At 42.1% G+C, this 71,724-nt stretch overlaps 3 protein-coding genes and 1 pseudogene across 11 annotated transcripts; all 4 read left to right on the top strand.

Annotated features, from left to right (window-relative positions):
• Positions 1–9: 9 nt before the first annotated feature.
• Positions 10–11,138, top strand: LOC132480079 (zinc finger protein 226-like). The gene is given in 6 exon segments (XM_060083958.1): positions 10–210; positions 685–735; positions 2,829–2,874; positions 4,963–5,089; positions 8,362–8,536; positions 8,538–11,138. Coding segments are annotated over 6 exon segments (2,445 nt in total). The 5' UTR covers positions 10–175; the 3' UTR covers positions 10,549–11,138.
• Positions 11,139–21,428: 10,290 nt separating this feature from the next.
• ZNF227 (zinc finger protein 227) lies at positions 21,429–42,607 on the top strand. 9 transcript variants are annotated; one of them, XM_060083968.1, is made up of 7 exons: positions 21,429–21,845; positions 27,263–27,426; positions 29,578–29,651; positions 32,088–32,149; positions 33,514–33,640; positions 34,562–34,684; positions 38,324–42,607. In XM_060083968.1, exons 4-7 carry the CDS (start codon positions 32,090–32,092, stop codon positions 40,378–40,380), a joined length of 2,367 nt encoding a protein of 788 aa, XP_059939951.1. In that variant the 5' UTR covers positions 21,429–21,845; positions 27,263–27,426; positions 29,578–29,651; positions 32,088–32,089; the 3' UTR covers positions 40,381–42,607. The 9 variants fall into 9 exon arrangements, with proteins under 9 accessions (XP_059939951.1, XP_059939950.1, XP_059939946.1 ...); XM_060083967.1 differs by having other exon boundaries at positions 21,429–21,875; XM_060083963.1 differs by having other exon boundaries at positions 21,429–21,875; positions 26,986–27,426.
• Positions 42,608–43,575: 968 nt separating this feature from the next.
• ZNF233 (zinc finger protein 233) lies at positions 43,576–58,844 on the top strand. The gene is given in 6 exon segments (XM_060083985.1): positions 43,576–43,620; positions 49,998–52,017; positions 55,045–55,171; positions 55,710–55,805; positions 57,158–58,813; positions 58,816–58,844. Coding segments are annotated over 5 exon segments (1,923 nt in total). The 5' UTR covers positions 43,576–43,620; positions 49,998–52,002.
• An 8,564-nt stretch (positions 58,845–67,408) lies between these two features.
• On the top strand, positions 67,409–68,878 carry LOC132480087 (recombining binding protein suppressor of hairless-like; annotated as a pseudogene).
• The last annotated feature ends 2,846 nt before the right edge of the window (positions 68,879–71,724 follow it).

Below are 71,724 nucleotides of genomic sequence, written 5' to 3'. Positions count from 1 at the left end.
CCCCAGGAGGACACGTAGCCGCCATCTTTTGCTTGATGACGGTGTTTCAGGTCCGCTCTTCACGACCCACTGAAGCTTCCCCGACGTGCGCCTGGGCCCAACCTTTCCAGACCTTTCATTTGGGGAGAAAGAGGAGGAGCGGCTAAAAGCGGAGGTTTGAGGGCCTAGAGTGGTGATGTACGTCCCGCGGGCGGAGCTTCTTTGCGTTTGGTAACGTACCCGGGATGGGGTGGGCTCAGGTCGTGCCTCCTGGGGTTTGAGGGTCTCCCCGGTTTTCTTCACCCCTAACCTGACCCCGTCCCCCACCTATGAGCTAGCCCTACCGCTTCATACGGCGTCACACTGGGTGAGTTGCTTAACTCCTCTGTGCCTCCGTTGCTGTTCGGTAAAAGGGGGGAAAAAGGAATGCCTTCTTAATATAGTGTTGTGAGAAGAAACGAGATAGCACAAGTGAAAGGTCTACAACTGCCTGATACATTGTTGTTATTAATACTACGCAAATTCGGGAGGCACCCATTTCGCAGCGGAATTCTGTGAGCCCAGGAAGCTGAATTGTCCTGGACTCCTGGCCTGTTTTGGAAGGAGAGGACTTCTAGCTGGTACGGGGGCGGAAGGGGGTGCGGTATGAATTAGTGGGGATGGAAACACAGCCCTGGTATTTCACAGTCTCCTTTCCTTCCCCAGCCCTGACCTCTCCAAAAGCACTGCTCGGAGGAAGAGGCAACGGAGCCCCACGTGAGTAGGACTTGGCATTCTTCTACTTCAGATATTCCTATAAATTGTAGAACGTATGGGACATAGGTAACGATGATAACTGAGCCTTGGTCACTAATTTCCATTCTAAAAGCTTTATGCAAATGACCACATTTCCATCAGGCAGTGGCTCTGTGAATTGGTACTGCTGTTTTCTCTACTTTAAGGCTGAGGAGATGGGGGCAGGGACCACAACCCTGTTGGCCCATCCTCACCCAGATGGTAGGAGGCAGAGCTGGGGTTGGGACCCAGGCAGTTTGAGCCCAGCAGCTGAGTTTGCTAATCCCTTTGGTATCTTCTCTTTGAGCATAGGGTAGTGGCTAGAATCATATCATGAAAGTAGGTTGGGACTTACTTGTGGGGACCTTGAGAGCAAGGTTTAGGCTATTTTATGAGTTTTTAAGATAGCTTTCTCAACTGGGTCATTTATTTTATTTCAAATAATATGTATATCATAGAAGTAGCATAATCATTATGGAAAGATGCAGATATAGACATAAAGAAAAATTTTAATAATCTATAACTTTAGGATGTAAAGATAACAGTTGTTAATGTTTTAGTGCCTTTTTGTCTGGTTACTCTTTGTGTATGTTTCTGTGTAGTGGAGGCTGTTTTTTGTGGGAGTGATGTTACACTGCAGTGCTACTCAAATTGTGGTCGACAAACCAGCGTCATTGGCATCACTTGGATAGAAATGCCCAGCCTTGAGCCCCATTCAAGACCTTCTGATTTATAATTTCTGCGTAGGGGGCCCAGGAGGCTGCATTCCAACAAGATCCCGCAGTAATTCTCATGCACGTGAAAATTCGAGAAGCTCAAGAGAGGGTCTTTTCTGGAACCTGAGGCCGAGGAAGTTGACCCTGCTGGATGTCACAGATAAAACTGAGCTGGATTCACCAAAGCCCTACTTAGTCCAATGATTTTATTCCCCCACTAATGATTGTCAACTGTCAGGGCCCCTTTCAGAATCCTGAATTGAGCAGAAGACAGCTAGCAAGTGTAGAGTCAAAATGGAGGTCGTTAGAAGTTGTGAAGATCTATCTCTCCCAGGCTTTGGGGAGTGGAATCATTGCCATCCTTTGTACTAGATCGAACCCGGGCCCCCTGCATTGGGAATGTGGAGTCTTATCCACTGCACCACCAGGGAAGTCTCCCATTTATTTCTTAAACTTCCCTATATTTATAATGATATAATTACAATTCAGATTCCTGTCTTTTTTCATTTGAATGAGGTATGGACTGTCAAACTATTTTTTATTGTTGTTGCAGAATCCTGGCTTTTATTAGTTCTCTTTACCTCTGTGCATAATTGTCAAAAGGGTACTTCCTGTTGAAAAAGAAACTTAACGTATTTTTATACCTTTTGTAAAAAGTTGTCCATGTCAATTTAAATATTATTGTTGCAGTCACAAAATCTTTAGGAAGACAAGCAGAGATTTTCAGAAGTCTAAAGACTCTCACATAACAGGGCAACAACGTATGACCTCCACATGTCTGACAGTGTTGTGTTGGTAGAAATCACATCTCTAAGGATAATTTCTAACTAAAATATCATCTGCTTTACCGCAGTTGCTAAGAAATAAGAAACCCTGACAGTGGTGTTCTCAGAGCTTCCTACCTTACGACGATCTCACGAGGTGGATGCCCGTGTTCTCCCCCACTGGCAGAGGACAGAACTGAGGCGAAGAGATGTGAATAATTTGCCCAGGATGACACTGCTAGTGAATGGCGTAGCCTGATCACAGCCCATGCATATTGACTCCAAAAGCTACTCTGACTTACATGGTCTCTGTTTACACCATACCCAGAATAAGAATGACCCCTGTGGAAGCTGCAGGCACACTGTGAGGGGGCCACTGTGTATGGATGGGCAGGTCATTCCTCACACAGCCACTGAGGGGGGTCACGGGGGCATCTGGTATCTGCGTGGGGCTCTGCTCATCAAGCATAATCAGCTGTAGCCACCCCGAGGACTGGGAGCCTTGGTAATTCACAATGAGCACCACGTGGGTTAGTGACTTTTTTTCTTTAAACCAGTTTCCATTGACTTCTTCTTTCCCTGTCTGTCTTGCTAGGACTCTGCACTTCCCCAGAAGGAGAGAGAAAATGAGCACATTCCAGGTGAGTAGAGCTTGCCTTTCTTGCTGTTAAAAACGCCATTTTTATACTCAGATTGGACACAGGTTTTCCTCTTTTTTTTTTGATTGGAGTATAGTTGATTTACAATGTATTAATTTCAGGTGTAGAGCAAAGTGATTCAGTTATACCTATATATACATATATTTTCAGATTCTTTTCCCTTATAGGTTATTACAAAATATTGGGTATAGTTCCATATGGGTTTTCTCTTTCAAGGAGAGTCTAAGCATATGAGGACCTGAGTGTGCCATGTGTGCTTTTTTTTTTTTTTTTTTTGCGGTATGCGGGCCTCTCACTGCTGTGGCCTCTCCCGTTGCGGAGCACAGGCTCCGGACGCGCAGGCTCAGCGGCCATGGCTCACGGGCCCAGCCGCTCCGCGGCATATGGGATCCTCCCAGACCGGGGCACGAACCCGTATCCCCTGCATTGGCAGGCGGACTCTCAAACACTGCGCCACCAGGGAGGCCCCATGTGTGCTTTTTTAAAAATTCCTGTTAAATTTAATTGGTTTTGGTTTTAATTTTTGTTTTATTTCATCATTTTTTTATTTTACAAGTAAAAGAAAAATTAAGGGAAATGAAGGACATCTTCCACTCTACTGCTTACCTGCTTACAAATTAGCTGCTTTTATATTTCTGTAATCTCTTCATCATATGTATTCATGGATGTGTATTTGTATTTATAACATAGATACAGTTTTAAATTGTTTTTTTCATTTAATACTAGCTAACATTCACTTTTAATTGCTTTATCATGTTCCTGCAAACTTATACACCTATTTTTTTTTGTTGTTTTTTTCTGGTATGCGGGCCTCTCACTGTTGTGGCCTCTCCCGTTGCGGGGCACAGGCTCCGGACGCGCAGGCTCAGCGGCCATGGCTCACGGGCCCAGCTGCTCCGCGGCATGTGGGATCTTCCCGGACCGGGGCACGAACCCGTGTCCCCTGCATCGGCAGGTGGACTCTCAACCACTGCGCCACCAGGGAAGCCCTGCACCTATTTTTTAAACTATTCTTTATTCACAGACATTTAGTTTAAAGACTTCTCCTGTTTTAGGAGCACTACAGTGACAGTGTTCCTGATTTAACCTTTTTCTCAAAATATCTGTTCTGAAGAATATTGCCCCTTTTTGCCCTTAACATAGTAGGTTTAGGTATTCAGAATTTAAGAGGTATGTTTTATATGTGGTGCCTTGGATGTTTTTTGGTAGAATAGCCAAATACGGCAGAGCACAGCAGGATCAAACTGCTGCTTCACGCAGAAAAAATAATGTATTGTTAGAAGTTTTCTCACGACCAGAGTTAGATTCAGTCTTCCCCATGCTTGAGTCAGACCCTTTGTGTATTTTATTTACTGGTTTGTTTCTTTTTGCATCTTATATTTTTTTCTAATCAGAATAATACATGACCTTAGTTTAAAAAGTCCAGTGGTACTTAAAGCACTTGTCACTGCATAGACATCTCAGAACAATTGTATAAAGAGGTGCTTGGTTTCATCTTTGTTTTAAATATAAAGAATAGGGGTTGTGAAAAAAGGAGGAACCAACTCAGACTCACCCAGAAAACCAAGGGTCTGGAGTCAGAGTATTGCATTCAAGCGAACGACAGAAACGGGGAAAGAGAGAGTTTTCATTCAGAGACCTGGCATGGCGTTTTGGTTAATTTCCACATATAACACTCCTTCTCAGCTGGTTCCCACCTCAATGAGAAAGCAGGTGCCATCAAATACTGCCAGGACTAAATTGGTAACTGTTTCTGGGGCACTTGTCAATAATAATTAAACAGTGAAAGCTTTTTAGTTCAGGGTCCAGTGGTTAGAATTCTAGGGAGTTTACTTATGAGTTGTCTGAGAGCCCCAGGTAAATACACAAAGCTTTCTCTTTCATAGCCGCACGTCCGGTGAGGCTGAGGAAAGTCAGTGTGTGGCATTGGCAGGATGGAAGGAGGGGGTGCTGGGAAGTCTGCACACCTCACAGGAGCCGGAGCAACTTCCCATCCTCCTCGTCTCCTCGGGGCTGCCCCTCTTCCACTGGCCACTGGGTATAAGATTGAGGTGGTGTTGTTTGTCGTAGGAGGCGGTGACCTTCAAGGACGTGGCCGTGGCCTTCACAGAGGAGGAGCTGGGCCTGCTGGACTCGGTCCAGAGGAAGCTGTACCAGGATGTGATGGTGGAAAACTTCGGGAACCTGGTCTCAGTGGGTGAGGACAGCCTTTCTCTGCGAGTGTCTTTGTGACCTTGGTGTTTCAAGGCTTTGGGCCTCTTGAGGTGGTTCCCTGAGTTTGGGGACCAGACTTTTGCAATTCCTGTGGGACACGAGAGGATGTCTCTGGTCTTTCTAAACAGTGTGTTTCAGGTCCTTTTCAATTATTTTGTAAAAGAACTGTAAATCGACAGTATCTTGCTGTACCTTGTGTATTCTTTTTCAGATTTCCCTCCCTGCCATTAGTGGATGATAAAGCCAATTTATTGAGCCCTACATGTGATTTTTTAATGAAATAAAATAGTATAGAAAATATCAGAGTTTCTTAGGAAGAGTACAACACATTTCAGCAGAAACTCTGGGCGATGGCATGAGTGGTGTGAGAGCCAGTGGGAACAGATTTCATGAAAAGAGACATTGGTTAGATATAGGTCATTCAAGCTTCGTTTTAGTAATGTATACTTTTCTACCTGTGTATCTAGCTTGTGAAATAAATGCTGTTTCTTCAGTGGGTCGTGATACAAAGTTTGAAAAACACAGCTTTCAATACCTTGAACATGCAGTTGGAACTCAAATGTCTAGTAAACTTTAGCTCTAGCCCGTTCATGTTAACTTGTGACTTTGCATGTTCTCATTCTTCAAACGAGATACAAAACATATAGAAAGAGAAGAGAGGCTTTGGTTGATGAATTCAGCAACCCAGATAGAAATTTAGGTGAGAACCAAGCAGTCGTGAGTTCCTGTGGTTAGCTCTCTATCTGTTTTGCTTCTCACCAGCCCTGTGCTGTCCATCACCTGGTCCCAGTTGGAAATCTCTTTCCAGGATTATTGCATAGTCTTTGTACTGGTCACCTGTTGCCACCCTTCTCCTCCCACAGTTTGTTCTTCAGGTGGCAAAGTGATCTTTTGTAACTTTAAGTCGGGTTACATTCTTGTTTCAAAATTCTCTTGTGGCTTCTTTTACTTAGAATAAAAACCACTTAAAGTGGCTTCTAGAGCCTTCTGTGGGCTGCTGTTCATTCTCCACCACCTCCCTGAATACATCACCTCTCCTCCCTCTTACCCTATCTTTTCCAGACCTGCAAAGGATGCTTCTGCCACAGAGCCTTTTCCTTGTCCTTCTCTCTGCCTGGAATACTCTTTCACCTGTAATCTTTTAGGCCTCTACTTCTTTCAGTCAGTCACCTTAAAGATGAGGAGGTGGCTGTCCTCTGACCACCCTATGGAAAATACAGTCCTCTCTTTCTTACTCTCTCTGCCCTGCCTTGTTTTGTCTCTAAGCGTTTCACTCATGTACATTTTGTTCACCTGTTTCTCACCTCTCTTTCTTCCACTGGAGGGTAATCCAGGAGTGCAGGAGGAATTTGGTCTGTTATGTTTATTGCTCACTAGCCTCAGTGCTTAGCATAGTCTTGGTACATGACAGGAACTCTTAAATATTTCTTGAATAAACGAATGAGTTAATGGATAGAGAAATTAGCCTTCCATGAAAATAGCTAGTAGGCGGTGAACAAATCCGAGTGAATAAGGGATATTGCTAAATGTTTTTTTGTCTTCAAATGAATTCCTAGCCTAATTCTAACTTCTCAGGTGCCCATGATGTGTGTATGTGTGTGTTTGCCTTTCTGTACAAGTTGGCCCTCATCAACTTGCACAAAAAATATGTATAGAACCTGTAATTATAACCAAACTGAGTAAAATGCTTTCCCTGTGACTTTCCTTGAGCTCTTAGTAGCAGAGCAAATTCATTTGGGGAGGAAATACTGTTTTGAATGAGGATTCTTATGTCTACTTCTTAGGTAACCCTCCCATAGAAGGAAAGAAATTTCTATTTCCTTATCCCTTATATCAGGGGAGAACAGGTCTCAGAAAACAGCCAGCTGGTGACTTAGCCTTTCCCTTAAAAGATTCGCCCCGCTGCGTCCCATTTGCCTCCTCCAAAGCCCACCTCACTAATAAGAAATCGATCTTTGTTAGCTCTACAAACATTTTGTGTGTGTGTGTGTGCATTTGTATGTATCTTGTAGAAGGCATTTTAGATAATGTCACCTTGAGTGCTTTGATCATTCTTTAATAGTTTCTAGTCTGTTTCTTCTCAATACTTATCACAGGCTATGGAATTTATTCCCAGCTCACTCATAAACCCCATTCTTCATTTTGGAACTCATTCTTGTTAAAGACCAATGTATCTGTGTCCAAAAATTTTCCATGCTGTTTTTAAAGAGACAGCATTCTTCCCTAGCCTCTAAATTTTGACTCCTGCTTGGCAGGGGGAGTGGAGGAACATATTAGGCAGCACAAATGCCTCAGAAGGATCCAGTGCATAGGTCTTCATGCTTCTTTTTAACCCCACTGATTCTTAGAACCTTTTTTAAAATTAATTAATTTTTGGTTGCATTGGGTCTTCGTTGGTGCATATGGGCTTTTCTCTAGTTGTGGCGAGTGGGAGCAGCTCTTCGTTGCGGTGCGCAGGCTTCTCATTGCAGTGGCTTCTCTTGTTTCAGAGCACGGTCTCTAGGAACGCGGGCTTCAGTAGTTGTGGCACGTGGGCTCAGTAGTTGTGGCTCACGGGCTTAGTTGCTCTGCGGCATGTGGGATCTTTCCGGACCAGGGCTCGAACCTGTGTCCCCTGCACTTGCAGGCAGATTATTAACCACTGCGCCACCGGGGAAGTCCCGGTTTTTAGCACCTTTCATATCCTCCTCAGCACTAACCCCCTTGGTGTGCTGCCGCCTCGGGTGCAGCCTTTCAACTTAAGCAAAACTGTACTTTCCAGTCCTTTTCCTGTATCTGATACCTGACTTGTAAAAGCTGTTTCGCTTCTCTGACTTGGTTCAAACTTAACCTGGGGTTCAGAATTGTAGAGAATCCTAGAAATCAAACTGAGTTCACCTGTGCATGCATTTCTTGAGCCCTGACTAACTGCTAGGCACTGTTAAAGCTGTGAGCACAGCAAAATGCTTGTCTTTATTGATACTGTATTGTGGTAGGAATGACATGTAATTTTTGAAAGATAATTTAAATAGTATGTCACATGGTAGTCATTTGGTTTTAAATGGGTTTCATTAATGCTAAGTATTTGGGAGTTTAACAGACCATCTCTTGGTTTCTGTTAGTATATAAACCAGAGAACTTCATTTGTCGTGCGAAAGATAAGCTGAACCATCCTGAGGTTCATTAAAGTCTCATACTGTGTCTTTAAGTGTAAAATCTTGAATCTTTGAACAAAGCTTTCACGTGTCCACATCTCTGAATTCTCTGTCCTTATAGAAGAAAACAATCAAAGTGAGTTGAGGGCCGTTCAAGACAGAGGATCACGTGAAGAGCTTTCCTGCTGGCAAATCTGGCAACAAATTGCAAATGACTTAACCAGATGCCAAGACTCCATGATAAATAGTTGTCAGTTCCACAAACAAGGTGATTCCCCCTGCCAGATTGGGGCAGGACTCTATTCAAATTTCTGAAGATGAGAACTGTATATTAAATGATAAAGCAGGTGATCCCAGTAGTACTGGAAATCCAAGGTTTGCAACTTTGAGAGCCCAGGATTCTTGGAGGAAAACTTCATTGACTGAGTCACAGAATTATCAGAATAGACAGCAGCAAATTTCCATGAAAAATAAACTGTGTCAGTGTAAAGAGGTTGTTGACACCATCAGTTGGATTTCACATCACCTTGATGCTCATGGAGTACACAAGGGTCAAAAATCTTATGGCTACAGTGATTATAGAAAAGATGGCACGAGGGTTTCAACACTGGATCAGAATACTATGATTCACACAGGACAAAAACCTTACCAGTGTAATGAATGTAAAGAAACCGTCACTGATCTCTCCACCTTTGATCTTCACCGGCAATTACACTCAAAAGAGAAGTCTCATATGTGCAGTGAGTGTGGAAAAGGCTTCCGTTACAGCTCGCTTCTTCATATTCATCAGAGAGTTCACATGGGAGGAAAACACAGTGAGTGTGATGAGTGTGGCAAGGAGTTCAGTCAGAGCTCACAGCTGCAGACTCCTCAGAAAGTCCACACTGTAGAGAAACCATTCAAATGTGGGGAATGTGGGAAAGGCTTCAGTCGTAGGTCAGCACTTACTATTCATTGCAAAGTCCACACGGGAGAGAAACCTTATAATTGTGAGGAGTGTGGGAGGGCCTTCAGTCAGGCCTCTCACCTTCAGGACCATCAGAGAGTCCACACTGGGGAGAAACCATTCAAATGTGACACATGTGATAAGAGCTTCAGTTGGAATTCACACCTTCAGTCCCATCAGAGAGTCCATACGGGAGAGAAACCGTACAAATGTGAGGAGTGTGGGAAGGGCTTCATTTGTATCTTAAATCTATACATTCATCAGAGGGTCCACACAGGAGAAAAACCCTACAAATGTGAGGAATGTGGGAAAGGCTTTAGTCGGCCTTCAAGTCTTCAGGCCCATCAGGGAGTCCACACTGGAGAGAAATCATACATATGTAATGTGTGTGGTAAAGGCTTCACTCTGAGTTCAAACCTTCAGGCACATCAAAGAGTCCATACAGGAGAGAAACCATACAAATGTAATGAGTGTGGGAAGAGCTTCAGGAGGAACTCCCATTATCAAGTTCATGTGGTTGTCCACACAGGGGAGAAGCCCTATAAATGTGAGGTATGTGGGAAGGGCTTCAGTCAGAGTTCATATCTTCAAATCCATCAGAAGGCCCACAGCGTAGAGAAACCTTACAAGTATGAGGAGTGTGGGCAGGGCTTCCATCAGAGTTCACGACTTCAGATCCACCAGCTGATCCATACCGGTGAGAAACCATACAAATGTGAAGAGTGTGGGAAGGGATTCAGTCGTAGAGCAGATCTTAAAATTCATTGCAGAATCCACACCGGAGAGAAACTGTATAATTGTGAGGAGTGTGGGAAAGTCTTCAGGCAGGCCTCAAATCTTCTGGCCCATGAGAGAGTCCACAGCAGAGAAAAACCATTCAAATGTGAAGAGTGTGGGAAGAGCTTTGGTCGGAGTTCACACCTTCAAGCCCATCAAAAAGTCCACACTGGAGGAAAGCCATACAAATGTGAGGAGTGTGGGAAAGGCTTCAAGTGGAGCCTGAACCTCGACATGCATCAGAGGGTCCACACAGGAGAGAAACCATATAAGTATGGGGAGTGTGGGAAGCACTTCAGTCAGGCCTCAAGTCTTCAGCTTCATCAAAGCGTCCACACTGGAGAGAAGCCGTACAGATGTGACAGATGCAGTAAGGTCTTCAGTCGGTCTTCACAGCTACAGTCTCATCAAAGAGTGCACACAGGGGAGAAGCCTTACAAGTGTGAGACCTGTGGTAAGAGCTTCAGTTGGCGCTCCAATCTAACAATTCATCACAGAATCCATGCTGCTGATAAATCCTATAAAAGTGATAGGAGTGGTAAGACCATCAGAGAGCCCACACACGAAAAATGTTCCATAAAATGATTAAAACAAAAACAACTCAGGTGTCATGTGAATTCTTCCAGTCATCAAGTTTAAAAGAAAAAAAAATCATTTGTTTTATTAAAGTCAGTGTTTCAGCCATAGCTCAACATGTCCCAGTAGTCAGGAGGCCACGCAGCAGACAACCCTGGTAAATGGTGTTGTAAGTTTGAACTTTGACCTCTATTAAATATTAGGGGAGAAGCCTTAGTATGAGTTTTAGCAGGCCTTGTACAAAGGTGTGATGAACATGCCAAAATTTATGCCCATTACAACGTAAATTCCACGAATGCAGCGACGTTTGTTCTGAATCTACAGTCTGAACATTGTCAACTACTTTGTAGGTGCTTGATATTTGTTCAATTAATGAATGAGGAAAAACTTTTTGAAAATTATGTTGCAATCCCCACCAAAATTTCATAAAAATTTGTATTCAGAGCAGTTAACCTAAATCTGGCCTTAAAAGTACCTCAGGGAGACAAAAAATTTGAGTGTTAGAAAACCACTCAGTATTGCATTTGTAATATTAATGTGGCATCGTCCTGTTATGATTAGCTCCATTTGTCTCCCCCCAGCCTCGCTTCAAGTTGGATCTTATCTTGGACTTTGTCTATCTAATATTCTGTGACTCTTATACAGTACAAATTTGGTTATCTTTTGTGACAGTATAGACTTACTGAAAATGGATTGTTCATCTTGCAATACAGAAAACATACTGTTGACCCTTTTTTCAAGAATGTCAAGGCAGAGGTTTAAGTGTCAGAAAGAGTTACTAATGACAGTGACAGAGGACAAACATTTCTTAGTAAATGAACTGATCGTTGGTTTCTTATTCACCACATTTCCGTCTAGGTTTTGATGTGATTGTCTCCCAAGTGTTTTAGCGTTACTTTCTTAAGTAGAGAAAAGAGGCTGTTTGAAGTAGATTACTTTTGTCAAGTTCTCTATCTCCTTACTCCTCTCTGGCCTGAGATAAGAAGAAAAAAATTATTTGTTGAATTTTGGTAATTTCATCAAACATATTTATTCAATGACTGACTTGCACACTTCTTCCTAGCAGTGGATTGAAAAATTGATTTTCAAAGTGAAGTTGGTCAGTACATATCAAAACATACAACGTGCATCCCTTTGATATAGAAATCATAGAATAGGACCTTATAATTAGGAAATTCAAATAGAAAAGGTGAGTAGCATGTCAATGTTACTAAATTTTGTAAAAGTGAAATATTCAATAGGAATTTCTTTATATTTTAAGATACTTATGTAATAACAGATCTGTTAAAATGATGACTTAAACTTAATGACAGAGCATGTAACAGTTTAATATATTTTAGATACATCACATTCCTTAATCAAACACGTATGTGTGTGTGTTAATGCATCCTATCATCTGTAAAGGGATATTCACCCTTATGTAAACAGTGGCAAGATTTTCAGGGATTTTTTCCACATTTAACTTCCATATTTTAAATTTTTCATTGAGCATCAATTTTCCAGTAAAATACTGTTATTTTTATAGTAACATAGGTAGTAAAATAATGTAAAATATAATATTAAAAATTACTAAGAACATAATCCCTCACAGTAAGAAATGCTATCATCATGAGGTATACATATATATGGCCAAAATTAAGGAATAGACCTCTAGAAATCAGTTAGAAAAAGAAAAAATGTATATGGTTATTCAAAGATACAGAATATTAGTCAGTGTAACTGTATATTTATAATTAATGCATTTGAAGTTTAGGATAAATCCATGCAGCCCAGAATATTCTGTTTTAATTCCAACAGTAGAAATTTACACATCCTAGTTCTCCTCATCAGACTTCCTTACTGGGTGAATGGATGGATAGCTCAGGGTACCGGCTTTCCTTTCAAGTGCTTGGTCTGATTGGGGCAGTAGCTGGGTCGTTCCAGACACTATGACACAGAGAACCATTAGCTGTGGGAAAAAAGGAATTTACCCCCCAAAAAACTTTTTTTAATTGTTTACAAAGTAACAATGATTGGGCAAATCCTGAAGATCGAGAGTGGAAATAGGTAAGTTTTAGAGGTAAAATTTATCAACGATTCCCTAAGGAAAAATGTGCATAGGGAAGAAACCTAGAATGATGGGAACAAGTTGTTAAGGAGGAGGTTTGCATACCATTTCCTACTTCTTAGTCATTTCCCTGATGTTTAACACTTACTTGGTTAAAGGGCTTTACTCAGCAAAAGATGTATTTAATGTGAGAGGCAGGTTTCCAAGATTGGTTTCCTAGACCACACCTTCACATGTGTATGTAAAGTCCATGCTACCTCAAATTGCATTGCATTAGATGTCAAATCCTAGGGCTCTCTTGTTTGGGTTGGTTTGGTTTGGTAGATACCAGGATAGCCCACCAACTCTCAAGGTAATTTGTAGTTTAGTGAGTTAAGTCAAGGGCTGGAAAACTACCTCCTGTGAGCCCAACCTGGCTCATTGACTTTAAAGCTTTATTGGAACACAAAAGCTCTTCATTGGCCCATCCATTTATTTACCATCTTTGAATGTTTCCCATTGTGCTGACAGTGTTCAGTGGTTGTGACAAGCACTGTGGCCCACAAAACCTAAAATATTTACTTTCTGGCCCTTCAGAGAGAAAGTCTGTTGATCCCTGTGGTAAGCCCAAAAGGTTTGTCTCTGTAAGTGAAAGACCACAAGTAGAGCAGAACTTAGACTTGGTTCAGTGAGGATTCCAGAGAGGTTTCCTTTTTGATTCTCATATCTGCCCTTCTGGTTGACCTTGTTCTTTAGTTTGGTTCAAAGACAGTGGTAGCAACTAGGGACCACCTGTTTCTTTCTTCACATTCAGTGAAAGAGCTGCTCTTCCATTCTTAGTGTTGAGTAGTTCACTACTCACTCCCAGTGCATGGCTTCCTCTAACCTTGACTCCCATCTGTGCTAAAGACTAAATCTTTAGCTTTGTATCCAGTTTCATTGGCCTTTGTAGGGCCTTCAGTTTCAACTCCCAGTTGATAGCTTGACCTCGAAATCTATTTTTACCGCTGGGGATTTTCTGTCTTAGCTTTGAGCTTGGCTACATAGCAACACTTTGGGGGACTTGTTATAATCAGCATTTCTATCTTTCTTTCCTTCCTTTTTTTTTTTTTTTTTTTTAAGGGGATCCAAAGTCAAATTCAGTCAGTGGCTGAATGACAACACATTGATTCACAACCTTGTACATTCTCTTATGTCATAGGGCATCAGTGGGAAGGAGTAGAATCCTGGAAATTTGAGGTGGAAATATATGGGCAGATTCCAACAAACCTGAAGCCTGTGACCTCTTAGTTGAGCCTGCTGTGCTATTAGAAGGAAGTCTGCCTCTACTCTGAGATAGTTTCCTTGCAGGGGACTGTAGATCCTCAAGACTTGCCTCCACTACCTCTCGTTTTTCTAGACCTAGTAATCAGACTAGAGTCCTTGAAATGGGGACGGGAGCAGGGAAGGGGTGGGTACCCACCGGGTATAAAGGATGACCATGAGGAGACACTATCTGCTAAAATAAGGAATTTTATAATTTCTATCAATAGAAACCTGAGAAATAATTGTGGATTTTGTAGGTATTGAAGCATGTGCAAGTAATGTAATATCGGATTAGGCTGGATTTGTTGATACGAGTGCATTCAACCCCCATTCCAGACTCAGCGTGTTAGCTTGGCTACCTGGGAATGCCTTCAACAGTTTGCTCAAATGACTGAAACCTGTACCCAAAGTTAGCGTATGCTAAAGTCAAAATGCCAGAACTTTCTAAGTATGTTGTAGCAAAATTTCTTGACGTTGGCATGACTGACATTTTGAACTGGATAGCTCTTTGTTGTTGGGAGCTGTTCTGTGCAATGTAAGATGGGCCAGTGACACATACTCTTCCCTGCTACCCTAGTTGTAACAATAAAAAGTGCCTTGAGGGCTTCCCTGGTGGCGCAGTGATTGAGAGTCCGCCTGCCGATGCAGGGGACACGGGTTTGTGCCCCGGTCTGGGAAGATCCCACATGCCGCAGAGCGGCTGGGCCCGTGAGCCATGGCCACTGAGCCTGCGCGTCCGGAGCCTGTGTTCTGCAGCGGGAGAGACCACAACAATGAGAGGCCCGCGTACCGCAAAAAAAAAAAAAGTGCCTTGATACCTCCGTGTGCACCAGCCACGTGGGGCTCATTCATAACACAGCTCCTTAAAGAAAAAAGTCTCAAGACACTGCCACATATTTCCTGGGATGGGGGACCAAAAGTGTCCCCAGCTGAGAACCACCGCTGTAGAAGGTTTACAAAGGCATAGGAATGCCAGACCGCTGGAGTGGATTTATCACATAAGATCTGCTCACCCAAACCCCCTGTGTGCCCTGGGAGGGCTCAGAGGACACTTCCTTTGCCAGAGGTTTAAGAAACGTATTGGTGAGGGGAGTGTTAGCAGTCTTGGAATGCTCTGTAGCTACTCTTCTCTGCAGGCCAGGAATGAGAGGGAAATTATGTCATCATAATGGGCTCCCTAAATTCATTGAGGCTAATGGGATCGTGGGGCATCATTGGTCAAGTGGAAACACTTCATTGGCAGCGATAAAGTGAGTGTGTTTTTCACAATGAACAGCAAAATGAAAGGTATCATTAGAATGGTTTGATACACAGAGATTTTTTACATTTGCTCATGTGCTATCTCTAGGGCTGAAATAAATGGGAAGTCTACTAATACCCTACTTGATTTGAATCAGGAGAAAAGCTCTAGGTCTGATGAACATGTCTGACCGGAATCAACGTGAGAGTTGTGGTCCCTCTGCCAATTGGATAACATGAGTCAGTTCCCATTTCCAGAGCATCTTGAATGAAGGGCAGGCCGGGTCCCCTTGAGGGAGGATATACCCTGGTTTACTACCAATACCATAGATCATCCCTAGACTTCTTCAACATGACTTCCAGCCACACTTTATGGAGGTTGTGCATTAGGTAATTGGAAATCACCAGAAGATGAAGGAAGCACTCGACACACTAGAGCTGACATTAACTCCTGGACCCCAAAATGGCATTGTGGTTTACTGGTTAGTTACAGGGACTTATAAATGACAAATAATTAAGGGATTTAATGCTTGGGTCCATCCACATGAGCTGATCTAAATGGATCCCTGCATTCATCCTCTGGTTATTTACCAAGTTCCAGAATGCAGAGTTGCAATTGGAATAACCAGCTGGCAGAATCCTCACCTTGGTTCTCTAGCCCATGGTGCAAGGGCAATTTTGATAAGAAAGGACAAGTGAACACGATAACTGTCTTATACGTGCCAAAACAAAACCAAAAGCACTATTATATTACTGTAAGGATTGAAGAGATTAGTGCCACTAGCAGTATCTTGAAAGCTGCAGGGGTCATGATTTCCATCATATTCCCATTCAGTTCACTCATTTGACCTGTGCAGAAGACAGGTGAATTTTGAAGAATGACATGGGATTATTGTAAACTTAATTAGGAGTTAATGCCATTTGCACCTCCAGATGTGGCTTTATTGCTAGAGAACATATCTGCTGGCACCTCATATGCAGCTACTGAGCTGACATGTGCTTTTTTTTCTCTATACCTATTAGCAAATATCATCCATTGAAGTTCAATTTCATCTGGTAGGGCTATCAATACTTTTTTTTTTTTTTTTTTTTTTTTGGCGGTACGCGGGCCTCTCACTGTTGTGGCCTCTCCCGCTGCAGAGCACAGGCTCCGGACGCGCAGGCCCAGCGGCCAATGGCCCACAGGCCCAGCTGCTCTGCGGCACGCGGGATCCCCCCGGACCGGGGCACGAACCCGTGTCCCCTGCATCGGCAGGCGGACCCTCAACCACTGCGCCACCAGGGAAGCCCCTATCTATACATTTTTATTGACCCAGCTCCGGGCTACGTCACTGTCCAATCTTGTTTCACAGTGCAGTTCAAGGATTGGCAAACTGCAATCCATGGGTCAAATCTAGCTGCCACTTGTTTCTATAAATAAGATTTTATTGAAACAACCATGACCACTCATATATTGCCTACGGGTGCTTTCGTGCTAAAATGGCAGAGTTGAGTAGTTGTGACCGAGATTGAGTGGTCTGCAAAGCCTAAACCATTTACTACATGGCTCTTTACCAAAATAATTTTATGATCCCCGGTAATGTCTGTGTTATATGTACCTGATAATGTAGGCAGTGTCTGTGACAGGGATGCTGCATGGAGATCACAACACAAATATTTAGGATTTGGGAGCAGAGTTATGTCATTCTCTGCATGTGACATTACTCCTGTGAAAGCAGCTTCTGGCTTTATTGGTCCCTAGTTAAAACTAAACACATGGCCATGAGCCAGAAAGTTATGCAATGAAGTCATACATTTGGGCATACCAGCGGCACTTCATCATCTAGTGGAAGTGATACGTATGAGACTGGGCTCAAAGTCCCAAGTGAGTTGCACAAGCAAGTGGCTCTAATTCCCAAAGCTCCAGTTCCTTCTACAGCGACTCCCATTTCACAGCCCATGCCTGTGAACTCATGAGGAGTTCTGTGTGATCAGTTGAATGAGGAGGAAGATTTGGGTGCCGTTCTCCAAAGGAGACTCCCCAACCCCCTGCTGGGAATTTGATTACATGAGACCACTTCCATCATGGAAGGGACAGCACTTTCTTTTCACTGGAAAAACCAGTTGCTGTAGATATGGAACTGCCTTTCCTCTTCCAGCGTTTCTGATAGAAGTACCATCTGTGGACCTTACAGAATGCTTTATTCTCTATCATTGTATTCCATCCATCATTGCTTGTGGCCCGGGAAGTCATTTTACAAAAATCGAATTGTGGCAATTGGGCTTGTGTTCACAGAATTCACCGATCTCGTACCATGCTTCCGCTTAGATATGCCTGGATTCTCAGAATTCTGACAAGCTCTGATTTTTCCTTCCACACTTGTGTATGGTCTAATTCCTATTTTAAAATTCCCTTATCTCTAAAATCATAGTGACGTGGCTTTCCTAAGTGAACCCTGACTGGTATTGAACCCTGTAGTGTAAATGCCTGACATTAAGCTTTTGATTGCCAAGACATCCATTTAAAAAGACATCTATTTTTTTCTTTTCTGTTTTTTAATTGAAGTATAGTTGATATACAATGTTGTGTTAGTTTCTGGTGTACAGCAAGGTTATTCAGTTATACACATATATATATCCTTTTTCATATTCTTTTCCATTATAGTGTATTACAAGGTAAATATAGTTCCCTGTGCTATAAAGTAGGACCTTATTTATTTCTTTTATATATGGTAGTTTGTTAATCCCAAACTCTTTTTATCGCTTCCCCCCTTTCCCCTTTGGTAACTGTAAGTTTGTTTTCTGTGTCTGTGAGTCTGTTTCTGTTTTGTAAATAGGTTCATTTGTATCATTTTTTTAGAGACGATATGTAGGTGATATCTTGTGATATTTGTCTTTCTCTTTTTGACTTACTCCACTTAATATGATAATCTGTAGGTCCATCCATGTTGCTGCAAATGGCATTATTTCGTTCTTTTTTATGGCTGAGTAGTATTCTATTGTGTATGTGTGTGTGTGTGTGTGTGTGTGTGTGTGTATATATCACATCTCACTGGCCTCTCACTGTTGTGGCCTCTCCCGTTGCAGAGCACAGGCTCCGGACGCGCAGGCTCAGCGGCCATGGCTCACGGGCCCAGCCGCTCCACGGCATGTGGAATCTTCCCGGGCCGGGGCACGAACCCGTGTCCCCTGCATCCGCAGGCGGACTCTCAACCACTGCGCCACCAGGGAAGCCCTATCACGTCTTTTTTATCCGTTCATCTGTCGATGGACATTTAGATTGCTTCCATGTCTTGGCTACTGTAAATAGTGCTGTGAACAATGGGGTGCATGCACCTTTTTGAATTAGAGTTTTCTCTGATATATGCCCAGGAGTGGGATTGCTGGATTGTATGGTAACTCTATTTTTAGGTTTTTTAAGGAGCCTCCATACTGTTTTACACAGTGGCTGCACCAATATACATTCCCACCAACAGTGTAGGAGATTGCCGTTTCCTCCACACCCTCTCCAACATTTATTATTTGTAGACTTTCTGATGATGGCCATTCTGACCGGTGTGAGGTGATACCTCATTGTAGTTTTGATTTGCATTTCTCTAATAATTAGTGATGTTGAGCATCTTTTCATGTGCCTATTGGCCATCTGTAGGTCTTCTTTGGAGAAGTGTCTATTTAGGTCTTCTGCCCATGCTTTTGATTGGGTTGTTTTGGTTTTTTGTTGTTGTTGTTGTTATTGAGTTGTATGAGCTGTTTGTATATTTTTGAAATTAAGCCCTTTTTGGTTACATTATTTGCAGATATTTTCTCCCAGTCTGTAGGTGGTCTTTTCATTTTGTTTATGGTTTCCTCTTCTGTGCAAAAGCTTATAAGGTTGATTAGGTCCCATTTGTTTACTTTTTTCTTTTGTTTCTGTTGCCTTGGGAGACTGACCTAAGAGAACACTGCTACGATTTATGAAAAGACATCCGTTTTGTATAAACATATTGCTGCTGTATGACACAGCTCCTAGCAAAGCAACCAGATAAGGATAACCACTAGTGGATAACCACTAGGCTACCCACACCCATGAAGTTCCCATTTCAGAAGCCCCTGGCAATCTAGATACCTGACCACTTGAGTGAGCCTGCCTCCACTCTCCCACACCCTAATTCTCACTCTTATGCTTCACGATAATGAGTGAACCTACGTGAAACCCCACACACCCCACCCCTGAAGCCTAATAAAGGCAGGGCCCCAGGGTGGAGCTCTCTCTACCAAGTAGGAATTCGGAGAATCCAGGCATATCCAGCTACCGAAGTGGAACTTTTAACGGGAACATGGTATAAGATCAGTGACTACTGCATGCCCAAAGGCCACACAGCAAGGTAGAAAGTAGAGAGTATCTGTGAGTAATCTTGTTTTTCAAAGTTCTCTAATGTTTTTTTTTTAATTTATTTATTTTATTTTTGGCTGCATTGGGTCTTCGTTGCTGTGCACGGGCTTTCTCTAGCTGCGGCGAGCTGGGCTACTCTTTGTTGCGGCGTGCAGGTTTCTCATCGCAGTGGCTTCTCTTGTTGTGGAGCACAGGCTCTAGGCACATGGGCTTCAGTAGTTGTGGCTCTCAGGCTCAGTAGTTGCGGCGCACGGGCTTAGTTGCTCCGTGGCACGTGGGATCTTCCTGGACCAGGGTTCAAACCTGTGTCCCCTGCATTGGCAGGCGGATTCTTAACCACTGCGCCACCGGGAAAGCCCAGTGGTTTCCCTAATGTTTTTTTGCTGAAGTGTGTCTTGTGATAATAATAACCATAAAGGCTGGCCCAGCCACAACACTGGCCCCAGTGGGGGAAATGTCTGTGGGGTTCTGTGTGAGTAATTCGCAGCCCAGGTGAGTGCCTCAGGCATTTGTAACTAAGAGCATTACCATCAGTAGGCTGTGGCTTGCAGGATCTTAGTTCCCCAACCAGGGATCAAACCCGGGCCCGCTGCAGAAGAAGCACAGAGTCCTAACCACTGGACTGCCAGGGAATGCTCCTGGTTTTCATTCTTGGAGGTAAAAATTTCAACATTTTATTACTAGGTATTATGTGTAATTTTATTTTAGTTTTAAATGTGATCATTCTAGGAATTTATAACCATTTCACATATATTTTCAAATTTATCATTATAATATTCCTCAAAATGTTCTGTTAAAATCTTTAGTGATGTTCCCTATGTAACTTCTGAAATTGGTAATAATGCCATTTCTGTCTTTTTTTTCTTGATCACTGTTACTGGACTTTGTCAATTTTATTGTTTTAGTCACAGAATGTTCTTTTGGCCCTTTTTTAAAAAATCCACTTACTTTGTTTTCTATTTCATGAATCTCATTTCCTTCCATATACTTACTGTATTTTTGGTCATTTGTTTATTAAATTCCCGAGGGGGATGTTTTAATTTTCAGATTCAGCTTCTCTTCTGTTTTAGTATATGCTTTTAAAGTTCCACATTTCTTCCTAAATATGTATTGAAAACTCCCATTCTAACTGAGAATTTTGCTTTTCTCCTTGTGGTTCTGTCAATTTTGCTTTTTCAAGTTTGCTTTTACATTATGTGAAGCTGTTATTCATGATAATTTGAAACTTATTGTTTCTTTGTATATCTTATAATGCTTTTTTCTTCAAGGACTACATTGTCCAATATTAATATGTTTTTAAATTATAGAAATAATTTGAAGCCTATGATGCTCTCTTCCCTAGAGAGTTTTCATTTGTTTTTTAGATGCTTGAAGATACTGACAAAAAATCTTCACTAATTCAATTTCAAGTAATTGAGGTAATTTGGAGTTTGGTTTCAGTCTCCCCCAAAGGCGGTCCATTACCCTTTTATCCTTATTCTTATAGGCAGCTCTTTAAGGTTTTACTACGGACTCCTCCCTACCCTGACCTCTTCTCAAGCCCCTTGCCCATGGCTAAAGAGATGCTTAGCTTTCAATAACAGAATGGGTAGGAGCCACCAAGAAAGACAGTAGCAGAGCCAAATAGTACAACTTTGCCAAACTCCGCGCTGGCATTTCTTTTTGTAAGGCGTGAGGGGCAGCAATTGCGGTTTTTTTTATGGTGACACAGATGTATATTTTGATAACAGCAATTACAGACTCAGTATTTTAAGGAGCATGGCAGGCCGCTGCCGGAGAGAACTGAATTAAGGCAATTTTATAACAGCAACAACAACAACAACAACAACTAGCTCTTAAAATTCCTCTAGCCTGAGTGTTTCAGGAACCCCCTACAAGAATTCAGTGCCTAGAAGCTCAGGGTACTCGGAAGTACTTCCTCTTCAGGGGGCGGGTCCGTGGCCGCCGTTTCTCTCGGGCATTCTGGGAGGTGTGGTCTGAGGTCCGTGCAGCCCAGAGCACTTCCGCTTCTGGACGGCAGAGCTAGGGAATTCTGGGAAGTGGTCAACGGGCCCACTCTAGTGGGAAGGCGGCGCTTTCGCTGTAGGAGGGGTGGGCCACCTTCCCCTCAGGTAGATGGGTCTTCAATTCCCGGGGCCCCTCCAAGCCTGGGCTCTCCAAGCCTGGGCGGGGAGCCAGCGAGGCCCTGGCCCTCGTCCTCTGGGAGAGTAAGAGAAGCTGCTGCCGGCTGCAGAGTATGGGGTTGGGGGAAGTTTGTGTTCCCCTCCGCTGAGCCTCCCGTTTGGAGAGGTTCGTGCAGCCCTGTGTTGGGGCAGCCCGAGTCGCTCGTCGCCTGGTTTGAAGGTCTCCCGGCGCTCCAACCGGCTTCCCTCTCCTACCAGCCAGGTCTGCCACTTCCTAGCGTTATAACGTTATGTGAGTTACTTAATCTATCTTGGCCTCATTATTCTCATCACTAAAGTAGTGTCATTAATCATTGATAAGTCCCTTATCATTTTATACAAATTAACTTCATTAAATGACCGCAACAGCCTTATGAGGTAGGTAAAGCTATTAGGCTTTTTTTCTTTTTTCTTTTTTTTTAACAGATAAGGAAACCGGAGGTATTGTTTGAGGGAAATAAAGCTCCCGCCTAACACACAGTCTTCTCTACAGAGTGTCGAAAAGAAAGCAATCTTATTACTGAATAAGCATTTCCAGAGTACAGTGTTGTAGATAATTTGTGGAAAGAGGTTACAGAGAAAGAAATTACAGAGAAAGAAATTTAACACTATTTATACAGCAATTACGTGCTAGTCTATTTTTGACGACTTGGTACATACATTCTCAAGATTAACGGTATCTTGTTTTCCTATAAGAGGAAGTGACTGCCCCCATTTACAGCAAATTCTTTGATAAATTCATCTTAAATTTACTTGGGAATGTTTTGTTAATTGACTTTCTCTGAAGGAATAATAAAATATATCTGATCTCCCCTGCTAGCAGATTTACAACTCACTGAAAGTCACCTTCGTTACACTCCCACAGTGACTGGGACACTGGGTTATTTTCTAAGATGTTTACATTCTAAAGGGAAAAACCCCAGGACTTTGAAAAACGCTTCTGGGTTGTAAATTTGGTAAGAGGCTTCCTTAGCCTCTAACAAGATTTTCATGCATATGGAAAGGTTAAAGAAAGGATCCAAAAGCCCTGGGTTTTTTATGGAGTTGCTCTAAGAAAAAGAACAGGAAAAACAGACCCTTTGGACAAGGAAAAATTCTTTTTTTAAAAAAAATTTACTCTTGTGAGTTTATCTCATTGGCCCAAGACTTAATAGCTAGTAAGAGGCAGAACTACCATTTGAACCCGAGGAGTTGAAGCCTCAAATCTGGGTTTTTAATCTCTATGCTGTACTTTTGTACTTTTTTTTTTTAATCATCAGAAATAGTCATGTGAATGGTTTAAAGAAGTCTTTTTTTCTATCAGGTTTGGAAGTGGTTTGGGGCTTTGTAATTTATATCCTCATTATAAAAGGAATGTATGCCCATTATAGAAAGATTAGGAAATACAGAACTGTAAAAAGGAAAGAAACGAAATTACCCATAATCTCAAGGTTTAGAGATAACACTGTTAACATTTTTAATGCATTTTGCACTGGAGCTGTACTACGCATGGTATTTCTTCCTAAATTTTTATTAAGGAAAGGCCCAAACAGAGAAAATAGTGTAATGAAACCTGCCCACCACCCCATCAGTCGTCTGCAACCCTTGTCAAAGTTTTCCCTATCTAATTGTGTCCATTCCCCTTCTCACACAAAATACTTTTGGGGAGATTGGAAGGAAGAGAAGATGGAATAATTTAAAACTAAAAACAAACCCCAGTCATGGAGTCACTAGAATTTAAAATCCATTAACATAAATTGATGATATATGAAGAGCAAAGGAAAGCAACTGTTAACTTCATGGTTTTCATTCCTGGTAGCCAGGAGGATGGTAGTTATGTAGGTAAAGTTTAGGGACATAGAAGCATTGAAAGTTGGAGAGAAATAATTATGAATTTGGTTTCTCTATTTTGAAGTTTGACTTGAAACAGTCCAGTCTTCTAAATCTTGGTTTCTGATCTGTTTCTCTCTTTGGCTGTGTGCTACTTTGTTGCAGGGAGAATGTCATATTCTTTAAAGTGTACTTAGCACCAAAGACTGGCAGGGAGAAATTCTTCAGTATTTGTGGCTGGTGTAGCTGCCCAATATCCTGAAACAGAGGCCTGCAGCTCAGTTAGATTTTATTCAAAATTCCTGAAATGGACTTAGGAAACAGCAAAGGAGAACAATATAAACTTTAGTGATCCTTTATCTCACTTTCAATGGGTTGCAGTATCTACTAATTTTTTTCACAGCATTCAAAAGTTGATATACATTAATTATGGATAATATTTTAATGGTCTAAAGAAAACTTATTTAGAAACCAACTATCTCTAATTTATGTGTCCTGTGTTTATCATCTGAGAATATTTGCTAACTTGTAGTAGGTGGTCGTGAGTCAGGCAGAGTTTCCAGTGCTTTTACATGTATTGATTACATGTATCTTCCTCATATCAATCCTACTATTATTTCCATTTTACAAATGAAGAAGAAGGGACAGAGTTCACCAAGTAAGTGGCAGAACGAGTATTTAACCTATAGGCAGCCTGAGTCCGAGTCTGTGGTCGTGGTTATCATGCATGGTTCGTATTCGTCTGCAAGACAAGAACTCACAAGAAGTCTTAACGGAGCAGGGAATATTTAAGCTATGACCTAGAAATGAATAGAGCAGCAGTATATGACAAGAAGGAACAGCAGATACAAAAAAGCTTTTTGTAGCAGTACAAGCGATTCACCATGGCTGGACATGTAGCGTGGAAAGCAGATTTGAAGAGGGAAGCAAGCATATGGAAGATTCCTGTTCGTGAGGCTGGCCAAAGTATTTGGACCTTCCCTTAAGGGCACTGGATAGACATGCATGTGAAAAGGATTGAATTTCCATGTTAGGCTACAGCTTTCTGGCATCAGGAAGGAGAAAAAATTGATCGAAGTTCAACATTCTGTTCATGTTGATTATACAAGATGTGGTTAGTGTAATGGTTACCTCTCAGGCTCTGGCTGTCAAATGCCAAATTTTGAAACCTGGCTCTAGTACTTACTAATTTAGTAACATGGGCAAATTACTTAACTCTCTCTGCCTCTGGCTCTGTTGTAAACTGTAAAATAGAGGAAATAATAGTATTTACCTAAAAAAAGTTGTGAAGATGAAGTGAGATCCCGGAGTCTAAAGAGTTGGGAGCAGTCCCTGGCACACACTAAGTGCTCCATAAGAGGTAGCTGCTAAGGATAACAGAAAAAGGAATATATGTTCAGAAATGAGAAATGCAAAAATATATTGTCATGGATATATGGATAGTTGTAGGTATTCCTCTCTTCTCTCCAGTCTCATTTCTTTGAAACATCAATTCTGTCATACTGTTAATGGAAATAATCAATAATCAACCTATAATAAGAATAGAAGAGAGTTTTATTTGAGCCAAACTGAAGACTGTAGCTTGGGAGACAGCCTCTCAGATAGCTCTGAGGAACTGTTCCAAAGAAGCATAGTTTTCAGCACAGTTTTATATCTTGTCAGAACAAAGAACATCAAACATGACAGGAGTATATTCCTTCAAGGTTTCAAAAAAGACATTAGCACTCACATTACGAGTCAGCATGGCCTCAGCTCCAGGGAGCCTTATCATTGAAGGAAAGCTAGCATTGACATCCCAGAAAGGGAGGCATTTTTCTCTCTTCAAGACGGGCATTCTTTACTTCTGGACACTGCACACTTTTTATAAAAATTTTTTTAAATAATTAATATATTTATTATTTATTTATTTATTTTTGGCTGCATTGGGTCTTTGTTGCTGCACGCAGGCTTTCTCTAGTTGTGGTGAGCAGGGGCTACTCTACGTTGCGGTGCGCGGGCTTCTCACTGCGGTGGCTTCTCTTGTTGCGGAGCACGCTAGGCACTCAGGCTTCAGTAGTTGTGGTGTGCGGGCTCAGTAGTTGTGGCTCGTGGGCTCTAGAGCACAGGCTCAGTAGTTGTGGCACATGGGCCTAGTTGCTCCGCGGCATGTGGGATCTTCCTGGACCAGGGCTTGAACCTATGTCCCCTGCATTGGCAGGCGGATTCTTAACCATTGGACCACCAGGGAAGTCCTGCACCCTTTTCTTCAATGGTTAAAGCAGATGTATGTTTACTAGGCCACAAAACAGGCTGTTTTAGTTAGTGTAAAGTGTAAAGTTAAATTACGTAAAAGCCAGAATGTCTTCCCCATACCTCAGTATGTGCAAATTTCTTCCATCAATATATTTGAACAGTCTTTGTAGTGACTATTGTATAAACACCTAATTAACAACAACGTGCTTGTCTTTCAAGTTCAGAAACTCCCTGAGGATCGATTACAATGGCCCTGATTTGAGAAATTGATCACACAGTCCATGCTGAAGCTTGTCTTTGCACTCCATGTGTTGTTGTCCTCAGCAGCCAAGTTCTGAATTATTTGACTGTTCTGTTAACAATAGTGGAAATCGACAATACAATCTGCCCCTGTTGCATTTTTTGGGTTTTTCACTCATCTAAAAATCGTCTAAAACTGCATTTTAAGCCTATCATTTCCCCTCTCCCCCCTTTTTTTCCTCTGGTAGAGGGGGTACAGTTCTATTACACTGATCTGTTTCTTGCAGTCCTTTAAGATTCTGACTCTTCAAATATTTGTTTATCATGTTTTGTTTGTAAGTGAGATAAAGCTAAGCTCTACCGGCGTCAGAGAACTGCTTCACACGAAGGGGATCCTGGAAGTCGTTGGCCGAGAACTCCCAAGAGTTTGGGGTTGTTTTGTTTTGTTTTAAAGCTCCAAAGGGGAGGACACGGCCCTTCCTCCTCTTGGGGCTCTGGGAAGTGTATTCCCCTGGACTCTATCCGGAAACGGCGGGCTGCGGCGTGTCTCCGGGGCTTCTGGGAAGTGTAGTTCCGAGCGCTGTGTAGTCAGAGGCACTTCCGCTCCGGGAAAGCGAGGCAGCCACCATTTTTTTCGATCCGGGAGGTGAGTCGGCCCTGCACCCCCCAAGACCCCTGCGAGCGTTTTCGGCCTGAGCGTGGGACTAGTCGCTACCTAGGCGGCTGTCTTAGATGGAGAAGTCGCGGCCGCCGGCGGAGGCTGAGAGGTGGAGGGCGGAAGTGCGGCATCCTGCTCTCCTCCCCCGTTTACCAAGCAGAGCTGCTACTTCTGTCGGTACAATATATGGCGAGTTGTTGATTATCCGTGCGTCCTACTTTCCTCCTCTGTAAGATAGCGGGAGAGACGGTCACTACTGGGTAGGGTTGTGATTAGAATCGAGTGAGACCATACGTGTCAACAGCTTCGAACGCTGGTGGCACATAACGGGTTGGCTTTTGCTATTGCTGCAGTTAATTTTCTCACGAGCGCCCTTTTCTTTTTCTTTTTCTTTTTCTTTTTTTGCGGTACGTGGGCCTCTCAGTGTTGTGGCCTCTCCCGTTGCGGAGCGCAGGCTCAGCGGCCATGGCTCACGGGCCCAGCCGCTCCGCGGCATGTAGGATCTTCCCGGACCGGGGCACGAACGCGTGTCCCCTACATCGGCAGGCGGACTCTCAACCACTGCGCCACCAGGGAAGCCCACGAGCGCCCTTTTGACTGGACGCCCCAGTGAAGGGACAGAGCGTGGAGCGATGGCACGGCCCTTCTGTCAGACGTCGGGAGACAGCCCTTCCCGAGCTTTTCCTGATCTCGTTTTTTAGGAAGCACCGGGTCACCCCGCGCTAGTGCCTGGGGACGTCCCGTGGCAGTGTATCCGGCAGACGGATACAGTCGTGCTCTTCCACCACGTCCTTTTCTTCGCCAGTCCTGAATTCGGAAACGGGAGGAAGGAAGGACCTCTTGGCCCCTCACAGCATAGCCCCAGGTACACACTACTGAAAGGTCTTTGTTGGTCCGTCATCTGTTTTCAGTTGATCAGGTTTCCTTCACTTAGTAAATTACCACTAAGAAAAAGATGAGTTGTCTGTTGACTACACCTGAAAATGTTTAATTGCTTGTTAATATGTACATGTGTTTTTCTACCACACGTACATGTGTTTTTAAAATAAATATTTTTAAAAATATAAAATGTTTTATTTACTTTAAAATATGTTTAAAAAAAATTTTTTTTTTTTTGCGGTACGCGGGCCTCTCACTGTTGTGGCCTCTCCCCTTGCGGAGCGCAGGCTCCGCGGCCATGGCCTACGGGAGAACCCATGTCCCCTTCATCTGCAGGCGGACTCTTAACCACTGCGCCACCAGGGAAGCCCTTGTAGACTTTTTAATGATGGCCATTCTGACCAATGTGAGGTGGTACCTCATTGTAGTTTTGATTTGCATTTCTCTAATAATTAGCGATGATGAGCATCTTTTCACATGCCTATTGGCCATCTGTATGTCTTCTTTGGAGAAATGTCTATTGGGGTCTTCCACCTCTTTTTCGATTGGGTTGTTTGAGTTGTACGAGTTGTCTGTATATTTTGGAAATTAAGCCATTATCAAGTCCCATCATTTGCAAATATTTTCTCCCATTCCATAGGTTCTTTTCATTTTGTTTATGGTTTCCCTTGCTGTGCAAAAGCTTGTAAACTTGATTAGGTCCCATTTGTTTATTTTTTTTCTTTTATTTCTATTGCCTTGGGAGACTGACCTAGGAAAACATTGATATGATTTATGTCAGAGAATGTTTTGCCTATGTTCTCTTTTAAAAGAGTTTTATGGTGTCTTGTCTTATATTTAAGTTTTTAATCCATTTTGAGTTTATTTTTGTGTATGGTGTGAGGGTGTGTTCTAACTTCATTGATTTATGTAAAATATTTTTAAAATATTTATTTTTAAATCACCATGCTTTACATTTCTTCCTTTTATTCTCTTTTATTATCTTCAGTTTAGTTTATTCCTTTTATTTACCCTCAACTCATTTGAAAATTGTGTGGTCTTGTATTTTAACTTTTAAAAACGATATCTGTCTCAACAAATACTAGATTTAATCAGCATGTATTCTCATTCTGAAAAATATAGAGACTAAATAAAATTACACTTGAAATTTGATGATGGCTCCCTCATACCACCTTTTTTTTTTTTTTTCACTTTAGGCTAGGTTATAGGTTTACTTTTATTAAAACCACCCTCAAAATTTGCCATATCGTTCTAGGTTTTTTTTTTTTCTTTTAACAAAGATATTACCAACATATTTACATGTTTCCTTACCATCGATTCTTTCAGGGTTCATTTAGTTGTAAATTTTCTTCTTTTTTTAATCAGCTAAAACGTCTTTCTTCCTCTCTCATATAAATAACCATTTAGTTGAGCATAGAAATCAAGATTCACGATTTTTTTTCTTCACTTTGGAAATACTCATATATTTTAGATCTCCATTCTGCTTCCCTGTTTCTGTCAACCTAATTGTCATTTTCATTAGATTAATCATATTTTCTTTCTGGGAGCTTTAAGGATTTTTGTTGTTGTTTTTAGTTATTTATTTATCCTTTGCCTTCCTGAGTTTCACTGTCATTTGTTTATGAGTATATGTATTTTTATTTATACTGTTCAGAATTTCTGTATGTGAACTCAGCAGTTATCTCTTGAAATAAAACCTCTCTGTAGTTGCTTCCGTTCCCTTCTTACACTCCTATTAGACAAATGTTGGAGCCTCTCAATCTATCTTCCATGTTTCTTGACTTTTATTTTGTCTCTTTTTCTTTTCTATGTGTTTTTCTTTATCTCCATGCACATAGGATGAAAGGCTTTTACCAATAAGCCTTTTCTGGCTTCAGTGAAATAAATTGACCCAAAATGATACTTTTTAAGAAAACTAATACAAGTGTGAATAAAATATTATTAACTGGGCAACAAATTATTAAGTAAGGAGAAATTTTAAGTCAGAATCAGGGCTTTCAGAAAATACAGGTGACTTTCATAGGAGAGCAATCATATACAAAATCCAGGTGCCTTTCAGGTCTCTTTTGTTGTTATTGTTAGAAAAGACATTGGCAAATACAGTTTATGATGCAAAGGATCATCTGCTTTTTTGCAGCTGCAAGAAAAAGGGACTCCTGTATTTTTAGAACTTTCCGTCTACTCCTTGAATCCTTGGAACAACTCTATGAGGTAGGTATGGTTTACGAGGAGTGGCCAGGTTCATATCCTATCCTCATTGTGTAGATGACTGAAGAGAGGCACAGAGAGGTTTTTTGTAATACCCCTGCATTACATGGATGCGTAGTATCTTTTCCAGGATTTAAACCTAGGACTTTGACTCCAGAACTCTTTTTTTCTTTTCTTTTTTTTAAACCCACATTGTTACGTTGCCTTTCATTTCCTGCCACCCTCAGGATCAGAAATCTTTTTCTTCTTTAGGTTTTTATTTTCATTATTATTCTTTTTTTTAATTGAAGTATAGGTAATTTACAATGTTGTGTTAGTTTTAAGTGTACAGTAAAGTGATTTAGTCTTATATATATATGTATATATATATATATATATATATATATTCTTTTTCAGATTCTTTTCCATCATAGGTTATTATAAAGTACTGGGTATAGTTCCCTGTGCTATACAGTAGGTCCTTGTTGTTTATCTGTTTTATATGTAGTGTCTATATGTTAATCCCAAACTCCAAATTTATTCCCCCTTCCTCCCCCCTCCCTTTTCCCCACCCGCTGTCCCCTTTGATAACCATGTTTGTTTTCTGTGTCTGTGAGTCTATTTCTGTTTTGTAAGTAAGTTCATTTGTATCATTGTTTTAGATTCCACATATAAGTGATATTATATGATATTTGTCTTTGGCTTACTTCGCTTAGTATGATAATCTCTAAATCCATCCATGTTGCTGAAAATGGCATTATTTCATTCTTTTTAATAGCTGAGTAATATTCCATTCCATACCACAACTTCTTTATTCATTCATCTGTTGATGGACATTTAGGTTGCTTCCGTGTCTTAGCTGTCGTAAATAGTTCTGTGAACATTGGGGTGCATGCATCATTTTTTAAAAAATTTTTATTGGAGTATATTTGCTTTACAATGTTGTTAGCTTCTGCTGTACAGCAAAGTGAATCAGCCATACGTATACATATGTCCCCTCTTTTTTAGATTTCCTTCCCATTTAGGTCACCACAGGTCACTGAGTAGAGTTTCCTGTGCTGTACAGTAGGTTCTCATTAGTTATCTCTTTTATACATAATAGTGTATATGTGTCAATCCGAATCTCCCAATTCATCCCACGCCCCTCTTCCCCCCTTGGTATCTGTAAGTTTGTTCTCAACATGTGTCTCTGTTTCTGCTTTGCAAATAAGTTCATCTGTACCATTTTTCTAGATTCTACATAGAAGCGATACTATACAATATTTGTTTTTCTCTTTCTGACTTACTTCACTCTGTATGATAGTCTCTAGATTTATCCACATCTCTGCAAATGGCACTATTTCATTCCTTTTTATGGCAGAGTAATATTCCATTGTATACATGTACCACATCTTCTTTATCAATTCCTATGTTGGTGGACATTTTTTTTTTAATATTTATTTATTTATTTGCTTGCATGGGGTCTTAGTTGCAGCAGGTGGGCTCCTTAGTTACGGCTCTAGGGCTCCTTAGTTGCGGCTTCCCGGCTCCTTAGTTGCAGCACACGGGCTCCTTAGTTGTGGCATGCGAACTCTTAGTTGCAGCATGCGTGTGGGATCTAGTTCCCTGACCGGGGATCAAACCTGGCCCCCCTGCATTGGGAGCACGGAATCTTATCCACTGTGCCACCAGTGAAGTCCCATGTTTTATGTAATTTTTATTGGGCCTTTTTTCTTATTACAAAAATAACTTATGAGCATTGTGCGTGTGTCTTTTTGAATTAGAGTTTTCTCTGGATATATGCCTAGGAGGAAGATTGCTGGACCCTGTGGTAGCTCTGTTTTTAGTTTTTTAAGGAACTTCCATACTTTAGTCCATAGTGGCTGTACCAATTTACATTGACACCAACAGTGTAGGAGGGTTCCCTTTTCTCCACACTCTCTCCAGCATTTATTATTTGTAGACTTTAATGATGGCCATTCTGATACCTCATTGTAGTTTTGATTTGCATTTCTCTAATAATTAGCAGTGTTGAGCATCTCTTCATGTGCCTTTTGGCCATCTGTATGTCTTCTTTGGAGATGCCTATTTAGGTCTTCTGCCCATTTTTTGATTGGATTGTTTGCTTTTTTGATATTAAGCTGTATGAGCTGTTTGTATATTTTGGAAATTAATCCCTTCAGTAGCATAATTTGCAATTATTTTCTCCCAGTCCATAGATTGTCTTTTCATTTTTTATGGTAGGATCAGAACTCTGTATGGTAGGGATACCGTGTTTGGTTGTGCCAGTTGTTCACTGTCCAGTGGCCGCTGGCTGACAGTCCTGCTAGTAGCTGCAGTCTACTCCAAGCTCTGCTTACCAAGCTGTATGTGAGCACCTCTGCCTGAGAGTATGAGTGCTCATGTGTAATTTCTGCAGAGATCCACATGGGCTCCTGACAGCCCTGGCGTGCATCTCATGGCTTCTTTGTCCTTCCCCAGTTATGCCTTCTCAGGACTCTGACCTTCCCCGGAAGGAGTGGGAGAAAATGACTGAGTTTCAGGTAAGTAAGGCATTGCTTTCTGTCTCCTAAGGGATTTTATTTCTCAAAGATTGGACACACCTTTTTTCTCTTCCTTGGAAAGGTTAATGAACACGACACACCTTGAGTGCATGTTGTGTGCCAGACTGTGCGTTTTGTTTGGTTTATTTTATCATCTTTATTTCACAAAGCAATCTTTGAAAAACTGTGGAAATTTGGAATAGAGAAAGATAATTTACCCTACTACTCTGTTTACAAACTACCTCTTTTTGCTTTCTCATATTCCTTTTCCCTCAGGCATTCACAGCTATATATTTGCAATATTTGAATTGATGGGATATACTTATAAACATTAGATAAAGGTTTAATATCTCTAATTCTTATTAAAATTAGTAAAATAAAGTAAGACCCAACTGGAATATGAGTAAAAGAAAGAATAGGAGCGTCACAATAATGGAAAGTAAATTTATGAAGAAAATAATTTAATAACTAAATGTGTACAAACATTAATGAAAGCTTTCTATTTATTTATTTCACTTAGATTGTTGAAGATTTTCTTTTTTTAAAAAAACGGAATTATGTCTTATTTGGCCAGTCTAGAGATTCAGGAACATTTGTACTCCCTCATACGAAAGGTGAATTGGGAAAACCTTTTGAGAGGGAAATCTGCCATTATGCTTTCAAAAATTTTAAAGTGCATTTGCTACTTCTTGGTTGAGATCTCTGTGAAAGGATCTTTACAGCAGATGATGATAAGTAAAAATCTGTAACTGATTGTGCTTTATTTGGATTGATTAAAGCTACATCATCAGTTCTAAGGAATACTATACTATGCAGTCACAAAATGGAATGAAAGAGATTTTAATGATACTGCCTGCTCAAATTCATTGAGCACTTCTTATGTGCCAGGCACCGTTGTAAGTGCTTTACATATGTTCACTCTGTCTAATCCTTTCAAACACCTTGTGATTTAGACACCACTATAGAGAAGAGGAAATTAAGATAATGAGAGGTAAAGGAATTTGCCCAGGGTCCTGTCGTTAAAACCTTGAAATTTGAACTCACCCTGTGCCTTCACCAGCTGTGCGTGTGGCAGCAGGTGGTTATGGCTTGTGCCTTGAAAGCACAGGTGAGGAGCTGTGTACCTGTCCTGGAGGGTTGCGGAAGGCCTGTGAACTTTGCGAATATTAAAAGCAGAGATAGAGTGGGACAGCGGGGAGGTGACATCACTGTCACTGAGAGGGGCAAGTGTTGGGACTGAAAACTGCATGGAGTCCCTCCATATCGGTAACCATGTTTTCGGTTAATCTTCTTTATCCTTCTCGATGATGCCCTTCTTCCAGTGGAGGTTGTGAGATTGAGGTGACATGTGCTTGATGTCGTAGGAGGCGGTGACCTTCAAGGACGTGGCCGTGACCTTCACCGAGGAGGAGCTGGGGCTGCTGGACTCCGCCCAGAGGAAACTGTACCAGGATGTGATGGTGGAGAACTTCCGGAACCTGGTCTCAGTGGGTGAGGACAGGCACTCTCTGACCCTGAACCTCAACTCTCTTGAGAGTGTCTGGTCCTCAGTTGTTGAAAGCTTTGGACCTTGTGAAGCGGTTCCCTGACCTTGAAGACACAAGTTTTTCCAATCCATAGGTTTTTCTGGTCCCTCTCTGCTCAGGCAAAATTCCATCAGGGGTGATTTTGCCTCCTTGGGGACATTTGGCAATGTCTGGAGACAGTTTTGATTGTCACAGCTGAGGGAGGGGCGCTGCTGGCATCTGGTGGCCAGCAGTGCTGTTAAACGGCCTGAGATGCACAGGACCACCTCCCCCCACCACACAGAATTAGCCAGTGCAGAATATCAATAGTGCCTCAGCTGAGAAACCCTGTTTTAGATGAACTATAAACGGGCAGCTTAGCTTCTGTACTTTGTCTTTCAGATACTTTGGTGGATCATGGAATCAACTTAGTTCATTGTACTGGCATTATTTTTTTTTTCAGTGAAATAGAATAAAATGGAATAAGAATAGAAACTGTCTGAGTTCCTTATCAAGACCCCCTCACATTGTAGCAAAAACTGTGACCGTTTGCAGTAAGTGGTATGAGAGTGTGGGAAATATGATAAAAACAGACATTGGCTAAATCTAATTTTATCTATATATAGATATGAACTAGGTTGTGACCTCAATTTGTTTTTCTTTTTTTGATTGAAGTATAGTTGATTTACAATGTTGTGTTAGTTTCAGGTGTACAGCAAAATGATTCAATTATATATATATTCTTTTTCAGATTCTTTTCCCTTATAGGTTGTTACAGAATATTGAGTATAGTTCCCTGAATTCATTTCTTGTTACAGTTTGTGATCACTTGAGGGTTATAGAACTTAGACAAAGATCTATTTAAGCTGTATGTTCATCTTAAATATATATATCTGCCTTTTCATAGGACATCTTCCCTTCAAGCCAGATATGGTGTCCCAGTTGGAGACAGAAGAAAAGGTTTGGATGATGGAGAGAGAAACCCAAAGAAACGGGCATTCCAGTGAGAACCGCAAAGCTGTTATTTCAGGTACCAGCTAACCTGCTTCTCTCCACGTCCGTGATGACCGCTCTTGTCCACGTGCTGTCATCTCTTGCCTGGACTGTGACAGCTTCCTCCAAACTGGTCTCCATGCTTCCGCCCTTGCACTCCTGTAACCTCTTCACATGGTAGCCAGACTGGTTCTTTAGAAAGCAAGTAAGATCATACCATTCCTCTGTCCAAAACCCTCCCGAGGCCTCCCCTTTCACTCTGAGTCCTTACAGTGGACTGCAGGGCCCTACCTGATCTGGCCTCCTCACCGAGTTCCTCTTTGATCACCCATCCTTTTACCCTTTCTTAGATCATTCATGCCATCCTGGCCCCTTTGGAGTGTTCTCTTGTTTCCCAGCCTTCGACTAGCTCTCTGCCTCAGTGTAGAGGCCCCCAGCTACTCCCTTACTCACTCAGGTCTTTGCTCAAATTTCGTCTCAACAGACAGACCTTGTGTGTCTGCCCCATTTACAGTGCCATCCTCTCTCCATTCTCCATGCCCTCACCCTGCCTTATTTTGTGTCTAAGCACTGATAACCTCCTGACCTCGTAACTTGTCTTTATTTACTTGTTCATCATCCGTTCCCCTTGAAAGTAGGAATTTGGGCAGTTGTATTTCCCATCTCTACCCAAAGCCTCCGATGAGCCTTCTGCATAATAGATGCTCAGTACATAATTGTTGAATGAAGATATTACTTTAAAAATTACTATTCTTTTGAGTAAAAGTGAGGAAGCTCTCCTCACAGCTCCTCCTGACCTATGACCCCAGCCTTCTTCATCTGTGAAGACCACCTCATCCTCTGGATCCCCAGCCATTGTTTCACTTTTCTCCCCAGCCTTTCAAGGCCCTCTGTTCTCCTGCCTTTGCTCAGATCCTCACTGTTTACTTCACTTTTTGACCTCCTCTTCCTTTCTCTCCCCTTCCTTCCCTTCTCTTTAATTTGCATAGTCCTCAGTTCTGCCCATTTAAAAACATCAGATATTCCTAGGGGATGTAAATGTATATACTCTCCCTCTGCCTGAAAAATGAAGGAGAGAAGCTTATTTGCAAACATGATAGATTAGGCCCTGAATTCTGAGAGTGGTTAATGGATATAACCATCTGCTTTTGTCAATCTCCCTTCTCATATCTACATGTTGCTTCACGTTTGATGCATTCAGGAATATTACTGGAAAGGATCTCATTCTCTTTTTCTTTTTTTTAATTGAAGTGTAGATGATTTACAATGTTGTGTTAGTTTCACTGGGGTTCATTTTTATATGCAAACTGAACCTCAGGAATCATGATCCTACATATTGTTACACTTGAGTTTTGTGTCATAGACCAAGTCTTTTTATAACAAATCTGGTAGCATTTTCTGCCACCCTTTCTCAAAGGTTTTTTTGACCTCTTCAGCATCCACATGTTTCAGGATTTCGCAACCATGCTCCATGTACAAGTACTACCTAAAATGTTCTTTATAGGTCACTGGAGTGCAAAATAAAGGGCTTGTTTTTGCAGGGATTCTTTTTTTTTTAATGTATTTATTAATTTTTGACCGCATTGGGTCTTCGTTGCTGTGCATGGGCTTTCTCTAGTTGCGGCGAGCGGGGGCTACTCTTTGTTGCAGTGCACGGGCTTCTCATCGCCGTAGCTTCTCCTGTTGCGGAGCACAGGCTTTAGAGGTGTGGGCTTCAGTAGTTGTGGCATGTGGGCTCAGTAGTTGTGGCTCACAGGCTCTAGAGCGCAGGCTCAGTAGTTGTGGCACACAGGCTTAGTTGCTCCGTGGCATGTGGGATCTTCCCGGACCAGGGCTCGAATCCATGTCCCCTGCATTGGCAGGTGGATTCTTAACCACTGTGCCACCAGGGAAGTCCCCCGTCTCCTTTTTATACGGACCCTTTTGACTTCTTTGGACTCATCTCAAGATCCTTAATTTAATCAAATCTGAAGTCCCTTTTGCTGTGTACGTTAACATGTTCGCAGGTTCCAGGGATTAGGGCGTGGACATCTTTAGGATGTTCAATTAGCCTACCATACCCTGAAATGTGCACATACCTGTTGGGACTTGTTCAGTTTATATTATTTGAATGTAACTTTCTATTTAAGCAAATTAATCATTCAGGACTTGGTACCACTTTAAACATTTTAAGCCAGTGGCTTTCATACGTTTTTAACTATGACCCTCAATAAGAAATATTTTACATCCCAACCAAGTATAAATGTAACATATGTGCATATTTATGTGTATGTCTACAGCTGAAACAAGCATTTTATATAGTGTTACCCTTACTGCTTGTGATATGCTTTTCATGTTTTTATTATTTTTTTCACATAATTTCTTTTATTTTTATTTATTGTTTTAAATTTAATTTTTATTTTATATTGGGTATAGTTGATTTACAATGTTGTGTTAGTTTCATGTGTACAGCAAAGTGGTTCAGTTATACACATACACATACCCATTCTTTTTCAGATTCTTTTCCCATATAGGTTATTACAGAATATTGAGGCGTTTTTTTCTTCCTCTCCTTGGCCGCACCATGCAGCTTGTGGGATCTTAGTTCCCCAACTAGGGATCGAACCTGGCCCTGGCAGTGAAAGTGCTGAGTCCTAATCACTGGACCACCAGGGAATTCCCACTTCTTTTTCTTTGAAATGTCACAGTGTACGGAATGGATTTCACAGTTCACGAGTATATGCCAGCAACTTGAGAAATTCTGTTACAGTGGGGATGAAGCAATGAAGAAATCAAAGTGCTTGTTTTCCCCATGATTGTTACATCCTAGTTCTTCTAAATGGGCAGGGAAAAATTAGGAAATATGTAGTAAATCAAATAATAAGTGCCATGGGGGAAAAGAAAGCAGAGTAAGGCAGATGGGAAGAGTGGAAGGTGTGTTGGGGTGGGAGGAATTATTTTATACTGGGTGATAGGAAGGCCTCACCCAGTTGAATGACATTTGAGCAGAGAGACCCGAAGGGAATGAGAGAAAAAGCAAGGTTCGCAGCTTCCTGGGCAAAAGCTTTCCAAGCTGAACATAACTCTCCCTCTCCTCCATTCAGGGTTGCCTTTGAGAATCTGCTCTCTTTCTTCTCCTCCCAGGTTCTTTCTCAGCTGTCCCAGGTTAGTTTTCCCTTTCCCCCTTCTTTTTACAGAGACCAGAATCACTGCCAGGCTTAGAACAATGAATGTTATTATCCCAACTGCTTCCCAAATTTACTCTTAGAAGATCATTTCTACCAGGACCTAAAATACTGTTTAATGCCTACAGTCTGTGCTTTCCTAACCTAATTCAGTAGAAGCCCACTTGTCATAAGCCTGCTAAGGAACAGGTGATTAGGCATTTAATTGACGTTGCTGTAGGTTGGAAGGTGGGTTGTCTTTGTTGCCCTGCAGCCATCCAATTTCAAACCTACAGTTCTTCTGTTAAACTGTTAGACCTGTGGTTCTAAATAGGTCACATTTACAGAAGAGTCCTTTGACCCTGTTCTTCGCGTCCACTTACACGAAAAAGCATAACAAAAGGATAAGTGGTGTGGTACAGACATGACCCTTTCCCTGGTTTTTTAAGGCCTTATCCCTGAGTGTGAAATCCTGGTGTTTCTGAACAAAGCACTTACTTGTCCTCACCTCTGAATATCGCTTTTTCTTTTAGGCAGCAAGAATCACGATGAGGTGGAGATTCTTGGAAAAGTCGCATTAAAATACCTTTCACGTGAAGAGCCGTCTTGCTGGCAAATCTGGAAACAGGTCGCAAGTGATTCAACGTGCTGTCTTCAGAGGAGGACTTCCCATTTCCTACAAGGTGATTCTCAGGTTTCTGAAAATGAGAACCATGTGATGAACCACAAAGGCGATAGTTCCAGTTACCTTGAAAATCAAGAGTTTTTGATTTCGAGAACCCAGGATTCCTATGGGAATACGTGTGTGAGTGAGTCAGCGAATCAGAGTAGAGGTAAGCAAACGAACGGGAAAAACAACCCACGTATATGTGAAGCCTTCATGAAGAAATCAGCCCTGAGTGATCCTGTGAAAACTGACACAGAACAGAAACCCTGCAAAGGAGAGATAGCGTATCCCTGTAGAGAGTGTGGGAAAAGCTTCAGTGATAGTGAAGTGCTCCCAATTCATCCGAGGGTTTGCCTGGGAGAGAAATGCTCCCATCTGCAAAGTCATCAAAGAATTCACCCGCGAGGGAAAGTCGATACATGTGAATCCAGCGATGGTTTCAACAGGAACTCCTTTCATCCCCGTCAATCTAATCACACGGGAGAGAAGTCCTATAGGTGCGACAGTTGTGGCAAGGGATTCAGTAGCAGCACAGGCCTTACCATCCACTACAGGACACACACGGGGGAGAAGCCTTACAGGTGTGAGGAGTGCGGTAAATGCTTTAGCCAAAGTTCAAATTTTCAGTGCCATCAGAGAGTCCACACCGAAGAGAAACCATACAAGTGCGACGAGTGCGGGAAGGGCTTCAGCTGGAGCGTTAACCTTCGTGTTCACCAGAGGGTCCACAGGGGTGAGAAACCCTATAAGTGTGAGGAGTGTGGGAAGGGCTTCACGCAGGCCGCGCATTATCATATACATCAGAGGGTCCACACCGGGGAGAAACCCTACAAATGCGATGTCTGCGGCAAGGGGTTCAGTCACAATTCCCCTTTGATATGCCACCGGAGGGTCCACACTGGAGAGAAACCGTACAGATGTGAGGCGTGCGGGAAGGGCTTCACCCGTAACACAGATCTTCACATCCACCTCCGTGTCCACACGGGAGAGAAACCCTACAAATGCAAGGAGTGCGGGAAGGGCTTCAGTCAGGCTTCCAATCTGCAAGTCCACCAGAACGTCCACACCGGGGAGAAACGATTCAAATGCGAGACGTGTGGGAAGGGCTTCAGTCAGTCATCAAAGCTTCAGACCCACCAGAGAGTCCACACAGGGGAAAAGCCCTACAGATGCGACATGTGCGGTAAGGACTTCAGTTACAGTTCAAATCTTAAACTGCACCAAGTCATTCACACTGGAGAAAAACCATATAAATGTGAGGAGTGTGGGAAGGGCTTCAGTTGGAGATCAAACCTTCATGCACATCAGAGAGTCCACTCAGGAGAGAAACCCTACAAATGTGAGGCATGTGATAAGAGCTTCAGTCAGGCCATAGATTTCCGGGTCCATCAGAGGGTCCACACGGGTGAGAAACCCTACAAGTGTGGTGTCTGTGGGAAGGGCTTCAGCCAGTCCTCTGGTCTTCAGTCCCATCAGAGGGTCCACACTGGGGAGAAGCCCTACAGATGCGACGTGTGTGGAAAGGGCTTTCGTTACAGTTCACAGTTTATATACCACCAGAGGGGCCACACTGGTGAAAAGCCTTACAAATGTGAGGAGTGTGGGAAAGCCTTCGGGCGGAACCTGAATCTTCGCCATCACCAGAGGGTCCACACAGGAGAGAAACCCCACAAGTGTGAGGAGTGTGGGAAGGCCTTCAGTCTCCCCTCCAATCTTAGAGTCCATCTGAGTGTTCACACTCGGGAGAAACTGTTTAAATGTGAAGAGTGTGGGAAGGGCTTCAGTCAGAGTTCTCGGCTTTACGCCCACCAGAGGGTCCACACAGGAGAAAAACCATACAAGTGTGACATATGTGGTAAGGACTTCAGTCACCGTTCACGGCTTACATACCATCAGAAAGTCCACACTGGCAAGAGTCTTTAAAAGTGAGAAGTCTGTTAATGACTTCAGTCAGGATGCACACCTTCAAGGTTTTGGAGAGTCCATGCTGCTGGTAAACTCTATGAAGTATTGAGAGTGGAAAGGGATTCCTTCAGATGGAATCTTCCCAGCAAATCCATTAAAATGGTGACATAGAACCATACATAGTAATGGGAGAAATAGGTTGTAACCCTCTTGGTAAGATCCACGTGATACAAATGATCTCTCAAAGTGTATATATGCCTAAAGACAGTGTGTGAAAAGGATATTTGCCGTATACTAACTAGTTTTTTTTTTTTGAGGTGGGATGTCAAGGAGGGCTTTGGGGTTATTTTTCCATCAACTTCCATTTTATACTTGTTTACAGTGACCGTTATTTTTACTAAAGCTGTAAAACTATGAAATGAATAAAATTACTAAAAATTTCCTGTAGTGAAGAATTTGTAATATGATTGCTTTATTTCATATGATATATTGGATTAAAATTAAGGAATAGATCCCCAGAGATGAACCTTTGATCATCAGAAGTAAATACATATCTGCCGCAGATGTATATAAAGGAATGTTCATTGCATTATTGTTTATAATAGCAAACAGAAATAATCAGTTGGGTTGCCAAAGTATTTTATGATTTACTTATCCAGTGCAAATTGTTGCTATGGATGTTGGAAGATGTCCAGAATACATTAACCTGGAAAAACACAAAGCATGGAAGTTTTGTGATCTCATTAAAAAAGAAAAAAAAAAGGTATTTATTTTTACTTATCTCTAAATGATGGGATTTTGCTTGACATAAATTTTTGCATTTCTTTAAACTTCTTGTTTTGAAATAATTTAAAACTTTCCAAATGTTGTAAAAATTATATAAAATCTCTCATGTACCCTGTACTCAGATTCACCAGTTAACATGTTTGAGTCATTATTCTCTTAATGTATGTGAATGTGTATATATGCACACACATATTGACATATGCTTTTTTTTAACCATGAGTATGTTCCAGACCTCCTAGCCTTTGCATCTGAATACTTAAGTAATACTGTGAGAACAAGGATATTTACTTACGTATCTACAGCACAAGTATAGCATTCAGGAAAATTGAATATTGATACATAACGTCTAACCTCCAGACCTTATTCACATTTTAGCAGTTGTCTCTCTCTTTCTCTCCCTCTCCCCCTCCTCCCTCCCTCTCTCTTTCCTTTTTCTTTATTTTTTTGGTAGGTGACAGAATTAAAATCAACTTATCAACAAATCTTCAAAGAAAGGTCTATATTTGCCTTCCACATAATTTGATTATTCACCATATGAATATCCAGTTGTGCCTATACCAATTACTGAACATTTCCCTTGTTCCCCACTACTTTGCAGTGCCACTTTTGAAGAAAATCAGTCATCTATATATGATTAGATGGATGTCTTGACTCTCAATTCCCTTTGATTGGTCTACTTTTCAATAATTTTCCCAATACCACACTGCTTCAGTTACCATAGCTTTGCGATGAGTCTTGATATTTGGTAGAAAACATTTTCTCATCTTGCTCTCTTTTTAGATGTCTTGGCAGCTTCCAGTTAGGGTAATAGGAGATACAAACAGAACCACCCATGAAGTATGCTTTCCAAAAAAAAATAAACCTGAATCAAATTGAACCTCTAATTCTAACCACTGGTACACAGGAAATACATATGGAGAAATATTTGTGACAACATGAACAAAACTGTAGGGCATATGCTAAGTGAAATAAGTGAGAAAGAAAAATAATGCATGGTATCAGTTATATGTGGAATCTAAGGGAAAAAAAGGTCAAACTTAGAACCATGTAGTGTGATGGTGGTGGTTGCCTGGGGAATGGGGAGAGGTTGGTTATAAAAAGGGTACAAACTTTCAGCTTTAAGATGAACAAGGTCTGAGGATCTAATCTATGGTGACTACAGTTGATGATGCAGTATTGTATAGTTTAAATTTGCTAAGAGAGTAGATATTAAAAGTTCTCACTCTTCTCCCCCCAGAAGAGTTAGCTATGTGAAGTGATGAATGTGTTAATTCACCTGTGGGAGTCCTTTCACAATGTATATCAATTCATCACATATACTTTAAATATATTACAATTTTACTTGTCAGTTATACCTCATAAAGCTGAAAAAAGTTGTATTTGTTACCGTTATCTGAGCAGGATACCCCACTTATGCACCTACTTTTTGAATAATTGTGGCTCATTGATTTAGACCATCCTGAAGAAAAATAAAACATTCTATTGTATTTACTTATTTTCCTATTGTGTTTATGGTGATTTTATTTATTATGGTAACTTTACAAATTGAAGGTTTGTGGCAAACCTGTGTCAAGCAAGTCTACTGGTGCCATTTTTCCAACAGCATTATTTTTATATTAAGTTGTGTACATTATTGTTTAACATAATGTAATTGCACACTTAGATTACATTATAGTGTAAACTTATATGCAGTGGGAAACTAAAAAATTCATACAACTCAAGTTTATTTCGATGTTTGCTTTATTGCAATGGTCTGGAATCTAACACCAAATATCTCCGAGGTATGCCTGTATTCTAGACTTTTCTTTTTCAAAGTACAGTATTTCCTTCACTTCTTGCTAATGCATTTTCTTTCGTTTGCTGGAAAACTCCAGATTTCAAAATGAGCAATTAAAACCAACAAAAGTGGGAAAGTCGTTATTTATATTGTGGCTTGATCAAAGGTTACTTTTCCTTCTCATGAGTCTTTGGCATCTTGGAATGAATAGCTCATGCTAGGTAAACATTGTCAGGGGTCTACATGCATCCAGGCACAAGGAGAGTAAAGAAGGCAATAAACCGAGTTTGAGATCTTCCTCTCTTCGCCTTTATTTACTATACAGCCACATTTACTTTTCAGTCTCACTTATTAGTAACAATAACAACAACAACAACAAAAAACCCTCCAGAAGAGAAGGAAGGAAGGAAAAGAAAAAGATCAAGTGCTAATTGCGCCTCCAAACTGAACTGAACCGGTTTATATTTAAAAACAAAACAAAGCAAACCAAAAAAAGTGGCATTACTTTGCCGAGGATTCTGGGGAGTGTAGTCCAGCAGCGCCGGGTAGTTAGAGTCACTTCCGCTCTCGAAGGGAGGAGGTGTAGGCCCTTGTTCCGCTGAGGGATTCTGGGAAGTGTGGTCCAGGGGCGGCGTGTAGTCCGGGCCCTTCCGCTACAGGAGTGAGAGGCCGCGGTCATCAGTACCTGCTGGGAGGTGAGTCAGTGCCTAGAACCCGAGTCTCTTCCGAGCCCTCCTGGGCGTGGAATCCGCAGGTGCCAACCTCGCCCTTGGGGAATAGAAGCCGTGGAGGGCAGGGGCGACGGTTTTCGTCACCTCGGTGTTTGGGGCGGTTCGCGCGTACCCGAGTTGCAGGCGGGCAGGGGTCGCGATCTCCGGTTTGAGAGTCTCAGGACGCTCGGTTTCCCTCTCCTCCCTTACTTTCTGCACGCTCTGCGGTCTCTTACGGATGTACTCTTTGTAGAGTTATTTCACTTTTCCATTTCTCGTCTGCAAAGTGGAGTTAATAGTAGTGCCTCCCTAGTAGGCATGTGGTGAGATTTATGTGATGTGAAAAGGCTTAGAACCGGTCTCTGGCACCTGTGAAAAGGCGGTCGGTCGTTCTCAGTCTTTTATTTCTTTCGAGAAGCGCTCAGTCCTTGAAGGCCTCTTTGAGCCCGCGGTGGGTTCTGAGCTCCAGCTGCAGAGCCACACTGGCTCTTCTCTGACCCCTGCGGGAAGAGGGGTTTTTCGTGGATTCCTAATGACCCCACGACCTTTTTTATTTTATTTATTTATTTATTTATTTAATTTTTGCAGTACGCGGACCTCTCACTGTTGTGGCCTCTCCCGTTGCGGAGCACAGGCTCCGGACGCGCAGGCTCAGCGGACCGGGGCACGAACCCGTGTCCCCTGCATCGGCAGGCGGACTCTCAACCACTGCGCCACCAGGGAAGCCCCCCACGACCTTTTTTAAAGGAAGGAGTGGGTCTCACCCCCAGCTGGTGCCTGGGGATGTCCGCTGTGATTTATCCTGGACCTGAGACAAGATTATATCTTTCCTTTCCCGACCCTGATTTCTCAAAGAGGTTGCAGAGAGGAGGGAATGACCCATGACTCGTGGCAACATTGTCCCAAAGTGAGAGAATTTATCGTGCTGTGTCATTTCTACTCTCAGTTGGGCAACAGATTTCCTTCATTCATTAGCAGATTTTTACTCCTGGGCAAATGTCGAATGTTTATAGAATAAATGGGAGGTTGGATGAGACGTGTTGATGAATGAGTAATAATAATTTGTTAACATAGTGAATGCCAGGTACTCTTCTACAGCCTTTATATGCATTAATTAGCTTAATCTTCATAACAAAGATGTGGTTATTATCTGTATTTTACAGATGAGAACATTGATAGGTGAAGAATTACTCAAAGTCAAACAACAGAGAAAAGACAGAACTGGGAATTTGAACCCAGGCAGCTTGCGTTCTTGACCTTTAAGCCATACTCTTGAAACTGAGCGGGACACTCTGGGGCCTTCCTGGGGACAGACCTCCCCTACCCACCGTGTGTCCCTCACCTCTTGTTTATAAAAAAGCTTTAGTCTCCTAGGCCTTCCCTGAGTTCCAAAGAGCAAATTTAGTCAGAGAAACGAGAAAACGCAGAAACAAAGGAAAACAGTCAAGCAAGAAAAAAATAATAGTTTAGCCATAAAACAAAGTCAAGGAGGACATTTAGTTCCTCCTCAAGGGCTAGAGATAATATCCTGAGCCACATCCTTGAGTTGTTTTGCAGATACTAAACCCCCCACCACGTGGAGGAAGTTAACTGCATGCTGACCACCAGCAGGTAGATCCCAGATGTGTTGGAACCAGGTTGATGATTGAGATTCCCGAAACAGCACCCTGTTACCTCACCATCAGCCAGTCAGAGAATTGTGCATGAGCGGATCACACACCTGTGATCCCCTCCCTCACACTGTCTTTAAAAACCCTTCGCTGAAATCTATCAGAGAGTTTGGGTCTTCTGAACATGAGCTGCCTGTTCTCCTTGCTTGGCGTCCTGCAGTAAATGCTATACTTTCCTTCACCACCACCTGGTGTCAGTAGACTGGCTTTGCTGCATGTTGGTTGGGCAACACTCTCCTTCAGCCCTAACGTGGTAAATAACCCCTGTGAATGAAGGAGGGAGGGTCGTTTGGTAATAATTTAGGACCTTAGAGGACCTGAAGGCTGTGCTCATTTAATTAATTTCTTTTTTTAAATTTATTTTATTTATGTATTTATTTATTTATGGCTGTGTTGGGTCTTTGTTGCTGTGCGCAGACTTTCCCTAGTTGCAGTGAGCAGGGGCTCCTCTTGGTTGCGGTGCGCGGGCTTCTCACTGCGGTGGCTTCTCTTGTTGTGGAGCACGGGCTCTAGGCGCACAGGCATCAGTAGTTGTGGCACGTGGGCTCAGTAGTTGGGGCATGTGGGCTCAGTAGTTGTGGCTTGCAGGCTCTAGAGCGCAGGCTCAGTAGTTGTGGCTCACAGGCCTAGTTGCTCCGTGGCATGTGGGATCTTCCTGGACCAAGGCTCGAACCTGTGTCTCCTGCATTAGCAGGCAGATTCTTAACCACTGCGCCACCAGGGAAGTCCTAATTAATTTCTTGTAATTGTATATGATGTTACATTCATATTCTGATTATAGAAGTAATTTGTGCTCTTCATAGAAAATACGAGAAATAGATGAAGAAAGCCAGTAATTATCCATAATTATCCAGAATGTAGAGATAACTGTAAACATGTTAATGTATTTCTCTTTAGTTATTTCTTTGTATATATGTTTTTCTATGCTTCTCAAAAATGTTATCATACTTGTAGTACTTTTATATTTGGTAACTTGTAATTATGAACATTTTCTAGCACAAACGTACAGAAAATAATATAATGAATTCTCACATAGCCATCAACCGTTGTCAACCTTCAACTGTTGTATACCGTTTGTCAGTCTTACATAATCCACCCTCCTTTTTTTTTTTTGCTTGAGTATTTTAATACAAAATCCAGACCTTGAGTGAAGAGGATTTATACTAGATTATCATAAATATGTAGAGGTCAAGAGAGAGAGAGGACATTAACAGTTCCAAAGTTTTCACATAGTAGCTAGGAGAATGGTGGCTAGTGAGAAAGCTAGGGGCCCCCCTGAAAGAGTTGCAGTTAAAGAAGGTTATGGATTTTGTTTCTTATTTGGAATTTAGTTTGCTCATGGTTTCCAATCGGTCTTGATTCCTACGTTGTGGGGACTGTGTTGTATTCTTTCCAGTGTGCCCAGCACTGTGACAAGGTTTACAGAGAGAAGTTATTCAGTTAAATGTTTGTGGCTGGTACAGGTGTGCAGTTGGTAGATGGCTACAGGGGCCTGCAGCTCTGCGAGATGGTTTTTTGAATTCCTGAAAATGGATTAAGTGACAAAACAATAAAAACGATCCACGTAGGTATTACTTCTCCTTTATCTCACTCACTCTTGGCTATACTCAGAAGTCACAGCTTTTCAGAGTATTTAAAAGTTGATATACAGTTATTGGTAATGCTTTTCATGTCCTAAAACAAATTTACTTAGAACAAACCAGGAGTAATGCACCATTTCTGTATTCATCACCAGGTCATAACAATAACCTGGTGGAGTTTATTGGGAGCTTATTACGAATCAAGCAGAGTTTCCAGTGCTTTTCTTGTATTAACTCATTTATTCCTCAACACATCCCTGTTATTATCCCCATGTTATTACAAATGAGGCACAAGAGGATAATTGATCTGCACAACGTCACTCACCCAGGAACTACAGCACTAGAATTGAAACCGTCCTTCCTAAAATAGCACCTCCCCATCTCTCTCCATCCCCGTTTTCCCTGCCATATTTTTCTTAGCAGTGTCTACCACTGGCTAGCACATTATATACTTATCTGTTGGCTGGCTTATTACCTATCCTCTACTATAATATCAGCTTCATGACAGCAGGGATTTTATCCACTGCTGTATCTTTAATATATAGAATTGTGCCTGGTACATGCTAGATAATCAGTAAGTATTTGTTGAATGAATGAATGAATGAATGATCCTGGTGAATAGTAATGAAGTGCTCAGCTAATATAATACAGGATGTATCTTTATCAACTATTCATTCAGTAAATCACGTTTTTTTGTTGTTTTTTTTTTTGGCCACCCCTCATGGCAGACAGAATCTTAGTTCCCTGACCAGGGATTGAACTTGCGCCTCCTGCAATGGAAGCACGGAGTCCTAACCCCTGGACCACCAGGAAAGTCCCCTCAGCCATTCACCTTTTTTTTTTTTTTAAACAAATCTGTGTTGAGTGGCTGCTTCATGCCATGAACTATTCTAGGCACTGGAGAAAGAGACTAAAACAATGCGGCCTACACTGCAAAAACGTGGATTGATATAAGCAAGATGAATAACTAAAATGTACATTAGGGACTTTCCTGTTGGTCCAGTGGTTAAGACTCTGTGCTTCTGCTGCAGGGAGCCCAGGTTCGATCCCTGGTCGGGAAACTAAGATCCCACATGCTGCGAGGCATGGACAAAAAAAAAAAACCAAAAAAATAAGATGTACATTAATAAGATAGAGAGGGATGACCCTAAATATAAAAGGGCAGTGAACTGGAGAAGAAGGGAAGTGGTGGAGCAGGGGATTTAAAGTATATAAAGCATGTCCATGGAAGAACTCTGAGGACAATGACATTTGAGTAAATACCTGATCATGGTGAATGAATGAATGTTTTAAAATAAATAAATAAATAGGGGTTGCCTTATCCAGAGCCCATAATTTTTCCTTTTATCAATATTTTACTTTTTATTTATTTATTTGGCTGTGCCAGGTCTTGGTTGAGGCACATAGGATCTAGTTCCCTGACCAGGGATCAAACCTGGGGCCCCTGCATTGGGAGCGCAGAGTCTTAACCGCTGGACCACCAGGGAAGTCCCTGAGTGTTTTACTTTTAAAGATGACCTTAGTGTTGCTTGAGCAAAACCAGTGATTAGGACTCCACGCTTCCACTTGCACGGGGCACGGGTTCAATCCCTGGTGGGGAACTAAGATCCCGCAAGGCGTGCGGCATGGCCAAAAAAAAATTTAAAAAAAAAAGAAACCCAGAGGAAAAAATTGGAAAATACAATTCATCCTCTCCTCCTCCCAATCAGGAACAGCCTCAGAATTTTACAGCTCAGAGGAACCTCTGAGATGGACCAGTCTGACCCTTGCCCGATAAAGTCTGTCTTCGGTCATCCTTTGATTCCACGTGTTTTGAGCACTTATTATATTCTAGGTGCTGGGATTAAAACAGTGTGTTAATCATCTCAGAAGCAAAACAGATGCTTCACCGCTCACCATCCCCTCAACCGCCCGCAGGCGATAGAAGACTTCTGGGGACGGGGATTTGAAGGGTGAGAGGCGAGCAGAGTCGAGCCAGGCACCCCAGACCCCACTTGCTTTCTCCTACTAAATACGGCGAAATGTCAGGTCTGCCTGCAAAACCGTGTTGCTGAGCAGAGCAGAGTGGGAGAGGGCAGCAAATACAGGGCCAGCGCAAGGGAGTCGGGGGTTATGAATGATCTGTCTTCCAAGCTTTGGGGAGCGGATACATTGCTCTCATCCCTACGGGAGTGCTTCTGCCTAACTAAAGCAGCAGGACCCACGAACATGAGGCGCTATCATACCTTTAACGCTTATTTGCACGTATTCACTGAAACCTCTTGTCACCGCTATGAGCTCGATATTCTCCTTATCCCTGTTGTATAGATGTGGAAATAGACGCAAAGAGCTGTCAGAAGAGTCGGTAGAATCCCGATGCCCTGGCTCCATGTCGCTCAGCAGGTCACTTTGAGCAGAGTGTGTACCCTCCAACTCCCCTTTCTCTCCTCCCCAAGGCCACCCCTCCCATCTCTTCTGTGTGTTTGTGATTAGAGACACAGTGACTGGATTAAGAGCACGGGCTCTGGAGTCAGAGTTGGATTTCAGGTTAGTCAGGCCTCACCAGCTCTGTGATTACCAGTAACTTAAATCTCATGAATCCTCAGCTTCCTCATCCATTAAATGGGAGCAATAATCATCATACCGTCACTTACTGAGAGCTTGTATTATGTGCCAGGCACTGAGCCAAGGCTTTTTTTCCCCCTATTTTTTAACTTGAGATGTAATTCACATATCATAAGAGTCACCCTTTAGTATACTAAAGTATGCTTTAGTCACCCTTAAAGTATACAACTCACTGGTTTTTAGTATATTCACGAGGTTGTACAGCCATCACCACCGGCTAATTCCAGAACATTTTCCTCATCCCCAAAAGAAACCCCATGCCCTTGAGCTGTCACTTCTCATTTGCTGCCCTCCCAGCCCCTGGCAGCCACTAATTTACTTTCTGTCTGGATGGACTTGCCTGTTCGGGGCTATTGGACTTGCTCACTTAATCCCCAAAGCACCCTTATAAGTTAGGATCTGTTATGGCCACTACAGCATTGTTCATTGAGACATTCTGTCGGACTTTTGTTTAAAATGAAAAAAAAAACTAGCAGTCATATTTTAAAATAGTTTTTCTTTACTACAGTCAGCACGGCAGAGGGGAATGTGCCATTGAGACTCTTCTGGCTGCATGAAGAAAATTCGCAAGTATTTATACCTTTTACAAAACCAGATACTGGTATCAATGAATCATCATTACAGGGCCAGAAATTATTAAGTAATATAGCCAATCAGAACTATGGACTTGTCAGAGATAAAGGTGAATTTCTTAAGGCAAAGCATTGTACAGTCTCTGAAATCTGGATGTTAAAAAAGGCCCTTTGGGGCTTCCCTGGTGGCACAGTGGTTAAGAATCTGCCTGCCGGGCTTCCCTGGTGGCACAGTGGTTGAGAGTCCGCCTGCCGATGCAGGGGACACAGGTTCGTGCCCTGGTCCAGGAAGATCCCACATGCCGCAGAGCGGCTGGGCCCGTGAGCCGTGGCTGCTGAGCCTGCGCGTCCGGAGCCTGTGCTCCGCAGTGGGAGAGGCCACAACAGTGAGAGGCCCACGTACAGCAAAAAAAAAAAAAAAGAATCCGCCTGCCAATGCAGGGGACACAGGTTCAAGCCCTGGTCCAGGAAGATCCCACATGCCGCGGAGCAACTAAGCCCGTGCGCTGCAACTACTGAGCCTGCGCTCTAGAGCCTGAGAGCCACAACTACTGAGCCCTCATGCCACAACTACTGAAGCCCACATGCCTAGAGCCCGTGCTCCCCAACAAGAGAAGCCACTGCAATGAGAAGCCCGTGCACCACAATGAAGACCCAACGCAGCCAAAAATAAATAAATAAAATAATTTTTTTTAAAAAGACCCCTTTATTGGAAATGATGGCAAAGGACATTTGCAAGAGCAGTTTTATGATGTATAATATTCACCTGCTTTTCTGAAGTGGAATCAGTGATAAGTTTCCATCTATTCACATGTTTGACTTGCACATTTGAGCAATCCTGTAAGGAAGCACTGTTCTCATTTTGCAGGTGACAGATTTGAGGCAGAGGGAGGTTAATTAACTTAAGCAGCATTAGTAGCTCTGTAAGAACAATTCAGTCTTCCTCCTGTGTCCCTCTCTATTCTCACACTCCTAGCACCTTCACAACATTTCTGACATCGGATGTGGGTGGGTTTTTCCCCACGCCGAGCAATTAATTCTACTTTACCAGCTGGGTGCCCTACAACTTAGCTCAATTCGGACACTCTTTTCCTGGAGATAGCTTCAGATCCCACAGGTTAAGGGCTCAGTCCCACAAGATCGCCCTGCCCCCGCTCAGATGCCGTTTGCAAATAGAAGGCCCCCAGGTTACCCACAACTTCTGTCTGACTTGGCTGCAAATCAGAGGTTTGCAAGACTCTTCCACTTTGGAGTCAGTTATTTGCTGGTGCGGCTCACAGAACTCAGAGAAACACTTTAACATTTGCTAGTTTGTTAAAGGATATGACATAAGGCGAACCCCATACTACTGGGATTTTATGGAGGCTTCCTCACTTGGGCATGATGAACTCTTAACTCCATTTCCAGCCCCTCTCCCCTCCCTGGACGGTAGGGGGTGCGGCTGAACATCCCAAGCCATCTAATCAAGCTTTGGTCTTTCTGCTGACGAGTCCCCATCCAGGAGCCCCCCAGGAGTCGCCTCATTACAACAAAAGACACTCCTAGCATCCAGGAAATTACAAGGATTTCAGGAGCCCCGTGTCAGGAGCTGGGGGCGGAAACCAGTATATTATGTCACAGTAGCAGTACCAGGATTGACCCCAGACCTTTTGGCCCCAGAGTGCACTCTCATACCCGTACATTCCACTGCCTTTCATTTCCCCTGATACCCAGGGCGAGAATGATGACCCTGAACCCTGGGAGCCACCACAAGGGACTCTTGTGTGAGCCTCGCTGCTTAGACTTGAGCAGATTGTTCACTGCACTGGAGCCCCTGGCTGGGGGGCTGGTGATTCACACAGAGCCACCACTTGGGCTTGGATCTACGTCTCATGGCTTCCTTCTCCTTTGCCAGTTGTGTCTTCCCAGGACTCTGCCCTTCCCCAGAAGGGGCTGGAGAAAATGACCAAGTTCCAGGTGAGTTGAGTTTTATCTCTTAAAATTACATCTCTTTTCTCAAAGATTAGACACATCCTTTTTCTCTCCCATGGGAAGGATAAAGGAAGAAAACGTGTTCCTTATATGCCAGGTACTTGCCTTTTTGGGGTTTTTTTTGGCCGTGCCATGCGTGGCTTGCGAGATCTTAGTTCCCTGACCAAGGATCAAACCCGAGCCCACTGCAATAAAAATGCTGAGTTCTAACCACTGGACCACCAGGGAATTCCCAGGTACTTGCTATTTTATTGGTTCTAGTTTTTATTTTTGGTTTTGTTTTCTTTTATCATTTTTATTTCACAAATAAGAGTACAGAAATCCGTAAATATCAAGAAATTTTTTTTTTTTTGCATCACGCGGGCCTCTCACTGCTGTGGTCTCTCCCGTTGCGGAGCACAGGCTCTGGACGCGCAGGCCCAGCGGCCATGGCTTACGGGCCCAGCCGCTCCGCGGCATGTGGGATCTTCCTGGACCGGGGCACGAACCTGCGTCCCCTGCATCGGCAGGCGGACTCTCAACCACTGCGCCACCAGGGAAGCCCCTCAAGAAATTTTGAAAACCCAAACTACTACACTGCTTGTAAATCAGTTATACTTAATATAATTAGAATCACAGTATATGTATAATTTTCAATTTTATTTTTTCACTTAATGTTAACACTTGCGTTTTTATGACTCAGCATTCTTCTGTGTATTGTCTGAGAAGTGTTTCTATTTTTTGTCTTACATTTCAGAAGCTACAGTTAAGCATACCTCTGAATAACTTTTGCTTTGATTCATAACACTTTTGCATAGGGCTTTAAAAAATGGAATATAATTTACTTACAAAAATTACAGGTCAATGACAGTTGTATACCCCATTTTGCAAGTTGTATAATTGCATTAGCCCATTACACAAAACAAGAAATAGAACATTTACATTACCGACATTACCCCAAAAAGTTCTCTCATGTCTCTTTCAAGACAGTTTCTTACCCCCGGGAGGCATTTACTGTTCTGAACTGTCATCATATCACTAGATTTACTTGTTTTCAAATTAAATATAATCAGTGAAATCATAGTGTATGTACTCTTGTGTCTGGCTTCTTTCACCCCGCATAAAGTTTTTGAGATTCATCTGTGCTGTTGCAGGTGTCAATAATTCATTCCTTTTTATTATATTCCATTTTATGAATATATCAGTTTGCTTATCCTTTTGAAGGACCTTTGAGTTGTTTGCAGCTTTTAATTGTTAATGAATAAAGCTCCCTGAGCATTCTGCGCAGGTCTTGAGGACATGTTTTCATATCTCTTGGGTAAACATCTAGAAGTGGTAGGTGAATATAAACTGTTTTCCACAGTGTTTGTACCATTTAACAACTCATCAGCGGTGCATGAAAGTTCCAGTTTGTCCTACCTCTTTGCTGCCATTTGGTTTTGTAGATCTTTTTTATTTTAGCCATTCTAATGAATGACATCTCACCGTGATTGTAATTTGTATTTCCCTCATGATACATGATGTTGAATACTTTTTCATGGGTTTTTGCAATTGGCATATCCTTTATGAAAAGTTTGTTAAAATCATTTGCCCATTTAAAAATGTGACTTCTACTTTTTATTATTGAGGAGTTCTTTATGTTTTGTGAGTTCAAGTCTTTTGTTAGATATACGTACTGTAATTTTTTTCCATTCTGTGATTTGTCGATTTGTTTTCTTAATTGTGTCTTTAAAAATCATTTTTGAGGTGAAATTTACATGTAATATAACATATAAAAATGTATTTGATCAATTTTGACAAATATACATACCCACGTGACCACTGCCACAATCTAGATGTAGATCATTTCCATCACCAAAAAGGTGACCTGGTGCCCCAGTTAATCCCAGTCCCACATCCCTGGCTGTAGGCAATAACTGATTTACTTTATGTCACTCCAGATCAGATTCATCGTTTCTTGAGTTTCACATTAATGGAATTATACAGTATATGCTCTTCTTGTGTCTGGCTTCATTTGTTCATCAGAATGTTTTTGAATACAGGTCAATAATTTGTTCCTTTTTATTGCTGCATAGTATTTCATTGCATGGATATACCACAATTTGGTTATTCATTCACCTCATGATGGACATTTTTTATTGTGGTAAAATATATATAACAGAGACTTCCCTGGTGGTCCAGTGAGTAGGACTCCATGCTCCCAATGCAGGGGGCCCGGGTTCAATCCCTGGTCAGCAAAGCAGATCCTGCCTGCATGCCGCAACTAAGAGCCTGCATGCCGCAACTAAAGATCCCATGTGCCACAACTAAGACCCAGTGCAGCCAAAAATAAAATAATTTCAAAAAATATATATACATAACATAAAATTTACCATTCAAACTATTTTTAAGTGTACAGTTCAGTGGTTTTAAGTACATTCACACTGTTGTGCAACCATCACCACCACACATCTCCAGAACTTTTTTCATCTTCTCAAAGTGAAATTTCATACCCATTAAACAGTAATTTCCTATCCTCCCACACCCCCCAGTCTCTTGCAAACATCACTTTACTTCCTGTCTCTATATATTTGACTACTCTGGGTATCTCATATAAGTGGAATCATACACATAATCCTTTTGTGACTGGCTGACTTCACTTAGCATAATGTCTTCAAGTTTCATCCATCTTATCAGAATTTTAAAGCAACTATCATAAGGGAATTCCCCAGCGGTCCAGTGGTTAGGACTCCGCACTTCCACTGCAGAGGGCACAGGTTCCATCCCTGCTCAGGGAACTAGGATCCCACATCTTGCATGCCGCGAGGCGCGGCCAAAAAAAGAAAAAAGTCAATGATCATAAATATATTTCAGTATTTAGCATGTGGCATTGACATGCGGGATGGAGAAGAGGAGGAAACTACATAAGGTAGACTCAAGGTCCCCAGGACCTAGAACAACTTCCCACCCACCCTCTCCACCCACTAAGTGCCATCCCTCTCCCAGGAGCCACTGATCATAAGATTGAGGCTGTGTGTGTGCTTGATGTCATAGGAGCCAGTGTCCTTCAAGGACGTGGCTGTGACCTTCACCAAGGAGGAGCTGGGGCTGCTGGACTCCACCCAGAGGAAGCTGTACCGAGACGTGATGCTGGAGAACTTCTGGAACCTGGTCTCAGTGGGTGAGGACGGGCACCCTGTGACTCAGTGTCAACCCTCAGGAGTGCCTTGGTTTCAAACGTTTAAGACTTGGGGCTCTTGAAATGCTTCCCTGAATCTGGGACCCTGAATTTCCTCATCCCAGTGGGACATCTCATCTCTACCTTGTCTATTTTCTCAAATTGTAGTTGCGACATCTTGGTGGGGTTTTAAAGTCAGTTAGCAAATTGCATCATTATTGCATTTAATTAAATAGGACGGAATAGCATAGCTTCCTGTCAGGAACTGCATATAGTGCAACAGCAATTGTGAGTTAAAGACAGGAAAGGAGATGTGATAAAAGTAGATAGTGGTTAGGATCGAGTCATTCGATCCCTCGATTCGGTGATGTATATCTGTGTATTTGTCTACCAGATCACAGCATAAGAGGTATTTATTACAACAGGTCACGATCAGAATTTGGAAAAATACTACTTACAGTGCATGAAGATTGTAGAATTGGAATTAAAAATTTTGCCTTTAGTGTACTCACCTTACACATGTGCCATTTCTTTTTCACAGGATATCAACCTTTCAAATTAGATATGCTACTACAGCTGGACAGAAAAGAGAAGCTTTGGGTGATGGAGCCAGAAACCCAAGGAGGTGGGTGTTCAGGTGAGAACCATGCAGGTCTGAGTCCTTGCAGCTCACAGAGAATGGTGCTAAGTGGATCTCACTGTCCACTCCTCCTGCAGACAGCTCATGAGTGGAGAATATATCAGTATGATGAAAGGATTATTTCAGAACACTGTTAATCTTCTGATGAATGCCTAATCTAATTTTAATTTCTATGGTACTTGTATTAGCCATCAATTGCTGTGTAACAAATTGCTCTTAAACTTTGCAGCTTAGAACTACAGGCATTATAGTTTCTGTAAGTCAGGACTCTGGGGGCAGCTTAGCAGGGTAGTTCTGGCTCATGATCTCATAAGATCTCAAGGAGTCTGCATGAGCTGCAATCCTCTGAAGGCTTGATGGGCCTCAAGGGATGTGTTTTCAAGATGGGCTCATTCACAGGGTTGTTGACAGGAGGCCTCAGTTCTTCCCTGGCTGTTGGCAGGAGGCCTCAGTTCTTTGCCAAACAGGCCTCTCCCTAGGGCTGCCTGAATGTCCTCAAAACGTGGCAGCTGGTTTCCCCAAGCTAATTACACCCAAGGGAGTAGAAGGCAGAAATCACAGTGTCTTTTATGACATAAACTTGGAAGTGACATACCATTCACGTCTGCCATACCCTGTTGGCTTCGCAGGCCAATCCTGAAAGGTTGTGGAGGGGACTTCAATAGGGTGTAGATACCTCCTGGGGATTGTCTTGGATACTGGCTACCACAGCGACTTTTGGTATTTGCAGATTCATATCTACAAAACCTGGAAGATAATATTAGCCATTCAGGCTTATCAGAAAATTCAGCCAAATTAAGTGGCAATAATTATCATAGGATTTTTTACTCCCATAGGATGTGTCAGTTAAGGGAATAAGTTTTCTAGTTTTTATTCCCAGTTAATAATGTTCACTAGTTGAATATTATATATTAGGACATCATTGAAATAAAGAGGAATTCTCTCAAATCTAGCTTATGTATTAACATGTGCATATAATGGCTAAATTAAGGAAATAAAGTTATCATCTCATGGGTTCATTATCAGGACAGAGGAGATGTTTCCCTCTGCAAATCTTTTCTTTTCACTTTTGCTGAGCATGTCCCCTGCTCAGTAGCACTGTATTTCTAATTTTGACCTCATACATAAGTCTCGGTATATTAATTCTAAATGAGTCTCATTAACACGTAGTGATAGGAGGCTACTACATATCAGCTCTTTGTTTCCGTAAGCATGAAAAAACAAAGACAGAGTCCAGCTGAACTCTCCACTGGTTGAATAGGGTCTCCCAGCACAGTCGACCTGTGAAATATTTTTTTGTCCCTGAACTTGTCCTCACTTTCATCTCTGAATTCTCTTTATCCTTCCAGGACACAGGAACCAAAATGAGATAGAGACTCTTCAAGAAGCAGGATTAAGACAGCTTTTACATGAAGGCCTTATGTGCTGGCAGATATGGGAACAGTTTACAAGTAAATTAACCAGAACTCAGGACTCAATAATAAATCTGAAAGGCAAGATGTTGCCAAAACAAGATGATTCCTCCTGTGAGGCATGGTCAGGAGAATCTACTCAGGTTCCTGAAGATGAGAAGTATGTAGGAAAGCTTCAAGGGGAGAGTTCCACAAGTATCAAAAATCAAGAGTCTCCCACTCAGACCTCCTGGGATTTCTGGAGGAAAATGTATCTGAGAGAGTCACAGAATTATCAGAGTAGGTGTCAGCAAATTGAAATAAAAGATAAACTGTGTCAGTGTGATCACTGTGTCATGAGAAGGATCTCTCATCACCATGGCAATCAGGAAGTACACAAAAGCGAGAAGGCTTGTGGCCACAATAATCATGGAAAAGACTTTGTGAAGAACACACCCCAGCATAGCATCATCCACTCAGGAGAGCAGACCTTTGATGAGACTGGAAAAGGTGTCACCCTTGGCTATGATGTTGAACTTCATCAGCAGTTGCGTGTAGGAGAGAAGCCCCACGTGTGTAGTGAGTGTGGGAAGGGCACCACGTATAACTCAGTGTTTCACATTCATTACAGTGTTCACAGAGGAGGGAAACGCAGTGGGAATGATGAGTGCGGGGTGGACTTGGGTCAGAGCTCACATCCGCAGACCCATCAGAGAGCCAACCCAGGGGAGAAACCCTACAGATCTGGGGTGTGTGCTGCTGAGAGCTTCAATCAGAACTCCTCCCTTCCCACTCATGAGCCCATTCACCCGGGGGAGAATCTGTGTAGGGGTGGCAGGTGTGGGAAGGGCTCCAGTCATAGCTTAGACCTCAACAGTCACTGTGTAGACAGCACTGGTGAGAAATCCTGGAAATGTGAGCTGTGTGGTAAAGGCTTCAATGAGACATCACAAATTCAAGCCCAACAGACAGCCTACCCTCCAGACAAAACGTCCAAATGGAAGGCATGTGACAGGATATTCAATCAGAGCTCTGGTCCTCTTCAGAGTGTTCACACTGGAGAGAAACCATATAAATGCGAGGTATGTGGGAAAGACTTCAGTAAAGCCTCCAACCTTCAAGCCCATCAGAGAATCCACACCGGCGAGAAACCCTACAAGTGTGATGTGTGTAATAAGAGCTTCAGCCGGAATTCCCATCTTCAGGCCCATCAGAGAGTCCACACAGGAGAGAAGCCCTACAAATGTGACACATGTGGGAAAGGCTTCAGTCAGAGCTCACATCTTCAAGACCACCAGCGGGTCCACACCAGAGAGAAACCCTACATGTGTGATGTGTGTGGGAAGGGTTTCAGTTGGAGCTCCCATCTTCAAGCCCATCAGAGAGTCCACACGGGAGAGAAACCCTACAGATGTGAAGAATGTGGGAAAGGCTTCATCTGGAACTCATACCTTCACATTCATCAGAGGATCCACACGGGAGAGAAACCCTATAAGTGTGGCACATGTGGGAAGAGCTTCAGTCAGACCTCCCATCTTCAAGCCCATCGGAGGGTCCATACAGGAGAGAAACCCTACACATGTTTTGACTGTGGTAAGGGCTTTAGCAAGAGTTCATGTCTTCAGGTTCATCAGAGAGTCCATAGTGGTGATCAATCCAGTACACACAGAGTGTGATAAAAGTGTTCTTCAGAACTTAGACTTCTCATTTTCATCAGAAAACGCCCACAACAGGGGCTATTTATAAAATGTATTTTAAGCATTCAGGAGGGAGCTGCTTTTTTTTTTTTACAGTTATCCGAATTCCACTGGAGGAGACCTGTTTGTTGTATGAGTATGGCCAATGTGTCCAGCAGAGCCCAAAATGTCATAATTCTCAAGAGAATGCACAGCAGAGAAACCTTGTAAGGATGGTGTAGTAGGTTTCAGTCAGAACCTTTACATTCAATAGAATCTACACGGGGAGAAGCTTTAAAAATGAGAAGTACCGTCAGGACTTTAGGAAAAGTATAATGATGGACATGACAAAATCCATGTCCACTAGAATTTAAGCTCCATGGGGGCAGGAAGTCTGTTTACTGCTTGTATGACCGTGACCTGGAACCAGTGCTGAACAGAGCAGGTGCCCTGGACTTTGTCTCACTTGAAGGAGAGGAATAGGACAAACATTTGAAAATGTTAGTGAGCTCAATCCCAAGTAGTCACGATAAATTGTACTAGGAAAAGGATTCTTGGAAGAAGCCTTAAAAATTAATTCAAGGAAATGATAATTTAATAAAAATATGTTAAATCATGTAGTCTACAATTTGACTGTTAGATTTTTGCTATTGGGTCCTGTCCTGCTCAGCTCCACTTTTCAAGCAGTAAAGGGCTCGATTTTTTATCACATCATTTCAGACTTTCTCTGGACAGTGTACCATCAGTTGTGTATAGTGTAAGTTTCACTATTTTTCTTTTGTTGGGTCTTTGGTGACAGGAACAGACTGAATGGAAAAAGAGAAACTGGGTTTTCATTCCATAAAGCTTCCTGTCAAGGGGTCTACAAAGAAGGGAGAACATATTATAATATGCATTTTGGATGTTGAACTAAGCTGTTAAGGCACAGAGCATTTTGGACAGCACCCCATACTTCTCAGATGCTTCTGTATTTTTCAAGTTTGCTTGGTTGAATGGTTTACTCAGGTGTATATTTACTGGAGGTAGTGGACAGTTTCCCACAGCTGTTTTGCTTTGGGGTTTTTTTTGAGTATAGCTAATTTGCAATGTTGTGTTAGTTTCAACTGCACAACAAAGTAATTCATATATGTATATAATATGTATATATATATATGTATATATATATTCTTTTTCAGATTCTTTTCCTTTATAGGTTATTACAGAATATTGAGTAGAGTTCCCTGTGCTATACTGTAGGACCTAGTTGTTCCCACATTTTTTTTTCTTCTGGACCTTACCTTCCAGGACACTGGTTGCTTAAGTTCTATGGTATCTCAAGTTTCATGTTACCATCAGAAATCCAGGGCCAACACCAGACACTGGGGTAGGCTACTGGAGCTCATGGATGTTTATAACCGTTAGGATGTTCTCAGTTGTAAGAAATAGAAAACCCAACTCAAACTAGCTGAGACAGAAAGGAGGATTATGTAATTACTTAAAAAACCTTTTCAGATAATCCCAACATCTAAATTGTCTTGGTATTGATGTCTGTTGATTGTTTTTTTCTCATTCAAGTTCTGATTGTTCTGGTTCTTAGTATGATGGGTGATTTTTTTTATTATTATTATTGTATCCTGGATATTTGGGGTACAATGTTGCAAGCCTTTGGATCCCATTTGATCTTTTTTGGCAGGAAGTCACCTGTTTAGGTGTAGTACACAGGTCCAAATGGGAATGGAAATTCACCTTCCCTCTGGGCCCTTTTGACACTGTGTGTGTGGGAGTGGGGGGGCTGGTGGGGGGGTGGCAGAGGGCCAACTGCCTCTACCGCCTTGCTGCTGAAAGTTCAGCTGTCCCCGTTCAGCCTAGTGGGAGGCATTAGAGCACTGCCTAGGACTGCCTCACCTCTGTGGGTGGTGGGAGTTAGGTGGGGAGGTGGGGAGTGGGAATTCAGCTCTCCAGCCCCACTGACCTAGTATTATGGGCTCTCTGTCATATTTGCTTTCTCCTTTTCCAGAAGGAAGATAGTTCAGTAAATTCCAGGAAGTAGTATTTCCTTTCTTGGTTAAACATCTTTTCCATTCTCAGAAGGGATATGACTCTTACAAAGAGAGCTTAACATCCATTGAGGGATACTTCAAGATCACCATTCCTACGATGTTGAAGCCTCAGTGAGGTAAGTGATATTATTCCCATTGTAACATGAGGAAGGGTTAAACCATTGCCCTAGTTCACACAGATAGCAGTATTGGTAAAATTCAGGCTTTAAACATTCAAGATTTTAATTCTTAATTATGAAAAATGTCCAAAATAGTCAAAAAGAGAAAATGCAATGGACCCCATATATTCATCACTCAAATTTAACAATGGTCAAGATTTTGCCACATTTGCTTAATCTATCCCTTTTTCCTTTTTATCTTACATGTTGAAATAATTTAAAGCAAATCCCTGATGGCATCTCTTACACCTATAGGCATCTCTTAAATGTAGACTATTTTTTACAAGATCAGAAAGCTATTATCACACCTAACATAATTAACAGTCACATTTCTATGATTGCTTCAAGTTTTCACTTAGCTACAACAATAAACTCTTTTCTTTCTTCCTTCCTTTAGTTCTTTCTTTCTTCCTTTCTTTTGTACTGTCTGTAATTTTGGTATCAGGATAATATTGGCTTCTATTTTCTGGAAGAGATTGTGTATAATTGGTGCTGACGCTTCTTCAAATGTTTAGTAGAATTCTCCAGTGAAACTATCTGGGCTTAGAGATTTCTTTTTTGGGAAGTTTTAAAATGATGGATTACATTTCTTCAATAGTTATAGGACTATTGAGATTATTTCATATTGGGTGAATTTGGGTAGTTTGGTTTTCAAAGAATTGGTCTATTTCTCTTCAGTTGTTGAATTTACCTGGATAGAGTTGTTCATAGAAGTCCTTTATTAAGTTTTCATTGGCTGCAACATCTGTAATTATATCCCCCATTTTATCCTTGATATTGGTAATGTCTTTGTCTTGCTAGAAGCTTATCAATTTTATGGATCATTTCAAAGAATCAGCTTTCTGTTTCATTGATTTTCCTTTATTTTTCTGTTTTTAATTGTATTTATTTCTGCTCTTTATTATTTCCTTTCTTGTGCTTACTTTTGATTTATTTTGCTCTTTTCCTAGTTATCTGAGTGGGATTTGGACTGTTGTTTTGAGACCTTTCCTCTTTACTAAGGTAAACATTTAGTGGCATGAATTTCCCTTTCAGCACCCCTAGATTTTAATATGTTGTATTTTTATTTTCATTCCATTTCCAAATGTTTGGAGAGTTTTCTGTTTTGTTTCTTAGTTTAATTTCTAGTTTGATTCCATTATGATCAGAGAACATAGTTGGTATGATTTTGATCAGCTCATATATTCCCAGACATCAGTTTGTTCTCTCAGGGAGAAAACAGTATAAATGTGGTAAGGGCTTTAGAAGGGAGTCACCTCTTACAGCCATCATTGAGTTCACATGGGAATAATAGTTTTACAGGTATAGTGTGCATGGTAAGAGATTTGGCTTTAGGTCACGTATTTGTGTTTCGAGGTATAGGAAAGAGATTCTAAACAAGTGAGGAATGTGGAGAGGGATTTGACAAGAACTCCCATCATGTCCACTAGAGGGTGAACATTGGAGAGAAATCCTAACATGCGGTGAGAGTGGAAAGTGTTTCTTCAAGTTCAGTTCAAGTGATATTCCCCAAGTCCACTTAGTTTTCACTCAGGAGGGAGGACTTACTGTGAATAACAGTGGAAAGAGCTTCAGAGAGAGCAAATACCTTCATATTCACTGAAGTCCATAAGGAGGAGAAGCCCTACAAGTGCTATGTGTGTGGAAAGGATTTTGCATATAGCTGAGTTTTCGCACTCATCTGAGTGTTCTCTCAGGGGATGAATCCTGTAAATATAATGAATGTGATAAGAATGAAAACAGCCATGAATGGGATGAGTGGAGTAAGGGCTTATTTGGAGTTCACATCTTCGTGTCCATCTCAGAACCCACATGGGAGAGAAGCTTCCATATATAGGAAAAAGATATTAAGGACTTCATGTGAAACTCATCTTATTCATCAGAGGTGCATGAGGAAAAGAAAACCATATACATGTGAAGAGTTTATCATTTTGAATAATAGTTCAGATCTTCTTACTCATCAGAGTCTACACAAGAGGACAGAAATTCTATACATATGGTCAGTACTTGACCTGTCAGGGTTCAATAGAGAACCAGATGCCACTCTGTATATTCTAGGCATGAATGCTTTTGGTGGGGGGAGGGGGGCGGGGAGTAATAATTTTTTTTTTTTTGCCCTGCCGCATGGCATGCTAGATCTTAGTCCCCAACCAGGGATCAAACTCGTGCCCCCTGCAGTGGAAGCACGGAACCCTCACCACTGGACCACCAGGGAATTCCCATGGAGTAATAATTCTTATTGGAGTATAGTGGACTTACAACGTTGTGTTAGTTTCTGCAGGCATGAATGCTTTTAATACAGACAATAAGAGGCACGCACGTGTTTGGAAGAGCTAAGGGAACGTAGATCGGGGAAGCCAACACCAGCCTGCAGCGCCAAACTGGGTTCTCAAGAGCTTTCTTAGAAGCTGCTGCCAATCTCAAGAATCTCAGTCTACAGCAGCAACATGAGTGATACTCAAGGGATTTCTCTGAAGCTGCTGAAGATGTGGAAAGCCCCATAAGCTATCTCAGTCTATAGTACCAATATGGGTGATATATTTTTAAAGTATTAAAAGCTTTATTTATGATTGGAATCATTCAACAAAAAAGCAAAAGCAAATGAGCCTGAAAAAGGAACTAAGCTGTCGTCTAGAATAGCCTCAGTAGCTAAGCTGCCTTTGCACCTGGCTGGCATGACAGCTGTAGCTCAGCATACCCAGCAGTTGCCCCCACAGCAGCATCAATATGGATGATTCTTTTTTTTTTTTTTTTTTTGGCCGCACCACGAGGCTTGTGGGATCTTAGCTCCCTGACCAGGGATTGACCCCGGGCCCTCAACAGTGAAAGCACAGACTCCTAACCACTGAACCACTAGGGAATTCCCTGGATGATTCTTAAGAAGCTCACTTGGATGCTTTGAAGCTCATGCCTGTCCATGATTCCTCCTGCAATTGCCTCCAGAGAATAGTGCCTTTTCTTCCTATGCTTCCTAAGTCTCATGTGAGTGCCTTTTCAATGGCCAACTATAACCAAGAAACATCTGGGGAAGGGGATTCTGAGCTATGCTGTTCCTGTCTTCTCTTTTAATACAGAAGCCCTTAACAGATTCAGTCGTAAAAAGAAGTGATGATGTCCTGTGACCAACAGACAATATAGCACAGTGTTGCAGGGGCCTCATGTGCACCTCAAGTCTTAGTAAACAGCATGCACCCTTATTTATGTCCAGTCCATGTAGGTCATGCTACAGGAAGGGCTACAGTTAGCACTCCACTCTTGGAAGACATCAGGTTTCCCACACTGTTGATGGACTCTATTGGTATCATGCATGGCAAGGATTCCAGAGATACCTCTGGTCTCCCCAATCGTTAAACGTCCATGCAGAACAAAATCCATAAATGTGATGGTTGTAGCCCTGGCTATCGTCAATACTCAAACTGCTACCCTACCTTCTACACAGGAAGAAAATTGTAATTGGGGTGAGTCTTCAGATTTATTAAAAAGACCGTATTAGAAAAATAACCTAATGTTCTTTTTCTAATGTCAGGTCATACAAGTTATCAGAGAGTGTATTCATAAAGTAAAAAAAAATGTGGTGAGAACTTTAATCAGTGCAAAGGCCCTTAAATTCATTAGTCTCCACCACATGAGAGAAAGTTTATCGAAGGGATGTTTTAAGAGTATCACAGAAGGGGCTTCCCTGGTGGCGCAGTGGTTGGGGGTCCGCCTGCCGATGCAGGGGACGCGGGTTCGTGCCCCAGTCCAGGAGGATCCCACATGCCGCGGAGTGGCTGTGCCCGTGAGCCGTGGCCGCTGAGCCCGCGCGTGCGGAGCCTGTGCTCTGAAACGGGAGAGGCCACGGCAGTGAGAGGCCCGCGTACCGCAAAAAAAAAAAAAAAAAAAAAGAGTATCACAGAAACACTGCTATATGGTCAACACACTGTTTTCTCTTTATGGGCACACGAGAAGATGATGTTCACATCCTCCAATATGGATTGGAGCCATATGATTGAATTCTGGCCAATGGAGTGAGGACAAAAATGACGTGCACCACTTCCTGGTATTGCCCATAAAAATATTCCAGGTGATTCTCTCCTTCCTTTTCCACAGTGATCTCTAGCCATGAGTTATGGGTGCCACCTGTTCCATATATGTAGCTACAAGATGAAGGACTGCCTGACCTCTGTTGGACATCACTTGAGTGAGAAATCTTTTTTGCACTAAGACACTGAGATTTCAGGGATTAGCTGAAGTATCAAGTCTATCCTAACCAGTACAAAAGTCTTAGTAGCAGCTAATTTCATAATTACACAGGAAGATAACTCTACAATCCCCCCCTTAAATTTTTGAAACAATTATTTTCAAACTTACATAAAAGTTACAAGTACAGCAACAAAGGATTTTCCTTCCCTGAACTCTGAGACTATCATGATGCCCCATCACCCCTGGATACTTCAGTGTATATTATTACAAATATGGATATTTTTCTACACAATCATTTTATAACAACCAAAATCAGGAGATTAATATTTGTACATTACTACCATCTAATCCACATATTCCATTCACATTTCATCAATTGCCCCAACAATGTCCTTTATAGCAAAATTATCCAATCTAGGATCACACAATGCGTTTAGTCATTACAGCACCTTAGGCTCCCTCAGTATGGAATATTTTCTCAGACTTCCGTGAGCTTGACACTTTAGAAGATTACGTGCTATTTTTGTTCTTGTGTAGAACATCCCTTAATTTGGAGTTGTCTGATATTTCCTCGTGATTAGATTCAGCTTATGCATCTTTGGCCAGAATATCACAGAAGTGATGATGTGCTCTTTTGGCGTACAATTTTATTTATCCCATTTGTGGTGATGTTAATTTTGATTACTGGACCCATATGATATCTGCTAGACCTTTCACTGTAAAGTTACTAGTTTTTTCCATTATAATCAGGAAGTAGTGTGTGGAGTGGTACTTTGAGTTCATGAAAATATCTGCTTTTCATTAAACTCTCATTAACTGATTTATTAATATAATCTAGACTCCTGGATTTCTAATCTATTCAATGTGTTATGATCAGTTACTGTCACTTATTTTGATCCTTAAATTAACCCAGATTTGGCCATGGGAACCCTTCAGGCTGGCTTCTGTGTCCTTTTGATTTGTCCCCATCATTCTTTAATCACCCCCTTACTTTCTGGCACAAGACATGTGAGGCTCACCTTGTACTTTCCCAGCCTGTTGATTTGCACCCTCGGGAGTCTCCTAGGTGAAATCTGAAACGGGAGCTCCAGACACAGAAGGTAGGGAGAGACCGAAGAAAGAGGCAGATCACTTCAGGTTGGGAGGTGGCAGGTTTAATAAGGGAACTCACATACAAGGCTTGTCTTTGGTGACTGCAAGACAAATAGATCTCTGCACCTGCCTGCCAGAATCTTAAAAGTTTATATAGAGGACTTAACTGGGTTCAGTCATGTATTCAATCCAGATGGTCTTAACAACATCTTACTGTCTCAAGGCTGTGTCCTGGAGGCAGCTTCTAGTAGGGAGGGGGCAAGTGGACTGCATATTCCAAAGACAGGGGAGGGGGCAAGGAGCCTCCAATTGCCCAAGTCCAGCTCATGGGTCAACCAGTGGTCACATCCTCAAAATGACCTTCTCCAACTTAGCCTCTCCTTTTAACAAGGAGGCCTTCTTCCGTGTAGTGGAGAATGGTGATTAGGGGCCAAAATATGGTTACTAGGTGTACTCATTACTGTAGAGTCACTGCTCCCGGGCTCTCTCATACCCAGAACTGGCAGGGGATGAGTGTGTGATTCTGTTTATACACATTTTTTTTTTTTTTTTTGGTTTTTGGCCATGCTGCACAGCATGCAGGATCTTAGTTCCCCAACCAGGGGTTGAACCTGTGCCCCCTGCAGTGGAAGCAAGGAGTCTTAACCACTGGGCCACCAGGGAAGTCCCAATACACATTTTTTTTCTATATTTCTTCATACAGTTGACCCTTGAACTTGGGTTTGGACTGCATGGGTCCACTTACACGGGGATTTTTTTCAATAGTAAATAGTACAGGAGGGTTGGAGTTTTGGCGAGAGTTTGTGGAAGATGGTGCCTGTTGTGACAGGTTCCTGGCTCACAGCTCCTAAAACCCATGGAATTTCCTGAGTGATAAAGGTGTCTTTTGTTATGTTAATGAGTCATTGAAATTATGAAACTATCATTCAAATGGAAGCATTATAGTTCTTCGGAACCATTATTATCTCAAAAGGAAAGGAGAATGATACAGATACACTGGCTGAGGTGTTTTGAGGGGCATCGAAGTGTTCCAGCCTGTGGCTTACCTTAACATGTTCTTGAAGTACCATGGCGTGGATTAAAAGAAAATTTGGTGAGTGGCCTCCATCTAAACAACTTACTAGGGAAGCTATGCGAAATTATTTAAAAGAGCGAGGGGATCAAACAGTACTTATTCTTCATGCAAAAGCTGCATAGAAGTCATATGGAAATGAAAAAAAGGTTATTTTGCCCTCCTCCTTATGTGTATCTTATGGGCAGTGGATGGAAGAAAAAAAAAGAACAAATGGAACGCAATGGTTGTTCTGAACAAGAGTCTCAACCATGTGCATTTATTGGAATAGGAAACAGTGACCAAGAAATGCAGCAGCTGAACTTGGAAGGAAAGAACCATTGCACGGCCAAAACATTGTATATATCGACTCAGACAAGAGGAAGCACTTCATGCTGTCTGTAAGGATGTTCTGTGGCAGTAGTGATGACTTTGGTGTGTTCCTCAGCACGCGGATAAAAGTCATCTCCAAACCTTCCAAAAAGAAGCAGTCATTGAACAATGCTGACTTATGCATCGCCTCGGGAACAAAGGTGGCTCTGTTTAATCGACTTCGATCCCAGACAGTTAGTACCAGATACTTGCATGTAGAAGGAGGTCATTTCCATGCCAGTTCTCAGCAGTGGGGAGCATTTTACATTCATCTCTTAAATGATGGTGAATTAGAAGAAGAATTCACAGACCGCGATGGATACATCCATTATGGACAAACAGTCAAACTTGTGTGTTCAGTTACTGGCATGGCACTCCCAAGATTGATAATTAGGAAAGTTGATAAGCAGACCGCATTACTGGATGCAGATGATCCTGTGTCACAGCTCCATAAATGTGCATTTTACCTTAAGGATACAGAAAGAATGTACTTGTGCCTTTCTCAAGAAAGAATAATTCAATTTCAGGCCACTCCTTGACCAAAAGAACCAAATAAAGAGATGATAAATGATGGCGCTTCCTGAACAATCAATAGTACGGATAAGGCAGAGTATACATTTTACGAGGCGATGGGCCCTGTCCTTGCCCCAGTCATACCCGTGCCTGCTGTAGACAGTCTTCAGTTGAATGGCGGTGGGGACGTAGCAGTGCTTGAACTTACAGGACAGAATTTCACTCCAAATTTACGAGTGTGGTTTGGGGATGTAGAAGCTGAAACTATGTACAGACGTGGAGACAGTATGCTCTGTGTTGTCCCAGACATTTCTGCATTCTGAGAAGGTTGGAGAGGGGTCCGGCAGCCAGTCCAAGATCCAGTGACTTTGGTCCGTAATGATGAAATCATTTATTCCACCAACACCCCAGAACCAGGGCCCTACACCCCAGAACTGGCGCCACAGCTACACTGCAGTGCGGCGGGAGCAATCCTTCGAGCCAACTCCAGCCAAGTGCCCCCTAATGAGTCAAACACAAACAGCAAGGGGAATTACACAAATGTCAGCACAAATTCGACCAATGTCACATCATCTACAGCAACAGTTGTGTCCTAACTACCGTCTTTTTGCTAGGACGTACACTGACTTGAGTGCAACAAAATGTTGACCAAAAAAAGAAAGAAAAAAATGAACAATCTTTTGTGGTTTCTTGGGAAGACTTTTCATACCCAGTGATGCTATTCAAAAAGCCCACTACCTGCAAGTGCTGATTTGAAGTGCAGAAGCCACAGTAAAACAAACAAACAAAAAACATCAAAATGTACAAACTTTTGGAAATTGATTTTTTTCAGCTGTTATTTTTGTTTAGTTGGTTTGTGTTTGGTTTTGTTTAAATAGGCAAGAAATAGAGATGTGGCTGGAGTAAAAGGTAATCAAACTAGAAGATGAAAATCTAACATAGTTTTTATGGACCAAGGAACTTGTATAAGCTTTAGTAAAATGTACATTTTCACCATACCTTTTTTATATCACAGTATATATAATACACCTTTGTTACCACATAGATTGTCCTCCTCCCCACCCCCTTTGAGCATTTGCTCTTAAGTACATTCAGGTGCCAAGCCTGGCCATGCTTGTTTAATCTAATTACCATACTCCTCCAGGTCTTTTTGGTCTAAGGCTGGAACTGTTCTTTTTATTTTATTATTTTCTTTAAAAGCTGAAGTCTTATGACTTTTCATGAGTGGAAGATGTTTTGATTTCAGCAAGTCAAATCTTGTAAAGGCCTGCATATTTCTTCTAAGATTATTTGAAGTCTGTGCAAAAGCTTTAAAAAGAATGCCTCTGCCTTGCCTGCAATACATGCAACGTACATTGACTTAGTCTCTATTCTCAGACACTGTTGATAGTTATCTCTCTGTGTTCCTTTTTTTAAAAAAATGTATTTATAGTTGTAATCCAAGAGGTTCTAACATTTACCTGGAATTAAATGTGGCCATTTAGTCATTAATGAAAAAAAATAGTAAATAGTACAGTAAAACACAATCCACAGTTGGTTGAATCCACAGATGGGGAACTTCCAATATGGCAGGCCCTTGGATATGGAGGGCCAGCTATAAGTTATACTCAGATTTTTGACTGAGTGGAGGGTCAGCGCTCCTAACCCCCAAGTTGTTCAAGGGTCAACTGTATATATTGAAAAGCATAAATTGACACCAGTACCTCCAAAGGTAATCCCAAACCACAGGTGCATTCTGTTTTCTCCCTTCCCAGCAAAGAGCTCCTCTGCCGAAAAGAGTTAATAGCAGGTCTGAGACCACTGTCTGTAGAAAAGCCTGTTTCGAGGTCATGAACGACATCTGGGAACTTGGATTTTGGTAGGGTTGCCTCACCATTTCCTGTTAATGGGGATTCACTGTGCCTTGACTGTTTGTACAAATAATGTGGCTTATGCTGAACACCTGCTTTCCTTCTGGGCGCCGGGAATTTGAGTTCGTGCTTGGCAGAGCGTGACTACGTGACCAGCCTGCAGTGGGAAACTTGGGCAATGTGTGTCTGATGGGCTTTCCTGGTAGACCCACTTCACACGTGTTGTCACAGTTGTTGCTAGGGAATTAACTGTGTCAGACTGGTTTTCTCCAGACTTCACCCCAAGGAACAAAACTTTAGATAAACCAGAGAAAAAAAGAAGGCCTAGGAGGAAAATGCTTAGCTTCCTTGATAGCTTCACAGAGTTGTCACAGAGCCCCTCCCTTCAACCCCCCAACTGTAATAGTAACCTTGTAAGTGCTGAATTTATTGCTCAGGGGTTTGAGGGGGAAAGAGGGAAACTTTTTAGAGTGTGGGTTTGTATTTTGTGGCTATTACACCTAGATGTGGGATCATCTCAGTCAGGGAAAGCTACAAAGAAAAAGTTCAGGGGCCACAGCGCCCTGGATTTCTGCTGCCAGTGAGCAGGTTGCAACTTAATCTCTGAGTTTGAAGAACAGAGATGTGTCTTGCCTATAGGAACCTCTGGGGAAAAAAGGAGACAACATGAAAAGGGAGGCAATCTCCAGATGGAGATACACTTTCGGAGATTTCAAAAGCCATTTTCAGTTGCTACTGGGCTTTTGGGAAATCAGATGTCTGACCCTGAGAGGCTGATGCTTCTCCAGCTTGGTGTGCATGTTTTCTAGAAGGTCAGTTTGGACTATAAGAATGATGAAGAGGAAGGGGTTCAGGAAAGCCTTACCTGAACTTAGAACATAGCTGTCTGACCCTACTGAGTCTCGGCTTTGCTGCTGCCAAAGAAAAGCAGCTGGCTTTTTTGCGAATCCTGAAATCACAGATGCTATCTGCCTGGACCTGCCTCTGAGCTGAAACCTGAGACTGTCTACCTAAGTGTTTCAGCCCCAGCACGTTCTGTGCTTAATTGAAATAGGGTGGAATTTCTTCACTCAGAAAACTGGCTCAGGGCCTCCCTGGTGGCGCAGTGGTTGAGAGTCCGCCTGCCGATGCAGGGGATACGGGTTCGTGCCCTGGTCTGGGAGGATCCCATATGCTGCGGAGCGGCTGGGCCCGTGAGCCATGGCCGCTGGGCCTGCGCGTCCGGAGCCTGTGCTCTGCAACGGGAGAGGCCACAACACTGAGAGGCCCGCATACCGCAAAAAGAAAAAAAAAAAAAAACTGGCTCAGACTATGCAACTCTGGCAGACTTAGGACACCCCTCTAGGGGGACCTAAACTGTGACAAAACAGCATGGATGCTCCCACTTCTGGGCATAGATCCAAAGGAAATGAAAACAGGTTACTGAAGAGATATGTGTACTTCCATGTTCACTGCAGCATTATTCACAATAGCCAAGATATGGAAACAACCTAAGTGTCTGTCAGTGAATGAATGGATAAAGATGATGTGGTGTTATGTATACAATGGAATATTATTCAGTCATGAGAAAAAAGGAAATTCTTCCATTTGGG

Source organism: Mesoplodon densirostris, chromosome 19, assembly GCF_025265405.1.
Source record: "Mesoplodon densirostris isolate mMesDen1 chromosome 19, mMesDen1 primary haplotype, whole genome shotgun sequence".
Classification (NCBI taxonomy): domain Eukaryota; kingdom Metazoa; phylum Chordata; class Mammalia; order Artiodactyla; family Ziphiidae; genus Mesoplodon; species Mesoplodon densirostris.
The sequence above is the reverse complement of the archived record's forward strand: the minus strand, read 5'-3'. Positions and strand labels throughout refer to the sequence as shown.

Excerpts from the sequence above, each read along its gene's own strand:
- ZNF227 (XM_060083968.1), top strand. The coding sequence starts at position 32,090 with ATGCCTTCTCAGGACTCTGACCTTCCCCGGAAGGAGTGGGAGAAAATG. Across the intron at positions 33,641-34,561 it reads CCGGAACCTGGTCTCAGTGG|GACATCTTCCCTTCAAGCCA; the intron begins GTGAGGACAGGC and ends GCCTTTTCATAG. Across the intron at positions 34,685-38,323 it reads CCGCAAAGCTGTTATTTCAG|GCAGCAAGAATCACGATGAG; the intron begins GTACCAGCTAAC and ends TTTTTCTTTTAG.